Source organism: Phyllostomus discolor, chromosome 12 (assembly GCF_004126475.2).
Source record: "Phyllostomus discolor isolate MPI-MPIP mPhyDis1 chromosome 12, mPhyDis1.pri.v3, whole genome shotgun sequence".
In the NCBI taxonomy this organism is placed as follows: Eukaryota; Metazoa; Chordata; class Mammalia; order Chiroptera; family Phyllostomidae; genus Phyllostomus; species Phyllostomus discolor.
In genome coordinates, this window is record NC_040914.2 from 15,341,709 (window position 1) to 15,410,667 (window position 68,959).

Genomic DNA, 68,959 nt, shown 5'->3' on the forward strand with positions numbered 1-68,959 from the left:
TGTCCCCTTCTCTGACCACTCCATTCACATCTCTACCACTCCCTTGTCTGTCTGCTTTACAAAGAACTTCTGTGTTTTCCAGCCCAGCGGGCCAGCTAGTCCCCTAAGGCCATGCTCTCTGATCACTACTGTCCAGCCTGACTACTCCTTGCCTGCCTGACCCAGGCCTTGCCTCCGACTTCAGCTTTAAATTGGGCTTGGCCCCACTGGGGCTCTGTTAATTAGGAACTTTGGTACAAGAGGAAAAATCTCACCCCATCCTAGAGTGTAGAACTCAGAAAGGAAAATGGGGAACTACTGGGCCCTGGGAACAATAGGGAGATTAACTCAGACTCCTTAGAAGGCAGAACCAGCAGGGTGCCTCCCCCTCCAGGGCTAAGGTAAAAGGTGACGCTTTAAAACTCTTTAAAACTCAGGCTGTTTTTCAGTCCATCTGAGGCCTGAGCCTGATATCTCTGCCCCAACTCCCTGCTGAGACTGTTACCAGAAAAGACACTGGCATTCGGGCTGCCTGTCACTACCAAATCCAATTAAGCAATGACAGTGATTGAATCTTTTACGGGTGCTCTATTCAGATGGCCAGAGATCCGAGAAGATGGTGGGTTCATACCCTAACAAACCATCTTCCCTTCTCTTTCCTGGCCAGATCTTTTATAAGGGGGTGGGGGAGGACAAGCAAGGTAGGGTGAGGGCTTTGAAATTCAGAGAGGATTAGATGAGCCAAGCTGCAGCCTTCCTGGTCTCAGCAGTTAGCTGTTCCCAAGGTGTGGGGGTGGTCACACAAAAGGCCCCATGCCTCCAACATGTCCCCAGGTGGTAATCTCGAGCCAGTGCCCCAGGAGGTCAGCTGCTTTTCTCAGGAGCCAGGATGGGCCTTATCTGTAGTTTCTGAAACAAAAGCTTAACATACGCATTACTTGCTAGACTTATAACTTTTTACCTTAAGCTAAAATTTTCCAAGTCTTGAGTCCCCTATCGAGACTTGAGCTCCCAGAGGATGCAGGAACTACTAAACTCTTTCTCCAACCCCACCCCCCAGGGGCCAGGCAGTTCTTCCTTCCACTACCCTTTTTTCCCTTTTCTGGAAAGGGAATTGTAAGGTTTTCTTAGACCCCGCCGAGGAAATAAACAGCCAATTAGCCATGGAAACAGGCAGATGAGCTTTATTTTGGAAGTTTGTGCTCCCAGGCGATGTTTTCCCCACCTGGAGAAGGGGCTAAGAAAAGACCCCGAGGGAGAAGGGAAAGGCTGGGAGTTTTATATGGCTGGATTTTGAGCGGGAGCCAAGGATTGGGTCTTGGTGAACAAAGAAGCAACTTAGCATTGGTGGTTCCTCATCTGACGTCAGTCACCTCTTCTGGGTCAGAGTTCAGTTGCCATATTACTTGTAGTCCAAATGGTGGCCATATTTATAGTCCAAAATGCTAATTATAACTAAATTCCCACTTGTCCTACCCTGCCCATCCTGACAGGAATCAAGAGTCCATTCCTGCTGTACCCCCTTAAGATATATCCATTCTAACTGGTCACAGTTTGATCCTCAGAACTTAAAAAAAGACCGACTGATCTTTTGTTGTTGTTTTTGTTTTTTTGTAACAAAGCTCGGCCCCAATATCCATATGGGGATGGAGATGGGGAGGTTTGACCATTCCGTGGGACCCTAAACTATAAAACAATTCTACAACTTAGCCTCTTTTGTAAACGTCTAAACGCCTCGAAAGTGGTCAGAGATCCCTTACACCCAAGCATTTTTCCATTTGAGGGGCCATAGGGGTTTATGCAAAAAGTACAGACTTAGCTGCACTCACTGATTCATCCTTCCACTCCCAGATGCTGGTGGAACCAGTCCCAGCCCCAGAGGCCCCAGGGCAGGCCCTTTCTCAGCCTTCGTACTGCCCCCACACCCGGGGTCCCCAGCACAGCCGCCGGCCCCTACTTTTCCTGCCCCTAAAACTGCACCGACTGCTAAGCCCTTGCCCGTAATAGAAACAGCAGGAGAATCCGGCTGCCGTCTGACACATAGACCTCCCTCCCTCACCGACCTCAGGCAGGTCAGAGCTGGCCTTGGGAACTACTCGGACAATCTGGACAAATATATGGACGCTTTCCAGCACCTTCCGTTAGCGTATGAACTGGCCTGGAAAGACGGAATGGTAGCTCTGGGACAAGCTTTATCAGACAGCGAACGGGAAAAACTGATGAAGGGGGCCAAAAACCTTGCTAACAACTTACATCTGTCTGAATGTTACAGAACAAACAAGGGGGCCTGGGACGATATACTATTACTGAAAGATGCCCCCAGGTCCGTTATGTCCGCCGCCAGAGGAAAGACGTCTCTCAATGCCAGAGATTTGTGAAAAGGAAAGGAAATGTTTATTTAATGCTATACAGACTTAAAGTAGTGACCTAATGTCTTCACCAAAATCCCAAAGTCCCTTAAAACACCCACAAACAGACACAGTCCTCCCTTCCTTCCCCCTTTGCCCAGTCCAGAGTACCGTATCTCCTAAAGCTGCGGGGGTCCCCACTCTGGCAAAGGCACGTGGTCCTCTCTCCCCGGGCCACGGGAGTCTCCACTCTGTCAAGGCCATGTGGTTCTCTCCCTCAGGGCCGCGGCAGTCTTCACTCTGCTAAAGCTGTGTGGTTCTCTCTCTCCAATGGCTGCTGCATCTCCATTTAAATCCCCGCGCCCGTCTTCCTCTGCAGCCCCATTTCTGACTCCTCCCACACTCCGGCTTCACATGCCAGAACTCATAGCCTTCCAGCTTGACTGGACTGCCATCACGAGTCTGGGCAGGCATGGCCCTGTGTCATGGAGCCAATATTCTCCCAGCTCCCATGCAGGTGCTGTAACTCGGGGGACCTGCCCCCAGTCACATCTTGGTGGGGAAGTTACCTCCATTCCCCTGGCTCAGGGCATCACCACAGCTATTTAACATATCTAAGCGACCAGCCAAAGGCTATAGATATGTTAAATGACCATACCAGAGGTTAGCTGTGAGGCTGTTGCTATGCAAAACAGCTCTCAATGGCCCTGCTCCATTTGTCCCTTCCCCCAACCCACACCTGGGGAGTGGGAGTGAGGACATCCAAAAATCCCCTGGATGCCTTGAGTTCTGGACCCCATTTCAAATGCCTATTTGGGGTCCCCCCTCTTGACTATACCCTGTAACATGAACACAAATATCCTACCGGAGAAACAGCAGTTTCCCCTCTGGGCCCCCAATGGGATTATTATAGTAATCCCCACAAGTGAGAACAAAACCATTTCTTACTTTGTATTAAGGCTGGACTCAAGGCAGGCCACCAAACGGCCATTAACTACTCCGAGGAGTTTGCTGTTACCCAGGGCCCCGATGAAAACTCTATCACTTTCCTAGAAATGCTGAGAGAAGCTCTCATCAAGCACACTGACCCAGACTCACAGTCTTAAGAGGGACCCGTGATACTAAAGGTTAAATTTTTAACTCAGCCGGCTTCTGAGACTAGGAGAACATTCATTACAAAAACCTATCCAGGGACCCAAGGTTTCCTTGGAGGAGATGCTGACCACAGCCAACACGGTATCTTTATTGTCGTGACCCGGAGGAGGAGGCCAGGGCTCGGGAGAAAGCAGGACCAGAAGGAGACTAGGCCCACCCAAGTTCTAGCCATGCTCACAGGCCCTCCACAGCCACATCCTATGGGCCCTGCACAGCCCACTCCAATGACTGAGTGTCACGTGTGCCGAGAGAAGGGGCATGGCACAGAGGAGTGTCCTAATCAAAATAAGCTGCATCAGATGCCCTGCTGCAAATGCAAAACTACAGGCCATTGGGCAGCCCCCTCAGCCTGGGGCAGCAGCTGCCCTGCAAAAGGTAACTCAGGGCTAAAGCTGTCAGCCCCGGTCAGCCCCACCTCAAGAGGTCACCATCACTGGACTGGAGCCCAGGGTATGCATGGATGTGGCAGGTAGAGCAATAACCTTCTTATTAGATGCAGGGGCCACCTAGTCTGCCATTATCGCCTTCTCTGAACCCCTTCTCCCGATCCTGCCCCGTCCTAGGTGCAGAGGAGGGCCCACCACTAAGAATTCCCTCCTCCTCTGGGCTTCCTTGGGGACGGATATGACTTTATTCACTCCTTTCTTGTAGACCCTGGATGCCTATCTCCCGTCCTCTGACAGCCTCTTCTCCAATTGTTAGGAGCCAAAGGAGTCACAGGAGGGAATCCTGCCTTAAGACCGCCTCCCCGCAGGTTAGTTACACAAACTGAAGGCCATCTAAGTACTCTCGCCCCTGAAAGCGAGGAACAGATGGACCCAGCAGTCTAAGACACCGGAGTCCCTGGTCGGGCTGGAAGTGTTCTGCCAGTCTTCAGCGGCCTCATAGATCCCTCACAGGTTCCCCACCTGAAGCAGCACCCCCTAAGACCCAAGGCAAGGGTGGGGCCTCAGCCTATAACTTCTAAATTTCTTTCTCATGGGCTACTTAAACCCACAAGCTCCCTTGTAACACTCCTATATTAGCGGTCAGGAAAAAGGAAGACTCCTATAGATCAGTCCAAGATTTGAGAATCACCAATGAGGCACTGGTTCCACTGAACCCTGTGGTCCCCACCCATACCCTCGCCTGGGAACCATTCCTGTGGATACTGCACAGTTTACTGTGTTAGACCTAAAGCATGTGTTCTTTTGCATCCCCCTGGACATAAAGTGCCAATTTATTGCTTTTGAATGGACAGTCCCTGAGGGGTGGTCCAGTTAGGGCTCAGTTTCAGGCAAAAACCTAGTCAGGATGTGTCGGCCCCACTGTAGCTCCCAGGAGCCCAGGTTTTAATAAAAATTGGGAAGGACAGTTCCCTATTCTTATGTCTTCTCCAACAGCCATCAGGGTTCCTGGCGTCTCCAGTTGGGTGCATCACTCCTGAGTCCAACCCTGCAAAGAGTCAACTAAACCCCCAGGACTTCCGGAACAGCAGGACGATGCTGCATCCTGCTGTGAGCCGGCAGAGGACCTCAAACTCCTCTTCCACAAGACTACTCTTGAGTCTGATAAGTAGCTTCCTGTTTTACCCCTCACCCCCTTTCGCTCATGCTAAATCTCTACCTAACACTGCCTATGTGTTAGCCAATCACACGGCCCAATCTTTACAATTAAATTCTTCCAGTTGGCTTTATCTTTCCACCCGGAGCTGGGGCTATGTTCAGCCACTGGCACTGGAACAGTGGGGAAACGTCTCTGCAACCCTGGATGAAAAGACTGTACATTCCAGCCCCTGGGGCATCATAGCCACTCAAAACCTTGCTAAGCAATTGCCCAGGACTTTCTCCACTAGCAGTCAACGTTCCCCTAGAGGGCCTCTGTTTGCTCACTTAATAAACCACCTGCAGGTCAGCTACCCCTTCTGCATTGTCAGTAATGCTCCAGGAGGCACACCTGTGGGAAGGCTTGCTGACAGCCAGTGCCAACAAAATTTTCTAATCCCAAATCCCCCACTCACAAACACTACTCGTGGAATTCTCCTCACCACAATACCCTATATCTCTGGGGGAATTCCTAACCCGGGGGGCGAAACAAATTTCATACACACCCGCTTTCCAAAGCCGGTGGTCCCTAGCCCGCCTTTAGACAAGAACTCACCCAAAACAGCTTACTGCCAAGGCAGGCCATCCTATTCAGTGAATAATTTTCTCCCACAAGAAAGAAAGGACTGCATCACTCTGTACCGCAGCTCTCAGGTTGCCGTACATTTTGGACTGAAGAGGGGCTCTATCTTCGCTGAATTTATAAATAGCACAAGTTTCCGCAATCCCATAATAGACCCCCTGGTCGCGGCCTCACTGGCGGCACAAGGACTGCAATGGTGGGGCACCAAGTACCCAAGGGCCAAGCAACTAGTCAAGGGCAGATACGTCTCTGTGGAAACCCAGCCAGTTAAGCTGGCAGAAATTGCTCTGATGGCAGAAATACCTGCTTTGACAGGCGTCTATTGGGTCTGTGGGTCCCAGGCATACCGCACCCTCCCTCCACAGTGGAGGGGAATCTGCTCCCTGGGGTATGTTCTTCCCAACATTTTCTTCGCGTGGGGAAACGCCTCCCTCCCGTTCCCGTCATGAGGACAAGGACAACTTTTCAAAAGGGCCTGTCCCCTTATTCCTCTAATGTCACTTATTGGGATTCTCTCTGCCTCAGGAACTGTGGTAGGGAGATCTTCATTCGGAACCCACCACCACTACCATCACAGGAAACAGCTGAGTCATTAACTAAAACAGGGGAAATGCTGGCAGCACCCCAAGGGCAACTGGACTCATTGGCTGGAGTTGCCCTCCGCAATCAACGGGCATTTGAGACTCCTCAGCCTCAGTGGGAGGAATGTGTTTGTACCTCAAGGGAGAGTGTTGCTTCCACATTAATGAGTCAGGGCAGGTCCAGCAAAACATCCAAAGCATCCTTGAGTCTGCATCTAGGATCCAAACTTCGACCACTTTTGGGGATTCAAATGCATGGCTTCTTCCCCTCTTTGCAGCACCATTATTAATTATACTAGTAATATTACTATTTAGACCCATAATAATCAACTTATTAACTGAATTTATCTCTCATAGAATAGAGACTATAAAGCTATAAATGACTGTCATGGACAACTGTCAGCCTCTGGGATGGGAGGCTCCAGGCATCATCACGGCCGATGGCAGGCACCTCCCTCCACCTCCTCTGACTGATGGGTAGCAAGCAGATGGACCCAAAGAAGGCTCAACGCCCTTTCACAGCAGGAAGCAGCCAGAGTGGTCGTCGCCCCCAAGGCCCCAAAGATCTGGGTTCTGAATGCTCGAGGGGGGGCGGTTAGGTAGGATAGACATCAAACCAAGGCAGGGAGGAGGAGGGACACATGTCTCACCCACTGGCTCAGCAGGCCTTGCAGTTCTGTGTATATGTTTCACTTTCTGGGAGAGAAAGCCTTTGAAACTGCTTTCATACCAAGGCCTGAAAGGGCCCAAAGTGCCTAAAGGAAGAAGGCCATTAACACCTTAGGTATTCATGCCCCTGTCCCGGAAAGTAGCACCACCTTTACTTGCCAATTACTGTAACCTCTTCACCCTCCCCCATCCCACCAACTGTGTAAGTCCTCGGAACAAAGGATCTCTCTCTTACTCTCGCTTTTCTCCCCCGCCTGGGCAAGGACTGTTCTCTTCCACCAGAGCACGTCACCAATAAACCCCGTTTGCACAATAATAGACTCACTGATCTAATTCTCCACTGCATTGGCAAGAAGAACCAAAGTTTGCCTTGGCTCATGTGGCTCAGTGGGCTGAGTGCCGAGCTTCAAACCATAGGGTCTCTGGTTGATTCCCAGTCAGGGCACATGCCTGTAACAGGGTGCAGCCAGGTTCCCCCCAGAGGGATTTGTAATGAGTTCCAGAACTCAGGGTGTCCAAAAAATATAGGATGTACTCGCCCCTACAAGTCTGGACTGGGGGGATGGGGCACATGGAACAGGGCCACTGAGTTGTATTTCATGTCAGCAGTTGGCCAGCTTCATACCTTATATGCAAATGGTTAATTTACATATCTATAACTTGGCTAGCTTCCTAGATATGTTAAGTAGCTGTGGCCACACTTTGAGCCAGGGGGATGGAAGTGACTTCAACCCATGAGTAACTGGGCAGCAGCTCCCCCTGATTACAGTGCCTGTGTGAGAGCTTAGAGATGGTTCACTCCACACCGTGGGTCCACACCGGCCCAGATTTACTATGGCAGCCCAGAAAGTCAGGAAAAATACGGGAGTACCGGCAGGTGCAGCCAGTTGTGGGAGGAGTTGGAAGTAGGGTCGCAGAGGAAGATTTACAGCAGGATTTAAACCCAGGTGTGGCAGCCATGCGGGGTCTGACCATGAAGTTTGGGGGGTTAACCACTTGGTTTTGGGGCTCCCTTTGCCATGTGACTTAGGAAGCAGGAAAGCAAGATATAGCAGCCATGCAGAGCTCTCTCAGCAGTTTGGAAGAATGCAGAGGAGACAGTGCAGGACTAGGGACGGGGACAATGGGAGACCCCACAGGAAAGGAGAAGGATGAAAGGACTCTCGCTGGTGGGCCATGAGAAGGTGCCGTGTGACTTTGGATTAAGAACTGGAGATTGAGGTGACACAGCTGCAGGTACTGGGAACCACGGGAAGCCTGCCAGGCAAGCATGAATGGCTGGGAAGAACCGGGAGCTAACAGCGCCACGGACTTCTATTTCCCCTGAGATACGGTACCCCTGCCTGGCCTGGCTGGGCAAAGTGGGAAGGAGGGACTGCATGCATTTGTGGGTGTTTCAAGGAACTTTGGGATTTTAACGCAGACAATAAGTCATTACTCTAAGTCTGTGTAACTTTTGAATAAATAGTTCCTTTCCTTTTCACCAAACTCTGGTATTAAGAGCCAAAATTCTGATTCCTTGGTGGCAGGCAAAGAATCCACAGTGACAGAGGGACCCCATATCTGGACCCCCCCCCCCAATGGTCCCTTCTGTAACATGCCTGGGTCCCCAGTGGGGCGCACAAGAGGCAACCACACATTGATGTTTTTCTTCTCCCTCCCTTCTCCTCTCTCTAAAAATAAACAAATAAAACCTTTTTAAAAAAGAAAGAAAAAGAAGAGGAACCGAGTTTCTCTTATAACGTACCCTCAATCAGATTCCCCAAAGACAACATTTTGCCACGGTTATTCTTTTCTCTGTCTCTATCTGCACATTTTTTCCTGAGCAGTTTGGGAGTAAGTAGCAGACAGTTCCCCCTTCTCTATACATCAGTGTGTACTTCCTAAACCAAGGGTATCTCTTACATGACCATAGCACATTCATCTAAATCGGGAAATCGACATCAAACATAAAAGATCTAATTTGGGGCCTTTCTCGAGATTCTGTCAATGGCTTAAGCCGCGTCTCTGGTGGCGAAAGCAGCCCCGGATCACACACTGTGTTGGGTTGTGTTCTCTTGATCCCCCTCCGTCTGGAGTGGGGCCGCTGTCGTTCTCGGGGTTTCCTCGCCTGGACGTGTTTGACGAGCAGAGATCAGTCACTTTGTGGGACGCCCCTCGGGCTGGGCTCAGCGGCTGTTTCCTCCGGCCTCCCTCTGACTTCCCTTGGAGGGCCTTGGAGGGCCGGGTGGTTCTCGATCACCCAGCACCACGGGAGCACTGCCGCCCACTTCTCAGCGCGTCATCCCGGGAGGCCACAGCGTCTCAGCCCCATTACCAGTGTCGCCTCAGTCGATCACTTGGCTCCAGGGGTGGCCGCCAGGTTTTTCCTCTTTGTGTCCCTATTTCCCATGTGTAAATGGTAAGTGTCTCTTGGGGAGATCATTTGTGGGCATGTACATATGCTATCACTCTGAAAACTTGAACCCAGTAGTTCTAGCGTCTGTGGGTCGCGTGCTTTTCCCCACGCCGCCAAGTAATGCACGCCCTTCTGACACTACCTGATGCCGTCTACCCAAGACACGTCTGCTGGAAGCCGACCAACAGCTCACCTTTGACACAATCAGGTCGGGTGAGACGCATCTGCACAGCAGAGGCAACTATGGTTGGATCTCCTGTCTATCTCCTCCTGTGTGCCTGTCCCTGCTAGCAACAGGTGGTGGGATTTTTAAATACCTGTGTGTTATAATAAAAAATCTGCACGATGCCTCTGATTCTGTGTGAAATGACTTGTTGACCACAGAATAGAGACTCCTAGCAACCCTAATGTTACCTGTTTCCCTCACCTGGGAAGTTAAGGACAAAATTAAACTATGGGCAGACCAACTGCCAGAACGCTGGAGGAGGCCGTTGCTAGGAATGTTTCTTAGGGAGTCACCACCTGAAAGCTTAAGATTTATTAGAGCCACTACCCCTCCCATACCCTGGACAGGAGTGTATAGAAATAAGGAGTTCTAGTTGAGAATAATAATCTCAATACATGGAAACGAGCACAAAACATGGCCCCTCCCCACGATGTATAAATCAAAAAATATAGGCCAAAAATTAGTTATTTGAGATAAATTTAATTTTAATGGATAATAGTTGATTTCTATATACCTATAAGTCATCCCTTGCATGCTTTTAATTTAGACCAATTCCTAGAATTCTAATAGATACCTAGTTACTAATTGGCACCTGAAAGTTTGTGCCTGTATAGCTTCGTTGGCTAAGTGATTAATGACCCTTTTGGTCAAAATAACCTTTGTTTAATATGGTTGATCTGTGGAACTTTCTGTACTTTTCAGTTATTTCTTTGTTTAACATGATTGATCTGTAAAATCTTCTGTGTTTTTAGAAATTATTTCTGTGGTAACCGTTTCTGTTTTAATAATCATACTATGCACTGAATGTTGTATAACCTCCCCTATAAAAATAAAGATTGATTTTTCTTGGTGAGTCATTTGGGCCCAGAAAGCCTGGCTGTCCTCCGGCACCCCACCCGATGTCTCGATTCATTCGTTTCACCTTAGCTGTGCATCCCTTGGGGACCCTGAGACCCCGCCAAGCCTGGACCCTGGCACACGTCAAATTCCACAGGTAGGTGCTCAGTCTCACAAGCCCCCCCCCCCCCCGGCCCCTTCAGATGTCAGGTAGCAGCTCAGCCAGTCAAGGCTGTCACCTGGCTTCTGACCCCCTCCGTGGTTCTCACAGCCCCCTCCGTGGGGTCGATCAATTTGCTACCAAGGCTCACAGAGCTTTTTACTTTTTATTTTTTTAGTTATATTTTATTTTATTGATTAGGTTGTTACAGTTGTCCTGACTTTTCCCCCTTTGCCCCCTCCACCCAGAAACCCCTGCTCCTCAGGCAATCCCCCCACCTTTATTCACATCCATGGGTCATGGTATAAATTCTTCGGCTGCTCTCTTTCCTATACTGTACCTTATTATATCCCCACGGCTAGTCTGTAACTGCCTACTTGTATGTCTTAATCCCCTCACCTCTCACCCATTCTCCCACACCCCTCCCCATCTCTTTGTCTTTAACCTTTGGTGTTTTAACTACGATGTGTCTTGGGGTGGGCCTCTGTGCATCCATCTTGTTTGGGACTCTCTGTGCTTCCTGGACTTGCATCAGAGAAATATTTTACTTACTGGATTACTGGTTTATTATTTTTTTGTTTAAAAAGAGACATAACTCAGGAACAGCCAGATGGAAGACATGCAAAGGGCAAATTCTGGTGAAAGTGTGCGAGCTTCCGTGCCCTGTCCAGGGGCGCCAGCTTCCCAGCACCTACGCAAGTTCACTAACCCGGAATTCTCTGTACCCCGCCTTTCTGGGTTTCGTTTCTGTGGAGCCTTCATTCCATAGACGTCAATGCTGAAATCATTGGCCATTGGTGGCAGATTCAACCTCCAGCCTCTCTCCCCTCCCCAGAGGCCAGGGAAGTGGGACTGAAAGTTCCGACCCTCAAATTGTAACCTTGGGGAATTGTAACCCACCCCACCATTCTTTTACATTGTTTCTGTAAGTGCTGGCTCGGACTAAAATGCAGCTTATAGATAAACAGCATGTTTGTATAGGAATCCTAGGAACTAACTTCAGAAGATACAGATCTGACCGTCAGGCATCCCACCCAGCTCCAGGAGAAATTGCTGACCTTCAATCATGGGGCCAGGATGAGTCAAACCGGACTATTGCTTGACCAGTCTCAAGGTCCTTATTGCAATGGACTATGCTGACCTGTACATATATTGTAGAACTTTGCAAATGATGTCTCAAAATAAGAAGATAGATAAGTTGCAAATGATTTTTGTCTAAGAAAGATGCAAATTACTTCTGATAGAAATGATTTCTGTCCAGCAGACAACATAGCCCCAGAGATTAAGGGTTCATTGCCCTGTTGGACACAAACTGGTTTTGAATCTCATTTTGCAATCTTACTTCAGCAGTCTGTCTTTCATCGATGAAATATCCTTGCATCAGCTCAAATCAACTTCACCATCTGGCTGGTTCCCTATGTTCTGAGTACTTACTATATGCCAGGTTATGCCCTTGAGTAACATTATGAACTCTAAATCTCACCAGAAGAGTCCTAAAGATAGGAACTATTATCACACCCAGTTCATAGATGTAGACACTGAGGCTTCGAGAATTTACTAGCCCTGGTTTCACTAGCAGTGAAGTTGTAGTAGTAGCACAGGGTACAGCTGACCCCATACACGATGGTGGTGTGCCAACCGTATAGCCCAGGTGTGTAGCTAAGTTTGTGTAAGTGCAGTCTATGATGTTTGCATGACAAAAGGACATGTTTTGTCACACCTAATGACATGTTTCTCAAAACGTGTCCCTACCTTTAAGCAGCAGACAACTGTATTTAGGAACGATTTAATAAATTAAAAATGCGGTCATTAGCTTTTCACGAAGACAGAGCCCAAAACATAGGAGGAAGCCCCATGCCTCTCAAAGCCAAAGCCAAGAGAAAGGGTTTGAAGGTAAAGAAAGCAGTGCTAAAATGCATCCATAGCCACACAATCAAAAACAAAAAAGATCCACACATCACCCACCTTCTGGAGGCTGAGGCACTGCGGCCCCAAAGGTGGCCTAAATATTCTCAGAAGAGCACCCCCAGGAGGAACAAGCTTGACGACGATGCCATCATCACATTCCCCTGACTCCCCAGTCAGCCAGGAAGAAATGAGACGACAACAATACGCTTGTGCTCCTGTGATGCCAAGGCCAACAAGCACCAGATCAAACAGGCTGCAAAGAAGTTCTGTGACACTGACGTGGCCAAGGTCAACGCCCTGATCAGGCCTGACGGGGAGAAGAAGGTGTCTGTTCGACTGGCTCCGGACGAGGATGCTGTGGGTCCTGCCAACAGAACTGGGATCATCTAAACCGAGTCCAGCTGGCTAATCCTAAATATAAAAACTTTAGCCCTGGCTGGTGTGGCTCAGTGGATTGAGCACTGGTCTGTGAACCAAAGGGTCACTGGTTTGATTCCCAGTCAGGGCATATGCCTGGGTTGCACACTAGGTTCCCAGTAGGGGGCGCACAAGAGGCAACCACACATTGATGTTTCTCTCCCTCTCTTTCTCCCTCCTTTCCCCTCTGTCTAAAAATAAATAAAAATAATAAGTAAATAAATATAAAACCTTTATACTATAAAAAATAAAATAAAATGAGGTCATTAGGGTGGGCCTTTATTTAGTATGACTGGTGTCCATGTGAAGGAGAGAGAGTGGAATGATGTGTCTATAAGCCAAGGAACCTCTGGGGACACCAGAAGCTGGAAGAAACCAGGAAGGATCCTCCCCTAGAAGCTTCGAAGGGAGCATGGCCCCACCCACACCTTGATTTCGTACTTCCGGCCTCCAGAACTGTGAGACGATACATTTCTGTTGTTTAAAGCCACCCAGTTTGGGACTTTGTTATGGCAACCCTGAAGTGCACAACACTGGGTGGCTGCACAACCATGGAGGTGAGGGAGGCGTCACCGTCTGGAGGGAACCACACCCGGAGGGCATCTTCCTTCTGTCCTCGCCTGTGCTTGCCGCGTGCCCTACCCTAACTCCGTGGCCCCACGTCAGAACGGCTGTGTCAGGGCCTCCCCATGGCACGGTACCTCCAGAGGTGCACACCTCTGTGACAGGCAGCAAGGATCACCTGCTGTCTCCTCTGGCACTCCCTTCTGGGCCACCGCCACCTCGCCTTGCCTTAAACCGTCATAGTGACGCTAAACCCAGAGCAAACTAACAGCGTCTCAAAGGGGTCCTGCCTGGCCGAACACGGTTGATTTTCTCCCTCTGGATGTTGACCGGTTTGAGGTCCACTTACAAATTTATTTCAGCATCTCTGATCACCTATATGCATGTGTTCTTTGAAGTCTCCTTTGAACTGGTGGTGCCATTTTTTTAGAAGAGAAAAGACACAACTTTGCTGGCGGGGAGAGGCACTGAGCACCACCCTGGAGCCCGGCAGAGACTCCCGCAGCACCGTGTCCGGACCCACGTGCCGCTCTGAGGCCTCCCTGAGGGAGGGTCTCCCAACCCAGAGAAACGCCAGAGGCCCAAGAGGGGACGGGTGACCTGAGTGGTGCTGGGAGGCTGGCCAGGCCTCCGTGGGGCCATCGGGGCTCCAGGGGAGGAAGGAAGCACAGTCCAAGAGCACCCACCCGAGACAGAGGCGGCATGTCTCATTTCAAATGAAGCCCCGGTCAGGTTAGGGAAGAAGCCCACACATGCTCCCCTTGGCTGCTCAACAGGCTCTGGGCCAACATGGGCGTCGGCTTGACTTTCCAGCTGAGCTGGGGACCAGCAGCACCGCCCCACCCCTGGGTCCACCGTTACCACTGACACTCTTCTTTCGGGTCCCGAATAAGCGCGGTGGTAACGAGCGTCAGCGGCTCCCCTCGCACGGGTGTGACTGGCAACACACATGCTCTGGAGGTTGGCGGGCAATGAGCATCGTGGGACTTGGGAGGGAAGAAGTCAGGGACTCCTGCCCTGTGAGAGCCTCAGTCAGATGCACCGGGTCCCCCTGCAGCAATTACGTTCCCTGGGACACCTTTCCTCCAGGGGACAGGGACGTGGGTGAGGCAGGGCCTGGCTGGTGGCTCAGCAAGTCAGCTGCCATTCAGGCCTCTGCCACCAACCAAGGCTTGTAATATTTTACCCATTTCCTCATTGATGAGTGAGTGCAATAAAACCTTTGACACAGGGTCGTTTTTCATCTGCGTGAGAACTGTGATTTAGCATTTTTAGAAAATAGCATCCTTCGACGCCTGCATCAGCTCTGAGACAGTGCCATCAGTACCCGCCACAGGCCACAGCGGGACACGGGGTCAGGACACACTGTGGGGGGTGGGGGGGAGGCGAGAGGGGCCCTCAGGAGCCCAGGGCTGAGCTACACAATAGGGGGAATCCTAGAGTCTTTCCCCCAAAGAGTGGGAAAAGTCTCCACAGAGTACAGGTGATAGAGGAGTTCTAGCCTACACCACGGAGGTGCCAAAAAGAGACTCACAGTTAGTTACCAAGCTGCTGGCCTGAAACTGTGTGGTATGCCAGTGTAGGGGAGGAAAATAATTTTCCTTCTACCCTTCTCAGTTCTTCTGGCTGGTCTAACAGTCAAATGGGCATGAGAGAAACTAACAGGAGAAATGATTCCAGTTGATTACATAGGTACTAACAGGGACTCCCTCAGAATAGGGGACCTTGAGTACAAACTGGGCAGTTGGGGTTTATATGGCATCTTCCATTTAGGAAAAAGAGGGGTAGTGGTTTGGACTTTAAGGGAAGGTAGGCAGGGAGTAAACATTTGATTTTTTTTAAAAAAAAATGGGCCCTGGCTGGTGTGGCTCAGTGGATTGAGTGCCAGCCTACAAACCAAAGGGTCGCAGGTTCAATTCCCAGTCAGGGCACCTGCCTGGGTTGTGGGCCAGGTACCCAGTAGGGGATGCACAAGAGGCAACCATACATTGATGTTTCTCTCCCTTTCTCCCTCCCTTCCCCTCTGTCTAAAAGGAAATAAATAAAATCTTTTTTTCTAATCCTTGCCATCCACCAGAAACAATGGAACCCAGAGAAAAGTCGAACAGATTTTGCTAGGTTCCTCCCAGCCATCCACACATGGTTCATGTTATGCTCAGGTGATAGCTTCCTTAATTTAAGCAGGTTTTTCCATCTGAGTCCCTTGATGCAGATAAGGTGGAGGTAAAAGGTTCTTCCTGAGTCTTTTGTCTCTTAAAAATAACCAGCTTAGAACAGTCAATAACCCGAAAAGGCATATTTGGAGGAGAGAAAATGCTGCCAACTCTCCCTGGTAAGCAGCTTGTGCTTACCAAAGTGAAAACTGCCCCAGACAACATCGAGCAGGCAAGAAGGACTTTGTAAAAATTTGTTTTCACTTCTCACCTACAGTTGGCATTCAATACTCTATTAATTGCAGGTGAAGGGAGATTTTGCTCAAGCACATTACAATAGAGAGAGAGGCCAGAACTCAGTGTGAACTCAACTCAGCTAAAACTGAAGGGCGGTCGGGTTTTTAAGAGCTGGGGGGATGGAGCGCTCCATAGGTCATCTGTGTTTGCTAATCAGTTTCCCCCAAAGGAAAAGGAAACTACCTTGTATCTTCATGATAGCAGGTAGTTTTGTTTTGTGTTTAAGATTTTATTTACTTATTTTTAGGGAGAAAGGAAGGGAAGGAGAAAGAGAGGGAGAGAAACATCAATGTGTGGTTGCCTCTCACGCGCCTGTTACTGGGGACCTGGCCTGCAACCCAGGCATGTGCCCTGACTGGGATTCGAACCGGCGACCCTTTGTTTCACAGCCCAGGAGGTAGTTTTTTTACTGCTGGGAAAAAAAGCAACCACTGAAGATAAGCTCTGGCTCTGCTGGGGAAACTGGAAGATAGAGGTGCTCCCTGTTTTGGTGTTTACTTTTCAAAGAAATGGTTCCCAGGACCTTGAGAGAGGCATTTCCTGGGCAGTAAAACTGCCAAGAGGCTCTTCAGAGAAATTTACACACATCTTGGAGGAGCAGTCAAAGAATTGAGGGTGACAAGTTTTCTAAAGCAAGAAACTGGTGGGACTGGAAGGGACATCTGGAGCCTCCATGGTTAGGTCTTCTGAATTGTGGAAGGGCCGGGTGACAGGGAGGGGTGAGAAGGAGGTCAGGGAGAGGCAGGAAGAAGCTTGTCTCAAGTTCAGACAAGCTGAGGGAAAAGTTACAGTCGTTCTGGTCATGCTCCGTAAGCCCAGTCTGCCCGGGTTCAAATCCGGTCTGCATTGCTTACTGGGGCAAGTTTCTCAACCTCTCTGGGCCTGGTTTCCTCCCCTTGTAAAATGCAGATGATTAACGCTTACCTCATAGGACAGTTGTGTAGCTTAAATGTGTTCATGCAAGCACAGCACTTAAAACAGTACCTGGGAGCCCTGGCTGGTGTAGCTCAGTGGATTGAGCATAGGCTGCAAACCAAAGGGTCACCAGTTCAATTCCCAGTCAGGGCACCTCCCTGGGTTGCAGGTCAGGTCCCCAGTGGGGACCACGTGAGAGGCAACCACACACTGATGTTTCTCTTCCTCTCTTTCTCCCTCACTTCCTCTGTCTATAAAAATAAATAAATAAAAAGATTTAAAAAAACAACAGTACCTGGTACTGCTTGTTGTGAGTTGAGTCATGTTACTCTTCTGCACCTCCTATCATCCCATCTGAGAATTTATATGGAAAATAAAATGAAAAAATGTTTTAACTTCTAAAGAAATAGAAAATTAAATGAGCTGATGCAAACCCCCTGAGCAGAGGCCTGGTGTCTGGTAAGACTTTTTAAAAATGACCAACATTCACCCTGACCAGTGTGGTTCAGCTGGTTGGGCATCTGCAAACCAAAAGGTCACTGATTTGATTCCCAGTCAGGACACAGGCCTGGTTTGCATGTCTGGTCCCCAGTTAGGGGGCAGCAGAGATGCAACCAAATGATGTTTCTCTCATACATTCTTGTTCCTCTCCTCTCTTTTTTCCTCCCTTCCCCTCTCTGAAAAAAAAAAATCCTTTTAAAAAAAGTAAATAAGTAAAAATGACCACCATTCCTGTAACTATAGTTTCTATTTTACCACTGCAATTTGCTCACGCTCTTATTGATTTTCTGTTTTGTCACTCTAATCGTTATTTACTATGGCTTTGTTATCACCTCATACTACTCCCTGTTAATAGTGACATCAGTTCAATCCCCAGTCAGGGCACATACAAGAAGCAACCAATGGATGCATAAGTAAGTGGGACAATACACTGATGTTTCTCTCTCTCTCCCCAAAATATCAATAAATAAAATTTAATTAAAAAATAGTACTCCAATAGGCGTGGCTTGGTGGGTTGGTCATCATTCCACAAAGCAAAAAGTCACTGGCTTGATTCCCTGTCAGAGCACATGCCTGAGTTGCAGGCCAGCTCCCTGACTGGAGGCATGAGAGAGGCACCTGATCAATATTTCTCTCCCTCTCTTTCTCCCTCCCTTCCCCTCTCTCTAAAAATAAGTAAGTAAAATGTAAAAAAAAAATTGACCTAACCAGTGTGGCTCAGCTGCTTGGATGTCATCCAAGTGAATGGTCACCGGTTGGACTCCCAGGCAGGGTACGACCTCCCAGAAAGGTTACAGGTTGGACTGCCAGACAGGACCTCCCAGTTGCAGGTTCGGTCCCTCATTGGGGCACATACAAGTAAGAACCGGTAGATGTTTCTAAGAATGAATAGATGTTTCTCTCCTTCTCTTTGTCCCTCCTTTCCCCTCTCTAAAAATAAATAAAGTTTAGAAATATTGACATCAGCAATATTACTATTATTACCTCACTATTGCCTTGCAGCAAGCAGCTGCAAAGCCTGCCAGCCCCTCTCATTCCCAAGATAGGCTTTTCCTCCTTGGGGCCTGTATGCCTTCATCTGTCTTGAGGAGATGGAATGGAGCTCAGGCCCCCAAGCCTCCAACAGGAAGCAAAGACTGATGCCCTTTAGACAAGTGGGACACAGTGGCTGAACCCACTGAATAATTAAGACACCAGACAGATGGCAAGGAGGGTGGGGCCTGGAGGCAGTGTACAACCCCATTAAACAAAGTTGCCCTCTGTTCCCCAGCATTGCTGAAGACCCCATTCACCCCACGACACTGGCTAATGGATTCACACAGTGTTCCCCTCCCCACTGGGATCACCCACAAGCTGGCTAAACCCCAGGAGATGAAAATAAGTCAAACCCAGACTTCCCCCAGGGCTGTCTCAGCTCTTCTAAAAGGTCTTGGCATTTGCCCTGGCTGGTGTGGCTCAGTGGATCAAGTGCAGACCTATGAACCAAAGGGTCCCTGTTTCAATTTCTGGTCAGGGCACATGCCTGGGTTGCAGTCCCGGTCCCCAGTTAGAGGTGCCTGAGAGAAAACTACGCACTGATGTTTCTCTCCCTCTCTTTCTCCACCCCTTCTTCCCCTCTCTCTAAAAATAAATAAATAAAATCTTTAAAAAAAGTGAGATAGACATGATGCCTTCAAAACACTGTACAAAGTAATTCAAATTTTATTGAGTCCGTTTCCAGAAACTGACCACACAGAGGCATAAGGCACATTCCTTGACCTTGAGGAGCTCACAGTCTAGTAAGGCAGACAGACACTGAAAGGATTCCCGCAAAGATGGACTGGCAGGGCCAGCTGCCAACGGAGGAGGGAACCACTATCCTACTCGGCCCCCCAGAGTCCAGGTTGGCTAGGAGAAAGGGAATAGGAAGCTTGGTCTCTCCCATCCTTCCCGTGACTATTCTGACTAGGCACCATGATGAGGGGGACGCGTTTGCTACCTCAAAAAGCTAGAACACCCGGCAGGATATATACAATGGTAACTTTATTTCCCGAAGCCGCAAACCAGTGCAGCAGCAGCCAGCAGTACTGGGGTAAATGGAAAAACTGGGACTGGGCCAGCCCAGTCCAGTGGTGGGAAAGGGAAGAGAGGGTGGGTACCCGGGGCCAGGGAAGGAGGGCAAGAGGGAGTTTTCCAGGTGGAGAAGCTCATAGCAGGGTGCCAGCAGCCACGGCCAACAGAAGACCCATGAACCCTGCCAAGGGAGCTTCAGAGCCTTTGTTATGGGCCCAATTTTTTGTGGGGTACTGCTCCTTATTACTGCGGTCCTGGTGACTAACAGCACCTCCAGCCAAGCTAGATCCCTCTTCCCGGAAGGTCTCAGGTTCTGCCTCCTTTGGAGGAGTCTGGCTGGTGGAGGCTAGAGTGGGCTTGGTGGCAGAGAGGGTCGTGGTTGGGGTCGGGGTGGAAGGTGTGACAGCGGTGGTCGGAGCCCGCGTGGTGGGCGGAGCAGCCGGCAGCAGGACAAGCGGCGGGATCCGCGAGGAGAAGTAGGTCTTGTTGCGAAGGTCTGCGTTACAGCGGGGCCCCTTGCAGCAGGAGCCGCTGAGCGTGAACCCCGGGCCTGTCACCGCATCCCGGGTGCAGAACTCGTCCTGGACGCAGCCCCGGACAGGCAGGGATACAGTCACGTTGGCTGAAGGAGGGAGACACAGGTAGGTCGGTGATTGAAATGCAGGGAGGGGAGGCCCAGCCAGAATGAAACTTAGCAGGGCTTGTTAATCTGAAAGTCTTAACTCGGGCCCCACTTTGAGAAACACTGGCCAAAGTCCCAGTCTTTGGCTTATGATGGATCACATTTCCCACAGTACATTCAGGGGGAAAGTGAACAGGTCGGTCTACAAGCCCAACAGTGCCGTGGAAGAAAGGTTTGGACAGGGGTACAACACCTCTCACATGACCAAAGAGAAAAAAACAAATGCCCCGTACCTCCCTCCCATCATTTTTCACATACCTCTACCCCTAACACCGCCAGTATTTAGTCTCAGAGTCAGAACTCTATCTCCCCAATACCCTGGCAGGGGACGGAGTTCGAACGTCTCCCATGATTCCCTGAGGCAGAGGCCAGGAGGCTGAATGGCACCTCTCCAAAGTAGTTAGGTGGGCACCCTAACCCCTTGAGTTTTAAGGAGTGGGAACTAGATTCCCGCAATGCCCAGGCAGAAACTGGAAGATTTAAATACGTTTCCCATTGCACATCCCTGCATTCTGTACTTAGCAGGCTTCTATAGAAATGTACTTTTCCCAAAAACTAGGACAAAAAGCATCCCTATCCCCGCGCTACACTGGGGATAGGACTGCATTTCTCATGACATTTTAGAAAACAAGACAAGCCCTTGGGCCTACAGCTCCCAGAATGCGTTGGGGGTCGGGGGGACTTTGAATAAAGGACAACCAGCGCCCAGGAGGCCTCAGAAAGGCTACAACTCCCCGGGCCTCGCTCACCTGCAGTCAGGGTGACGTTGCCGTCAAAACAGCCCTTGTAGGCGCGGTCGCTGGCGTTGTAGCAGCTCACGACCGGCGGTTTGGTGCCCTGGCACGCCTTGCGGCTCAGCCCCACGCAGCTGTAGCACTCGGCGCCGTTGGGCTCGTTCGCACTCTCATTGCCTGCGAGGGTTGCAGGATGGAAGGAAGGGGTTGAGCTCTACCGGAGGTCTCCACAGTCCACCCCCCCCCCGCCCCGCCCCTCGACGGTGCTGGCTGAGCCTGTAGCCCCGCCCCACCCTGTGAGCCCACCTCTAGAGTCCAATCTCACAGGTGCCCTGTGGCAATGAAGTCCCGCCCGTTGACTCTCGGCCCCGCCCCCGATCGTGGCTCCGCCCCCAACCCCTTTGACGTCCTCCAGCTCGCATCCATTGGTCACCCTCGGCGGCTCCGGCCCGTTGTGGCTCCGCCCCTGGGCCTGGGGCTCGGCTCCAACCCACCTGCTGGGGTGAGCGCTCGCGAGCTGAGGTTGAGCTTGGCGTTGCAGCGGTCCTCCGAGCACTGCTGCAGCTGGATGAAGGCCAGAAGCCCGGCAAGGTCCAGCCCGCGGTCATTCTTGCCCGGGAGTCCCGAACCGCAGCCGCGGACTGCCAACGAGAATTGTCCGTGGACTGTGGAGAGGAAAAGAGGGGTCAGAGGAGGCGAGACCCTCAGAAAGAGCTGATTGGAAAGAATGACAAACGGAGGGGCGGAACTTCAAGAAGCTGAGTCCGAGTCTAGACAGGTGTGGCTCAGTGGGTTGGGCGTCCTTCCGCAAACGGAAAGGTCGTTGGTGGATTCCTGGTCAGCGCACCTGCCTGGGTTGCGGGCCAGGTCACCTGTTGGGGCCGCGGGAGAGGCAACTAATCGATGTTTCTCTCTCACACGGATGTTTCTCTGACTCTCTTTTTCCCTCCCCCCACCCCTATAAAAATAAATAAAATCTTTTAAAAAAGCAGAGTCCATGGATCTGCCAGGCTGACAGACACTGAATAGAGGGCTGGCTGTAATAAAAGGGCGGAACCGCAGAAAGCAACCTCAGAAGGAACTGAGAGACTGAAAAGGGCACAGGATGGGAGAAGGGTGGGGCCTCCTGGGAGCAGTGGCCTCAGATAGGGGTGGGATGTGGGTCAGAGCGTCGGTGCCTCATTCTCCATCACCACTGGATAGAGGAGGAGAACATTCTGGTAGGGACAGAAATGGCTAGAGGGGGGCTCAGTGGTGGAGCAGAAATGAACAGCGTGTGGCCCTCCATCGAAGGGGGCGAGGTCCGAGATCCCGGATCTCCTAGTTCACCCTACCCACTTCTCAACTCTCAGCCCCTTACCCCTCTGAGCCCGAAGGGCGTGGTGGTGTTGAAGGGCCTGGGCCAGGCTGAAGGGCCAGGCTGACATGGAGGGATGGGGCTGCTGGGAAGGGTGTGGCCAAGTTCAGAGAGGGGCGGGACTACAAGGAGGCGGAACCCGGCTGGAGGAACTTGAAGGAGTGGGTACATGGACTAGGGGGCCCCACTCACTGGTCTCCACCGCCCCCACGGCTTCTGTGCAGACTTCCACTCCTGGCGCGCACTTCACGGTCTTGATCTTCTGCGGCGAGCACCCGTCATCTGCTTTCTGCACGCAGCTGTAGCACTCCAGAGCCTGAGCTCCTGGGGACGAGGGGCGGAGCAGAATGAGCGACCCCTAGTTAAGCTTCTTCCACCCCCGGCCGGGCAAGGAGAAATAGTCCTCCCCACGCCCTGTGTCCGCAGGATGAGACAATCCGATGGCACAACCTTTTCTAGGGCAGGAGTAAGGAAAATCTTCCCACAGATCTGGGGTCGTGGGATACATTGTGTCCCTCTCCTTCAAGCCCCCTAATGCCTACAGCTGGGACTACCTTTCCCACAGCGCCTGATGCCCAACGTGGGGGGTCCCTAACCTGGGGCACTGGGAGAACCCTGCTACGGACCAGGAGCGCCTTCCCACACTTCTCCACCCAGGATGGGATCCCTTTCCACAAGCCTCCTCTGACCAGGGCAGTGGACCTTCCCACAGCCCCTTCTCAGGATGAAAGAGCTTTCCCCACAGGCGCCACCCCCACCCCCCAGGGCAGGAATCCTCCGCACAAGCCCCCTCTGACCAGGGCAGATGGTCTTTCCCACAGCCCTTCGGCTCAGGATGCGGAGATCCTTCCTTCAGCCTCTATGTAGGGGCAACGAGGGAACCCTCCTCCCCAGAGCCTCCGCTCTACCCCCTCCGACGCTCCCTGCAGCAGACCCACCTTCTCGAAGCAGTATCGGCAGCAGCAGCCAACCTGTAGTCCAGATCACTGCCCGGGCACCTGCGTTCCTGGCGGGGGCCATGCTTCGATCCTGCTCCCTTGGCGTCCCCCCTCGGTGTGCCACTTCCCAACCCAACTCCTCTTACCTGGACCCAGGATGAGTAACCTCCCCCCAGGCAACCCTGGCCTTGCTCAACCGGGCCAAATCAGCGTCCGCTGTGGGCGCGGAACACCCGCCCCTGGGTGGGTCCCCCGCAGCTGCCAAGGAGTGAAATGGCAGGGCTCCAGGTCCCTGGCAGTTCTCAGGAGAAAGTCTGTGTGTTTGGGGGGTAGAGAGGGGAGTGCTGAGGTTCGCAGAGGGGTCTACTCAACACTGGGCACTCACCAAATATTTCATGACTACCTGCAGTGTGTGGCTTTGGTCTGGGGGGCCTGCAGATTAAGACAGGACCAGGGCCTGTCCTCACAGAGATCACAGTCTGATGGGGGAGAGACAGATGTTCGTCAACTAATCACACAAATTGTTATCTACAACGAGCACAATGAAGGAAAAAGTGCAGGGAGCTACAAGGAGTGTGGAGCCTAGAAGTGGGGACTGGTCTGTGAAGCTTCCCTGAGGAAGTAATGCCAGTGGTGGTCTCAAAGACAGGGAGGGTTTAGCCTATGAAGTAGGTCGGGGTGGGAGCTGAGAGCATTACAGAGCAGAGGGAGCAGCAGATGCAAAGACCTACAGATGGGAAGTAGCATGAACCATTCAAACTCGAAGAAGAGCCATGTGTCTGGAGCTCAGAGAGTGAGAAAAAAGGGTGGAAAGTGAGGCAGACGACCAGGCAGGGGCTAGGGCACCAGAGGCCCTGAGAAGGGATTTGAATTAATTCTGAGAAAGGTGGACAACTTTTGAGAGAGTCTCAGTCAGCTGGGGACACAATCACATCTTTCATTATTATGTGCTCAAAAGCAGGAGGCCCTGCAGGCCCCAGCCAGGTGGGAAAGTTTCATGATCAATCTGGGAAATAATGCAAATATCCATCAAGAAGGGAATGGAGCCCTGGCTGGTGTGGCTCAGTGGATTGAAAGCCGGCCTGAGAATCAAAGGGTCACTGGTTCAATTCCAAGTCAGGGCACATGCCTAGGTTGTGGGCCAGGTCCCCAGTAGGGGGAGCGCGACAGGCAACCACACACTGATGTTTCTCTCCCTCTCTGTCTCCCTCCCTTCCCCTCTCTTTTTTTTTAAAGAAGTGAATAGAAAAACAGTGGGTCACCTGTGGAATACTACACAGCAATGAAAAGGCCAACTAACAGCTTCAGCCACATGGATGAAGCTCAAAAGCTTCATGTTGAGCTCAAGAATCCTTAAACAAAGAAAGCATACTTTATAGCTCCATTTATATGAAGTTCTAGACCAGGCAAAACTAGCCAGTGGTGCAGGAAATCACAGTAGGGGTTATCTTTGGCTGGGCATTGCCCCAAAGGAGCAATGGTGAGAAGCCCTTACAATCTCTTTCTGGGTGGTAGTTACACATGTATGCAAATATGTAAAGAATCACCAAGCTGTATACTTATGCAAGTCACTGAACATACATTATCATTAAAGGAAGAAAGGAGAGCCCTGGCCAGTGTGGCTCAGTCGGTTGGAACGTCATCCGGTAAACTGAAAGGCTGTAGGTTTGATTCCTGGCAAGGGCACATGCGTAGGTTGTGGGTTCAGCCCCCAGTCAGGGCACATATGAGAAGCAACCAATCCATGTTTCTCTCCTTCCCTCTCTCCTTCCTTTCTCCCCTCTCTAACATCAATAAGCATGTCCTCAGGTGAGGATTTAAAAAAAAAAAAAGAATGAATGAAAGAGGACAACTGTTTCTGTGACCTTTGTGTAAATAAGTACAAGACTCCAGAAGGGGAGAGAAAGAAGACCAGGAGTCCAGTGAGGGAACTGGCCAGTTTTCCAGGTAAGAGAAAGTAAGACAGCCCCTGAGGGTTGGCCAGGGGTTGGCCTGGCACTCTCTGTGAGGTCATAGTGTTCTGTGAGCCACCAACACAGACCACGACCATCACTCAGGGCCACACTGTGACCGGGATGGAACGAGATGCACTCAGGACCACCGCATCACCACGTCTGAATACAGAAACAAACAAGAGCAAATCACAGAATGACTAATCAACCCCATATCCTGGCTTTAATGTAAGGGACTGCTTATATTTATTATATTGTGTTACGTTAAAGTTACAGCTTTACTCTTGCATTGCTTCTCCTGGCTCATAGATAAGATTTACCCATGGCAGTAAAAATAGTGGCTGTGTTCATAAAGATGTTATCTGTTCCCTAGGCCCCATTGGGCACCCCCACTCCCGACAATGAGTAGCACCTCAGTCATAGGTGAGGTCACTTGGCATCACGTCAAGAAAGTGAATGGGTGCTTGTGAGGTCACTTGGCACCGGCCCCCTGCTCTGCCTCCCAGCCTTGGAATCTGAGCCCCACTTATGGTTTGCTGTGTGACCCTGTGGTAAGTGTCTTCACCTCTCTGAGCCTTCGAGGTGTCTCTTATAATAAAGGAAGGAATGTCTTTCGTGGAGGAGTGAGGCAGGGGGCAAAGTATCAAGTCTGGAATTTTAATCCTGCCTCTGCCATCCTCCTGCTGTGTGACCTGCAACAACTGTGTCTCCTCCGAACGTCGGCTGCCTCCTTTGCCAAATGGGTCTGAAAACCCCTATCTCTTGTGGGGTGCAGGGAGGCCAGCTGATAATACTATTATTATTATGTGCTCAAAAGCAGGAGGCCCTGCAGGCTCCAGCCGCGTGGGAGAGTTTCAGGGAGGAACCCCAACTGGCTGGACCAGAACAACTAGCGTCTTGGGAGGGAATGGGACCCAGGGTGGGGAGCCTCCTCTTGCTCAGGCCTGCCCGGGTTCCGGGCATTGACCCCCGCCTGGCCCTGAACCAGGGAGCAAAGGGAGGTTTGAATGCAGGGCCTCTGCTTAGCCTGCTCAGTGACTCTTCCCAGCTCCTCTCCTCAGAAGTCACTGCGAAAAGATTTAGAATCCGGTTCTCAAGGTGGATGCACAGAGTCGGTGCAGAGGCAGTCCCCAGTCCTGGAGGTCACGCCAGGGCCTCAGACAAGCCTGGGGCCAAATCCTCTAAGGGGGTTTCCTGTCCCCCAGGACAGCACAGGCACTAAGCCCAGTGACATTCCCAGCCTGTCTCAGACTCACTCCCTTTGGGTTGTACCATCTGGGATATGTCAGAGAAGGGGTGGGGTCAGGGGCAGTGCTGGCTCCATAAACTGTGGGGCTCAGTGCACAATGAAAATATGGGAATCTGGTTCAAAAGGCAGAAAAAAATGCCTTTAAAAATAATAAAAATAGAAACTCTTTCTCCCACCATCTCTCTCCACCCCTCCTGGTGTTTAATGCCATGTTCCCTTGGGCACAGGGATGCTTGTGGGGTGAGCACAGACCCTCACAGGTGTCTAGAGACCCTGCCGCATAACTAGAATGGACCTGGTTGTGGGCCCCCTTTCCACCAGCTGCCCACAGCCACACCCCACCCTGACATGCCGTAAGGCACTCATGCCTGACCCTGAGCTTCCACGTACACCCCGGCCCTGCTGAAGCTGCAGGGTGGTGGTGGTCACAGGGAGGGGGAGGCAGAGTGAATTGGTCCCAGGGAGGTGAGAGGTGGAGTTCCGGCTCCAATCCCCACAACTCGTGCTTCACATCCCTTCAGACTTCACTTATAAAAACACAAGTTCAAATACAAAATTAAGACTTTCCAGACAGCAACCACAGAGCATTAATCCTGAGACGGTTCTTCTGAGCACACGACCTGTCAGCTGGTCATGTGCCATGGAGCTGGCCCCAGCAAGCGTCCAGTTTGCAGAGCGGATGAATTGATCCAAGAATGCAGATGTCTCCCACCTGGGGGGGGGGGTGGTCAAGGAAGGGACACCTGGGATCACTGAGAGCCTGGGGATTAGGGTGTCAGCCTCCCCAGGACTCAGAAACACCAATTCTGGGACAGGACTGGCAGGACACCCAGGTCCTGAGGACATGGGAACCAGAGGGACTTAATGTCTCATTTCAGAGGGGGTGAGGGAGACCTGTCTCCAGACAGGTGACAGCCTAGAGGAGTCACTTTGGGGGAGCCTGGGGAACTGCGGAAGCCCAGAACAGGCACCTGACACAGTCTAGGGAACAGGAAAAGCTTTTTGAAGGAGGGGACACCTTGGGTCGGGCCTAAAGGATAAAGAGTTAATTGTGCCTTGTTCACCATTATCCCCAGTCCTCAGCATCTTTCTTGTCAATTTATTAAAACATTAGACATTTTCTCAACACCTAGTTTGCACAAGGCCCTTTGCTGTGCATGAAGGACTCAGTAGTGACAAAGACAGCCCCAGTCCCTGCCTTCTGGAGCTCCCACCCAGCACAGACACACACTCATCAGCAGTGATGACGCAGTGCAGTCAAGGCTGTGATGAGTGATCAGAGCCGGGTTGTGAAGCCCAGGGGAAGCATCTGACTCAGCCTTGAGAATCAGGGAAGGCTTCCTGGAGAAGGAAACATCTGAGCTAAAACCTAAGTGATGAGTAAGAATTGGGTAGAGTCGGAAAAGCGGTCTAAGAGGTGAAAGGGAAGCATTTTTCTTTGTTCACTTTCATGGAATGAAATGTGCCCTATGGTGCTGGGGACACAGCAATGACAGGACAGCCCTGGCTCTGCCCTCATGGAGCTCCCCGTCTAGAACATAAATCACCAGCGATAACCTAGCTGTTCAGGGATGGAACAGTAGAACTTAAAGCAGTGCCTGACCCAGTCAGGAAGGGCTTCCCAATTCAGACCTGAAGAATGAGGAGCTAGCTGGTTAAGGGCAGGGCAGAGGGAATAACATGTGCCAAGGCCTGGAGGGCAGGAGCCTAGGAGCTCTTAGTAATTGTCACGAGCCCAGTCAAATCAGAAAGGGGAAAGCAGACTTGGCTGGTGTGGCTTAGTGGCTTGAGTGCCGGCTTGCAAATCAACAGGTCTCTGGTTCCATTCCCAGTGAGAGCACACACACCTGCGTTGCAGGCTAGGTCCCTGGTTGGCGGTGTGAGAGGCAACAGACTGATGTTTCTCTCCCTTCCCCTCTAAAATCATTTGAAAGGGGGGTGGGAGTGGGAGCAGATAGACCCACAAACTAAAAGACGAAAATTGCCAAAGGCTAAGGTCACATGCCTTTCCACACCCCTCTCCCAGCCGTGACCTTAGATCGAAGGCCTCCGTTTTTAAAAAGGAGAGAACCGGCTGGGGGACGCCTGGTGCTCTGACGTACCCTAACTCGGACGCCCTGCCCAAGATACCGGACCAAGGGGCCCAGACGCCTGGACTGGAAAACACAACAAGCAGTTTTTCCTCCACGTTTAATTCGGTATCACAGGAGCACCAATAAATAGTTTCTGCCCGCCCCCGCACTTTTCCTCCAACCCGGCACAGGGCTCCAGGGGCTGGCTTCCCATCGGGGGAAAGACACCTGCAGCCCCGAAAACACACCGCGGCTCAGGCCAGCAGAGCCGCAGCACCTGCAGAATTCCCGGAGTTCCAAAGGGGCGGGCCCAGGCTTTCCGGAAGTGGGCGGGGCCTCACGGGCACCTTGCGCGCCGACGGAGCCCCACTGGGTGGTCTGCCAGGAGGGTGGGGCCGCTCAGGGGGCGTGGTTCTCGTCCGCCGCCGTCACGATGACGTCCATCCAGATGCGCATGGCCTCGGGGCTGGGCGCTACCATGTAGAAGAGGCGCTCGTAGGTTTTGACGCAGAATGTCAGGCGAGGGTTGGGGCTCTGCGATAAAGCGGGGAGTGGAGGTGGTTAAGAGCACCTATGGGGTGGAATGTGGCGTCGGACGAGCTCCTTAGACTCGCCGAGTCTGTTTCCTCATCTGCCGTCCCAAACAGTGGCTCCTACCGCATTGGGTGGCGAGGGTGAAATGAATTAACACAAGAAGGAGCTTAGAATTTTTAGGAGAAAGGAACTTAAAAGGACCCGTGTTCCTTTCCCCCAGCCTACCTTTCCCTATATTAGAAATCTGCCCTGGCTGGCGTAGCTCAGTGGATTGAGCACAGGCTGCAAACCAAAGTGTCGCAGGTTCGATTCCCAGTCAGGGTACATGCCTGGGTTGCAGGCCATGACCCCCAGCAACTGCACATTCATGTTTCTCTCTCTCTTTCTCCCTCCCTTCCCTCTCTAAAAATAAATAAATAAATAAAATCTAAAAAAAAAGAAATCTAAGCATTCAGATTTCCTTTCTCCAAAATGGAGCTCTCCCTGGCTTGTAACTGGGGGAAGCTAGCGTGTTCTACAACCTTTATTTATTATTTACTTGCCAAGCCCAAATTCAGGAAACCCCTTACATCCATTATCTGTCTTTGACCTTCTCACCTCCGAGGAAATGGGGTGGAGTGTGCCCATTTTGCAGGTGAGAAAACTAAGGCTGGCAAACAGAAGGCACTTCCCTGATGTCCCATCGGCTGCTTCCCACAGCTCTTTCTAACCACTGTACCAGTTGCCAACATTTAAATTTCTGGCACTGCACTGTTTTAAAAGTTCACGTTTCTGAGTCCTCTGGAGAAAAAATAAAAAATATGGTGTGACATGGGGCCCATTCTGTTTGGCAACTACGGGCAGAAGCTGAAACCACTGTCTCCTCTGAATGCTCCCAGGCTGCCCCACCGTCACCCTGCTGTCTTCATTCATTCATTCATCAGGTTACCAAACCTTTGCTCTAAATCGTTCATTCCAAGAAAAGTAACAGTGGCTGAGAACCAGAGGCTGCACTCCTAACTTTTGGTCCCTGTAGTGAAATGCCCTGTTGCCCCCCTGTGCTGGATGGAGTACCCTGATGGTGGGGGCCATAGATGGCCTTTCCCGGGAACTAGCTAAGGCTAGACTGCAGGGGCTCACACCAGGGGGACAGGGCAGCGCCCAGCAGGGACTTCACCTTGAAGGCACAGCGCAGGTGGTCATAATACACTTCCTCGATGGCCTGGAAGTAGATGACGCCTTTGAGTTTGGACTCTTCCTTGTCTGACAGGGAGGTGAGGGAGAAACAGCCAGTAAGTTGTGTGTGTGGCATGAGTATGTGTCGGGCAGGGTGGGGTCACCGGGCCCATGTCCCGAGACTGGGGTTGGGGAGAGGAGAGGGTTGACAGTCTGAAGGCCCCTAGAGTATTGTGGTTGTAAGGTGAGTGAAAGTGGATCCTAAATGGGAACCTGGTGTGGAGTCTGGACAGGACTAAGGGATGGGGTTGGAATCCTGGGTCCCTCAATGCCTTGGTCCCCGACAAGCAAAGGGACTCAAGAAGAGGCCAGATGCACTGACTCCCCTGGAGAAAAATCGAGAGGGCCTGGCCTCCTGGGTGACAGAGGCAGGGGAGGGCAATGATGAGGTGGATCGACTCCTCCTGGGTGTCTTAGGAAAATGGGGGCTGGGGAGCCAAAATTATGCAAAGCTGTTACCCAGGTTACCAAGGCAGACCTTCTATAGGAGGAAGGGGATGGAGATCCATCCGGACTCCTGGGTCCTGGGGGAAGAGGGAGCTGGGAGCCCAGAGTCCTGGGTTGTGGTCAGTTAGGAAGGAGTAAGGGACCAAACTTCTGGACCCTGGGAGAAGCAGGGTGTGGTGGCTTAGACTCCTGAGTTTGCGGGGTGGGAGGGGCTGGGGATCCAGACCCATGCGCCTAAGAGAAGGGGGCGGGGCCAGGACTCCTAGGTGTCTGGTGGGAAAGCCCTGGGAGTGGACTCTCCCAGGGTGTGGGGGCCCACAGCGGCCAGGATAGGTTTACCCGCATAGTAGGCCAGGCGCCGGGCCTGGCGGTCAAAGCAGAACCACCGCTTCCTCCAGGTCTTGATGCGCCCGCCCATCTTCACCAGGGGCCCGCGGCAGCAGCCCCCAGACACCTGGACATTTGGGCAGTTTTCGGGGTTGTGGCCCCAGCGTTCCAGGTGCTGCTGGAGATCCAAGACCCGGGGTACAGGAGGGCGGGGTGGGAGCATGGGCGGGGCCTGGGAGAAAAGAAAAGGGGGCAGCTGAGGGCACAGGGTCAGGAGATCCTGAAGCCTGGAGCCCACAGGAGGGGCCATCAGAGCAGCTCACTGCAAGGCCTCCTACAGCCTCTAAACAGTAACACTAGCAGTGACGACCCTCATGGGGAACCTGACGGCTACACTTACTGACTATGAAACTGACTGCCCTAGCCTCACCAGTATCAACCCCCTGACTCCCCCCACACCCTGCCCACCCCTGGGACAGGGCTACTATGAGCCCCATATTACAGATGAGCAAAGTGAGGTACAAAGAGATGAAGTAATCCACCCAAGGTCACCCAGAGCTCAGGTGGCAGAGCTGGGGCCAGAACCCAGGGCTTCCTGACTTAAGAGCTCACCGTGAAACACCAGAGGGGAGGGATGCCTAGGTCAGGGTCCCCGAAGTAGGACCCCCACATACTGTCTCTGTAAAGCAGGGATTGAATAGTAAGTGGTCAATAAATGAGCACACTATTTCCATTATTATTGCTGTTGTGATGAAATTAGTGACTATTACCTGTGCTAAGCACTTTATAGTGTGTGGTTACCTCTTACACGCACCCTACTGGGGACCTGGCCTGCAACCCAGGCATGTGCCCTGACTGGGAATCAAATCAATGACCCTTCCGTTTGCAGGCCAGCGCTCAATCCACTGAGCCACACCAGCCGGGACTATTATCCCCGTTTTAAAGATATGGAAACTAAGACTCAGAGAGGTTATCACTAGGCCCAAGCCACAGAGCCAGAGATAACCAAGACAGGACTCACCAGGTGGCAGTCCCCTCAGGTGTCAGAAAGGGGGAACAGTAGAGTCACCAGGTTGGAGAGCCTGGTGACTAATTACATTAAGGCCCTGAAAGTGCCTACTGTCACCCAGCCCAGCCTGACCATCTCCAGTCTTCCCGAACTAGCCCTGCAAAGACTGGCATGACCCCGGAGTCAGGGGGCTCCGGCCAGGCCTCAGGCCTGCCTGCAAGCAGAGCCCCTGGCGGGGTCTGGGGTGGGGTGAGGATCTGCACATGTGACAGGCCCCAGGGACGCCGATGCTGTTGGTCCACGGGCCACACTGTGAGTGTGGAGGGCTGAAAAGACTGAAGTGAGGCCAGAGCAAGAAGGGGTGAGACACAGAAGAGACTCACTGGATGGAGACAAGGAGAGGAGAAGGGGGATGAGGGGGAGCAGGGGAGCGCACCTGAGGGGCAGAGGTTGTTGCAAGGATGCTAGCCAGGGCGCCTGGAAGCACAGGGGTCATCCCCTCAAATCCGTACAGTTAATACTACAGATCGCCGCTGTGTATGGGCGGCCCCCCACTGCATCCAGCAATCACTGTGACCGCCTCACTTCCTCTCCCATTCCTGTCCCCATTCGACAGCTGAGGAAACTGAGGCTTCAGAGAGGAGGTGACTCAGCCAGGTCACCCATGTAGGACGTGGTGGATGGAGTCCGCCCTGATCCAAGAGAGCAGGGCTGGGCTCTGGGCTGTGCACTCCGCCCCTGGCAGGTCACCCGCACAGGACCCCCACCCTCTCGGAGCCTCAGGTTCCCCTGCACTGGACCTCAGGGGCTGTTTCCACAGCACAGGCTGCTCCAGGGATGCGCTGGCTGCCGGTAGGCTCTCCAACCTGGTGACTCCACTGTCAGGCGCAGACCCAAAGACACGCTATTTAATAAATGATGCCGCTACCAGCAGGGCGATTCATTTTTAATGATCTAGAGCTCGTGCTCTATTTCACTCCTGACTCTTCTCAGTACCTGACGCGCACCTTATTTTACTTACTGATTGGGCTTTTCCTTTTTGGAAAGCTTTATTATTGTCTTTCTAATCCTCATTGAACATGTTTCATTAATTTTAGAGTGAGAGGAACATCAATGTGAGAGAGAGACATCAATTGGTTCCCTCCCGTTACAGGCCCCACCAGGGGATTGAACCTGCAACCTACGTACATGCCCTCACTGGAAGTCGAACCACAACCTTTTGGCGTTTGGGGCCGTGCTCCAAGCAGCTGAGCCAGTGGCCAGGGCTAATGCGGCTTTTTGTCTGCCACCCCCACCCCTGCCATCAAATAAATGCCTGCTTCCCCAAGGGCAGGAGTTGTCATTTTGGTCTTTGCTGCCACCCAGGTACCCACCGCACAGTGAGCACCCCCAAATAGAGGCTGAAACAAATGAAGGGAAGGACCAGTGGTTGGGAAAACAAAAAGCAGGTTGGGAACAACATGCTCATTTTGGGGAAAAATAAATTCACAAAATATGGTTTGATCAGTGTATGCGGAAAAGTGTAAGAAGATTTGAAGGCTTTTTGACCACAGAAAACACCTGGGCCTCCAGAGCGGGGGCAAGGAGAAGGGCTCAAGGGTGACCTTCACTTTCCCATGCTGTCACATTCTTTATAACAAAAATGTATCCATGGTATTAGCACAGGTAAAATAATATTTGAATAAGGAGCCTCTCAGCTAAATCCGTAATGTGAGAAAGTACAGGATAAATGAGGAGTTTCTTTGCATGAAAAAAATGGCATTAAAAAATTGGGGAAGGCCCTGGCTGGTGTGGCTCAGTGGATTGAGTGCCAGCCTGTGAACCGAAGGGTCACTGGTTCCATTCCCAGTCAGGACACATGCCTGGGTTGTGGGCCAGGTGCCCAGCAGGGTTCATGTGAGAGGCAACCACACATTGATGTTTCTCTCCCTTTCTTTCTCCTTTCCTTCCCTTCTCTCTAAAAATAAATAAAAATCTTTTCTAAAAAAGTAGGTAAGGAAAACTCAATCTCAGAGATTGAGACCTTTTAAAAATGCATTGTGTGTACTTTGTTTGGGTCCAGATTTAAATAACCAACTACAAATAGACATTTTGGATACAATTAGGAGAATATGAATATGGAACATGTATTAGGATGTCACAGAGTTAATAGTCTTGATGATGTATGACAGTGGAATTTTTATGTTAAAAAATACTTATAGAGACACATAGTGAGGTATGGATGAAATCATATGATATGATATCTGGAATTTGCTTTAAAATATTTCACTGCAGCCCTGGCTGGTGTGGCTCAGTGGATTGAGTGCCAGCCTGAGAACCAAAGGGTCACCAGTTTGATTCCCAGTCAGGACACATGCCTGAGTTGCAGGCTAGGTCCCCAGTAGGGGGTATGCAAGAAGCAACCACACATTGATATGTCTCTCCCTCTCTTTCTCCTTCCCTTCCCCTCTCTCTAAAAATAAATAAATAAAATCTTTAAAAAAATAAAGTAAAATATTCCACTGTGGAGTGGGAAGTAGATGTGGGATTGGTAAAACAAAGTTGGCACCAAATCAAGATTCAATACTGATAATCACTGAAGCTGCATGGGGGGTACACAGGGGTTTAATCTCTCTAGGTTTGCATATGCTTGAATATTTCTATAATAAAAAGTGTTTTAAAAAAATCAAAAATTGCTCTAGCTGGTATGGCTCAGTGGACTCAGTCCAGGCCTTCGAACCATAGGATCACCAGTTTGATTCCCAGTCAGGGCACAGGCCTGGGATGTGAGCCAGGTCCCCAGTAGGGGGCGTGTGAGAGGCAACCGCACATTGATGTTTCTCTCCCTCTCTTTCTCCCTTCCTTACCCTCTCTCTAAAAATAAATAAAATCTTTTTAAAAATTCATATTTTAAAAAATTGGTAAATCTTTACAAAAAAAAATAAACAAAGAACACAGAATTTTAAATGATCTTTAAAAGCCCCCAGATGTAGTTGCCTTCCTTCTGCAGGAACTGTGACACTGTCACCCACTTCCAGAAGAGGAGACTGAGGCACAGAGAAGCAGGGCACGTTCGTTACCCGAGGACGTACGGTGGGTACAGACAACCACAATGGGAAGGGAAGCTAGGTCTTTTGGGTTCCCCTTCCCTTGCCAAGCCCAGGACACTTTTCTGTGCCACCGGAGAGGAAAGGAAGAGATAAGAAAAGGAAGAGATAAGAAAAGGCAGAGGCCAGGGGGCAACACAAGCGGGGGAGAAGTGGGGTGAGGGTAGGAGACTGACCATGATGGCAGGAACGGCGGGGCCTGAGGAACCTTCTGTGCTCCTTCTTGTTCCTTCCTGTGGATTCAGGATGGGGTCAATGAGGAGACTAACCAGTCAGATCTGCGAAACAAAGGACTGGAATCCCGGGTCCAAGGGAGGAGGGCTGGGGGCATGGACTCCTGGTCCAAGGGAGGAGGGGCTGGGGGCCTGGAGTCCTGGGTTGAGGAAGGAGGGTCTAGGGTCTCACCCTGGCCTTGAGCAGCCGCTCGCGCTCCGCCACAGCCTGCTGCAGGAGCCGTTCCATGCGGGCGATGTCTGGGTAGAGTGCCCCATAGCTAGGAGGAGGGAACAGAGACCAGGGCAGGTTACAGTGGCCCTGCCTCTTCCCCCATCTCCACACCTTCTCCCTGACGTCTCACCTATTCCCAGAGCCACAGTTCAGCAGCTGATAGAGCGGGTGTCTCCCAGAGTCTCCTGCTGCTGGGAGGGCTGAGGCCTCCAGGGGTCCTGGGGGAGAAGAGGTGGTGTCAGGGTAGGGGGCTGGGACTCTCCCTTGTCCAAGCCCCTCCACTTCTCCCCCGACAGGCAGCCATGCCAAGTTCTTCCATCCTGTGCTGCAGGTAAGGCTGGTGGTCGGAAAGGAACGGATGTCGGCGTAGGGCGGGCGTTCTCACCAGCACAATGGAGGGACAGAGGTCGGGGGGATCCCCTCTGGCTCAATCTCTCGCCCCTCTTCCGGGACATGCTCCCAGTCCTCTGGAGGCCAATGGAGCCCTGAAAACACACGAGATGTTCACTCTCGACCACAAGTCCGAGGGCTGACTGCCGAGTGAAACCACCATCTAACTGGCTCAAATCAAAAAGCCATTATAAACGTGATGCCGAGTGAGAGCTCCAGTTGCAGAGGGCCACACTGTGTCGTGTCCAGAATGGGCAAAGCCAAGGAGACAGGAAGTAGATTCGTCTTTTGGGGGAAGAGGGGCACTTGACAGGTGATGGCCAAAGGGTCTCAGGTTTCTTCTGGGGTAATGACTGTGCCCTAAGTGGTGGTGATGGTTGCACAACTCTGTGAATCCACTAAAAGCCACCAGTTGTACACTTTAACTGGGTGAACTGTATTTTAATAAAAGTATGAAGAAAAGCCCACTGTGTGGAGGGCATGTGGAAAAGCCAGACACTCTCCCACATGTTGGGGAGGGGCAGTTCTACTGAACAAGCTTTATGTAGACCAATTTGGCTCTTTTTATTTTTTTTTAAATACCAAATGCATAAATCTTTGAGCCCCAGTTCCACTTGCAGGACTATATCCAATGCATATATTAATACATATGCAAAATGACTTGAGTTCAAGGTCATTCCCCTCAGAAGCCTGCAGACCACCTATGTGCCCACAGAACGGGGCAGGGTAAATAAACCAGGGATGATCCACACCATGGAAAACTCTGCAGCACATACAATAGAAGGAGGGGATGCTCTTTAAATCTGGAGAGAAGATAACCTCCAAGATAAAAAACGAGTACTCAGCAGTGTGAGGATGATATATTTGTTTGAGCATAAAAGAGGGAGAGCATATGTGCATGACAGAATGTACGAACACAAAACATCTCCAAGTAGACACCAGAAACCGGTCACCCCGGCCACCATTCACAGAGGATCTGAGTGGTTGGAAATAATAGTGGAAGGGCCTTTTCCACACCTTTTGAACTTTAAACAAGGGGAATGTTTAGCTTGTTTAAATAAACAAATAAATAAATAAAGGACAACTAAATGCAACCTGTGTTCCCGGACAGATTTCCTTTGTGTTTTCCCAGAAAAAACATTAGTGAGACAACTGACTAGATATGAATAAGATCTGTGAGTTTTAATAGTATTATCTCGATTAGTTTCCTGAGTTTGATCACTATACTGTGGTTATGTGTAAGAATGGTCTTGAGTCCTGGCTGGTGTGGCTCAGTGGATTGAGTGCTGGCCTGCAAACCAAAGGGTCACCAGTTCAATTGCCAGTCAGGGCACATGCCTGGGTTGTGGGCCAGGTCCCCAGTACGGGGTGTGTGAAAAGCAACCACACATTGATGTTTATCTCCCTCTCTTTCTCCCTCCCTCCCCCACTGCCTAAAAACAAACCAAACAAAATCTTTTTTTAAAAAAATGCCGGTCTTTAAAAAAAAATGTCCTTGAGCCCTGACAAATGTGACTCAGTTGGCTGGGCATCATGCCACAAAACAAAAAATTGCTGGTTCAATTCCTGGACAGGGCACACGCCTGGGTCGAGGGTTTAATCCCCAGTCAGGGCACGAGCAAGAGGCAACCAACCATCTCTCACATCGATGTTTCTCTCCCTCTCCTTTTCTCTCCCTTCCCCTCTCTCTAAAAATAAATAAATAAAATCTTTTAAAGATTAATAAAAATTTGAAAATGAATGGCCTTGACCTACAGAATAATACAGAAGTATTTAGGGGTAAAAGAGAATCATGCTTCAGAAGAGAATAATAATGTGTGTGTGTGTGTGTGTGCTAGCGTGTACAGAGACAGAGAAAGAATAATGAAGCAAATGTCAAACACGGTAAAATGTTAATTACCACGTTTCTGAATGATGACTACACAGGAATTCTTTCTACTATTTCTGTAATTTTTCTGTAAGTCTTAAGTTATTTCAAAAGGAAAAGTTATGAAAGATGAAAATACACATGAGAACAATCAATAAGGAAATAAAGTTAAGGTCATTTTTAAAGAAGAAAACAGCAACACCTCTGCATAGATAATAAAGAATGATTTAAAAGTTGCATGATTTGAGCACCAGCGAGTACACTCACTGCTACAGGCCGTAACTCCTCAAACACATTCCATCCATGAGTTAATGGAAACGGTAAAGGGACCTGGTTACCTGGGGAGGGTGCAAGAGAACCAACCCGATTCTGAAGACAGTTAAGTAAAGTCAAACCAACGAGCATTTCCCTACATTTCCTGCAAAAATCATACCCCTGGGTAACAAAACAGCAAATGAATGTGAGTCCTTTTCAATAGAAATATTTCAATCATGTGAATAAATGGATCATCAGGAACTGCTGGGGGTGAAGAGAATAGGGTGCTATAAAAGTGGGTCACCTTCTGCCCTGACCAGGTGGCTCAATTAGTTGGAATGTTGTCCTGTACACCAAAAGGTTGTGGGTTCAATCCCTGGTGGAGCCTGTGTGGTAGGCAACTGATCAATGTTTCTCTGTTCTCTCTCTCTCTCTCTCTCTCCCCTCGCACCCCTTCTTCTGTCTCTCTAGGGTCAATGAACATACCCTCAGGTGAGGATTAAAAAAAAAAAGAGGGTCACCTTCCAACTGGAAGACCAGGGAGAGCCTTCTGGACAGTGACCCAAGGCCCAAGGGTAAGAGTTGGCCAGGGAAAAATCTGGACAGTTCTGGCCAAGATGGAAATGTAGGTAGAAACACTTCACTTCCTCACACAACCAAAAGAAGGATAACAACCAATTTAAAAACAATAAACAACGAGGACTGCCAGAAAATCAGACTTCATGGAACTCCCGGCAGAGAGGATATGCAGCAAGGTGGACCGTGGGAGCGAGGCAGGGGCTGGCTGACTGGGAAACTAAAGACTCAAAAGTTCTAACGGTAAACTCCTATGGGGGTTGCGAAGGCATGAGAAACTCCCATCCTCACAGGAGAGCCTCACAGGAGAGTGTGTTGGAAAGTGGAGCTCGGTCAAAGCTGGGGCATTGTTCCCTCTCTGACCCCTCCCACACAGACAGTGCCAAAACGCAGCAAAAAGGGGTGCCCCGTCCTGCTGAATACCTAAGGCTCCTCCCCCTACAACATAATGGGTGCACCAAGACAAAGAAATATGGCCCAAATGAAAGAACAGATCAAAACTCCAGAGAAAGAGCTAAGCAATGAGGAGATAGCCAACCTATCTGACGCAGAGTTCAAAACACTGGTAATCAGGATGCTCACAGAACTGATAGAGATTGGTCACAAAATGAAGGAAGAAATGAAGGCTATACAAAGTGAAATAAAGGAAAATATAAAGGGAACCAACAGTGAAGGGAAGGAAACCAGGACTAAAGTCAACAATTTGGAACAAAAGGAAGAAATAAATATCCAGTTGGAACAGAATGAAAAATAAGAATGCAAAAAAAAAAAAAAAAATGAGGAGAGGCTTAGAAACCTCCAGGACAACTTTAAATGTTCCAACACCTGAATCACAGGGGTGCCAGAAGGAGAAGAGGAAGAGCAAGAAATTGAAAACTTATTTGAACAAACAATAAAGGAAAACTTCCCCAATCTGGTGAATGAAATAGACTTCCAGGAAGTCCAGGATGCCCAGGGAGTCCCAAAACATTGGACCCAAGGAGGAACACACCCAGGCAAATCATAATTACATTACCCAAGATTAAAGATAAGGAGAGAATCTTAAAAGCAGCAAGAGAAAAAGACTCAGTTACCTACAAAGGAGTTCCGTTAAGACTATTAGCTGATTTCTCAAAAGAAACCTTACAGGCAAGAAGGTGCTGAAAATAAGTATTTGAAGTCATGAAAGGCAAGCACTTGCATCCAAGATGACTCTGTCCAGCAAAGCTTTCATTTAGAATAGAAGGGCAGATAAAGTGCTTCCCTGATAAGGTCAGGTTGAAGGAGTTCATCATCACCAAGCCCTTATTATATGAAATGTTAAAGGGACTTATCTAAGAAATAGAAGATCAAAAAGTATGAATAATAAAATGACAACAAACTCACAACTATCAACAACTGAACCTAAAAAGCAAAAGCAAAAACTAAGCAAACAACTAGAACAGCAACAGAATCACAGAAATAAAGGTCACATGGAGGGTTATCAATGCGGAGAGGGAGAATGGGGGAAAAGGTACAGGAAATAAGAAGCATAAATGGTAGGTACAGCCCTGGCTGGTGTAGCTCAGTGGATGGAGCGCGCGCTGAGAACCAAAGCATCGCAGGTTCGATTCCCAGTCAGGGCACATGCCTGGGTTGCAGGCCATGGCCCCCAGCAACCGCACATTGATGTTTCTCTCTCTCTCTTTCTCCCTCCCTTCCCTCTCTAAAAATAAATAAATAAAATCTTTTTAAAAAATGGTAGGTACAAAATAGACAGGGAGAGGTTAAGAACAGTATGGGAAATGGAGAAGCCAAAGAACTTATATATACGAACCCACGGACATGAACTAAGGCAGGGGCAAGGGGAATGCTAGAGGGTAGGGAGGGTACAGGGTGAAGGAAAGGTAAAGAGGAGAAAAACATTGGGACAACTGTAATAACATAATCAATAAAATATACTTTAAAAAAAAGAGCTGGCCAGGGAAGACTGAGGGGAAGTGTCCCAGGTGGAAGAATGGGCAAGTGTAAAAGTCCTGAGACAGGAGTGAGTACGGCTGCTCAGTGCTCCTGCAGCTGAGCAGAGTAGAGGACAGTGGTGAAAGGGGCAGAGGGCTGATCTGCAGGGGCTGGTTGGCGGAGATGAGGAGGTCTGGGGGTGGCTGAAGGCATTTGATGGGGAGGGCTGCAGTAGGAGGGCTATTGTGTGCAGAACAGATTGTTGGGAGATAAAAAAGAAGATGGATACTCCAGTGAGGAAGCCAGTATGTTGGATGACAAAAACCAGAGATGGGGAGGAAGTGGACAGAAGAAGGATGCTAATAATGATAACACTAATAATAATTGTGACTGTAATCAGTGCACCAGCAGCCCACATCCACTGAGCACCTACTATGTGCCAGGCAACACGCTAAGACTTTAACTGTCAACCGGTGGGTGCTGTTATTATTCCCATTTTGCAGCTAAGTAAACAGAGGCACAGAGATGTGCCTAAGTTCAGCCAGCTGGGAAGTACTGCCAGCTGAACCCAAGCAGGGGCAGTACTCTCAGACATCACGGGATCCTGGAAAGAAGGGGTGGAATTTCAGGATTTACCAGGACTTGGCGTGAGAGAAGGGGCAAGAAGGCGAGGAGTTATCTATTTGTTTATCTGACTGAGTAAAGAAATAGTCTGCTGTGCCCTGCGGCTCCGTTGCTCCCTCTGGACCAGTGCTGACCACCATGCCCACCTGGACTCTGAGGGAGCCCTAGAAACCCCAGTCTCCTAGAAGGCACAGGCCATGGAAACAGACAGACTTGGTTCAGACCTGCTCTGCCACCCCCCGGGTGCACGACTTTGGCAGGACCCGTCTCCTCCCAGGCTGGACTCACCTGCTATAAAGCGGGTGAAGGCCCATTGCCCTGCCGTGGTCAAGGCCAGGATTACATGAGTGACCTCGTGCAAAGCACACAGAGGACTGCCTGGCCCGGCCCCCCAGGTGACAGACACCTGGGCACAGGGCAGGTCCGAGAGCCACACCAGCAGGTACAGGGTTCCCCTGGCCCTAGAAGCTCCAAGTCCACAGGGGCCAGTAACTCAGGATATGACTCCATAGGAATGGACATGGCTTCCCATTGAGCATCTATAGACATGCAGCTTACTTAACAAGGGTCATATTTACTGTAAGTTGGTTGCCTGGCAACCCAGCTGATACTCCACCTTTATCAGGCTCCCAGGGAAATTGGTTAGAAAGCGAATTTCCTAGACATTATCTCCTCACCCTTTGCCCTTAATAGGACCTACTCTAGGGGATTCTTCTGAGCAAAAAATGAAATGATATATTTTCATTTTATACATACATAGATTTCCATATATTCATATGTCATGAATATAACATATTCATGGATTATATATTCATAAATTATACAAAACACAATTTCATGAATATACATGAATACATATAATTTTATATCAAGTTGCCAATATTTGACTGTTTTTCATAACTAAGTAATAGCAATTCCATATGGTTCAAAATGATAAAAATATTTCAAGCAGACCCCAGCCTACATTAATCTCTCAGAAGTGATTGTTATTATTAACATTAATTAATAAGTAGTCCTGGCCAGATAGCTCAGTTGGTTAGAGCATCATCCCAATAAGCCAAGGTTGCGGGTTTGATCCCTGGTCAGGGCACATACGGGAATTGGCCGCTGAGTGCATAAATAAGTGGAACAAGGCAATATTTCTCTCCCCCTGAAGAACGGTAAGTAAAAAAAAAGTTTAAGGCAAGATTTAAAAAGTACTAATGAGTAAGAAAGAATATAATACATTGCATATTATATTACATGATATGTATATTAGATAATCTAATAATACTCATTCATGTTATTACTCTGTGTACAAAGACACATGACACAGATCTCTTTCACAGCATTGCTTACACTGCAAAAAACTCAAATCAGCACCCACAGAGGGAGGGTGTCTCGATGCCCCAGAGTAGAACCGTGTCCACAGGGAAGCCCAGAGGGGTGGTGCGCAAGCTCTGAAGACAGAGCGCCCGGGTTCACCTCCCGGCTCTGCCACACACCAGCTAGCTAAGTACCTTCACCTCTTGCCTCAGTTCCTTCACCTGTAAAATGGAGACAAGAACCTGCTTCACTTTGTTTTTGCAAGACCAAATGAGTGAATCACGTGTGAAGCATTTCCAACAGTCCCTGGCCCACGATACAGACTCGGTAAGTATGAGTTGTCCTTAGTATCGCTGTTATTGTTTATATGGTTATTATCACAGAGTCGTTAACCAGGATGAGTCAGCTCTAAATGTATCAATGGCAAACAATCTCCATGACAGAGCGTTCAGTTATAAAAGCCAACTCATAGCTAATATACGGTTTTGCAAAAAAAAAAAAAAAAAACCACACACTTTACATGCTATAACATGAGCTACCAGTTTCTAAGTGCTTACCCACATCCACACAACTGAAACAAGACTTTTGTCATCTAACTTTCACCCCACCTCAGGCACCACACCCTGCCATCGTCTCCTTCATTGAAAAAAATCAGTAACAACCCATTCAAAACATCCTTGTCCTGTTAACACGGTTTCCAAAGATCTGGAAGGAAAGCTATGCAAGCGACAAGCAGTTGTACTGTGTCTGGAGAGTGGGCTGTGGGCCAGCAGGGGGCGGGGGGCAGGGAGGCCTGCTTATCAATATGCCCTGTTCATCTGCTCCTGGGCACACATGTTTCATTTTTCCAGGGGAGCAGTTGAGTGTTAGGCAACAGGGAAAGAAAAAATGAAGCCAGAGCCCGATAAAACTAAAAATACCCCTCGATAAACTCTCCCCCCATGGCAGAGAAAGCCGCAGTGGGAATTCTGGAGACAGGGGACTGGGGGACAGCGGGGAAGCACCTGCAGGGAGCTGTGCACGGAGAAGAGGCAGGAAGAGGCGGAGGCGGAGGCGGTGTGTGCCTTGGGGTCCTGGAGCACCAGCAGCTGGCGGTCTGTCTTCTGAGTGAACAGGAGCTGTGGGAAAGGGAGAAGGTCAACAGGAGCTGGTGGGATCATAGACCCCACGAGTTCCAGGATGCTCTGGCTACTGTCTCCAGTGCCAGCTCATTTCTCAGATGGAAAAACAAAGGCCCAAAGTCACAAGAGGGCTGGAATGGGGTCTCACTGTCCAATCTCCCAGACCATGGACAGAGACACCTATTTCCCTGAGGAGGAGGAGCTGGGGGCCCAAACTCCTGGATCCCAAGGCGTAAAAGGATAAGAGGCTGAATAGCCTGGATCCCAAGGAAAGAGAGGTGTAAGGGCCTGGACTCTTGTGTCTGAGGGAGGGAGACCTGACAGCTGCATTAAAATCCCCATACCTTAGTGAGGGCCTGGTTGGACTCAGCAAGGTCTCCGCCAGAGCTGCCCTGAAGGCAATTAAGCTCCAGCAGTCGGCTCCGCTCCTAAGGGAAGGCAAAGGCAAGGCATCAGGGACTGCCACCCTTCAGAGTCAGAACGGGCCATCCCAGCGATAGAATTGATGGCCACCTACTTGTGTCAGGGCCTGAAGGGCCTCCTCCTTCTTCCGGCTCAGCCCCCGGCTCTCAGCGGCCATCTGCTCCCCCAGCGACTTCAGCTGCTCCTCCAAGACCTGGATCCGGCGCTGCAGGGCACCCCCAGTACCCTCATTACTTAGCTGCCCCGGGTCCCGAGCTGGCTCCTCCAGAACCAGCTTGGGGTTTGCACTACCTCATAACAGAGACCCCAGGACCTGAGTGCCTGGGAGAAGCTGGAGGGGACTCAGAGTTAAGTTCCCTGGTGCCTTCTTTCCTTTGGGGGGTCCAGAAGAGGGGATGGAGGGTTCTACCTACAGACAGAGACCAAAGGACACAAAGACCCAGAGAGAGTAGCCAGAGATAGAGAAAGAAAGGGGCGGACAGAGAAAACTTTCTGATCCAAAATTCCAGAAAACGGTGCTCACTACAACCAAACATGTCACTTTTTTCCAGTGGGCTTTGTCAGACCCTGGACTCTGATGCCCCCAGAAAGGACAGGTGGCAGCATCTCTTTGGATAGGGTTTGACAGGCATAGAGTGTAGTGGTGAAGAGCAAACAGGTTCAAATCCCAGCTCTGTCCTTTACAAACTGAGTGACTTGGACAAGGCTATGTGAGTACGCTGACCCTCAGTTTCTTCCTTTATAAAATGGGAAAAAATAAGATTTGTCTCCTAGGATTGTTGTAAGGATTCAATGATTAACTAGACGTCAGCTATTATTGTTCCTATTGTGAAGAGCACCGCACAGGTAGACAATAGAAAAAGGGCCAGGCATGGAGGGGAGAAGGCAGAGGTTGCCATGAGGGAGGCAGGCCAGGGCAGCCCAGCTCACCTTGTGCTGAACCAGGCTAGCCTGCAGCTCCTGGACCTTGGGGTCCCGCACACAAGCTCCAGGGCTGCCCCGAGGATCCTCCTCCTCCCGCCGGCTCTCCCGCTCCAGTTGCTGGAATTCCAGGTCCTCGTAGGCACGCTGGGCCACATCCAGCTGTTCCCTTATCTGTGGGCAGAAATGCAAAAGGTCTGGAAGCCTGGACCCCGAGGGCTCAGGGGAATAAAGGGTGGGCCAGGACTCCAGGTCAATGAGGGAGGAGGCATTGAGGGCCTAGACTCAAGTCCTGGGGTTAGGGGACTCTGGGAGGAGGAGGCTGAAGGCTTGGACTTCTGGGTCCTGAGGGGGGAGGGGCCTGGACACCCGGTCCCTGAGAGGGTCCAAAGAGCCCTCACCTCCTGCATGGTCTGCAGGAGCCGCTCACGCTGGTCCTCTGGCTGGTCCTCAAGCTGTCCCTGGGCCTCCCGGAGTCTCTGGCGAAGACCCTCCACTCGATCCCGCTCCTGGCTCAGCCGCCTCTGCTCCTGAAAGAACAGCCAGGCTTTTAGCCTCCCCCTGAGCACAAGGGACGGACACGGAGATGAGCAAGGGCCAGGCCCACCGGACTGCTGACGCTCCCCTGCCCGGGGTTGGCTTCATGAGGGCTGGGGCCCTATGAGTCTGGTTCACTCTGGTGCTGGTTTGTCTGAAATGTGCATCATATAAACAGTTGTTCAAGAAATGAATGATGCCCTGGCTGGTATAGCTCAGTGGATTGAGTGTGGGCTGTGAACCAAAGAGTCGCTGGTTTGATTCCCAGTCAGAGCACATGCCTGGGTTGCGGGCCAGGTCCCCAGTAGGGGTCACATGAGAAGCAACCACACATTGATGTTTCTCTCCCTCCCTTCCCCTCTCTCTAAAAATAAATAAATAAAATGTTAAAAAAAAAGAAAAAAAGAAAAAGAAATGGCCCTGGCTGGTGTGGCTCAGTGGATTGAGCACCAGCCTGTGAACCAAAGGGTGGCAGGTTCGATTCCTAGTCAGGGGTACATGCCTGGGTTGCAGACCAGGTCCCCAGTAGGGGGTGCATGAGAGTCAACCACACACTGATGTTTCTCTCCCTTTCTTTCTCCATCCCTCCCCCTCTGTCTAAAAATAAATAAATTAATTAATTAAAGAAAAAGAAAGGAATGAATGCAAAGCAAAGCATATCCATGCTGGGTGATTGATACTGGGACCCAGAGCAGGGTGTCAGACCCGGTCCCTGGGCCCCAGGTGGGGACACAGCCACGTTACATCCTGGGACAATCAGGGCAATGAAATGCAGAGAGTGTCAGAACCCAGAGTGGGGAGCAATTTCTACTGGGATTATCCCAGGTCTTCCTGGATGTGAGGATCTTAACATAAGCCTCAAACATCAGAAAGCATTTAGACCTAAGGAGATAGGGGGGTTTGAAGGGCATTTTGGGGAGAGGGAACAGCATGTTGCAAATGAACCATGGAGTTGAAAAGTATGGGAAGTTTAGGGGCAAGCTCTGGTCAGGGAGGAAGAAGATGCGGTGGAGGAAAGAGACAGCACAGGGGAGACGACAGCGGAAAGGTGGGCTCAGCTCACGTTGGGTTTGGTCAACCAGGCTAAGGAGCCCTAATCCTGGGGCAACAGGGAGCCATGGAAGGATTGACAGGATGGGGTAGGACTTAGGTGTGAAATCATCCCTTTTGAGGATGGACTCCAGGGGTTGAGACCAGCTCCTCCATGAGTCCTCCAAGCAAGGCGGATGAGACCTGCACTAGGCCTGGCAGTGAGGATACAGAGGGTCAGGGAACAGAAAGACAGGACGTGTTGATTGACAGGGTTGGGTGTGAAAGATAGGGAGGTGTGCCGAGCAAGGTCCAGGACGCTGGCCTGGTGACCAAAGGGAGGGTGAGCCAGGAATAACATAGAAAAGGAAGTTGCTGAGGTCAGCTTTGTCTGTGGTGCCCGAGAAGGGCCGACTCCTGGGTCTGCGGGAGGAGGGGCCTGGGCGCCTGCACTCCTGGGTACTGGGGAAGGAAGGACTATCTAGGAGCCAGTACCTCAAGCAGGACACAGAGGCCTGATTATGGGAGAGAAGTCAGAGCTGAGGGAAATATAGGCTCTTTGAGGACCCAGCCCGAGGACATTACAACATACAAGATAAGGGCAAAGAGATCATTTGATAGAATGACAAAGGTACCATCTCCTAAGTTGTAATGTTAGCCGATCCATGCAGTGACCGGCATTGGAGGGGTGTTAAAGCCTTAGGTAAACGATTATTAAGAAGGGATCAGAGTGACCTGCTGAGGTTGGACAACCAGAGATGACGTCCCCCGGCACGGCACACAGGAAGCACCAAGCACACCTGAATCTGGTGCAGCTTGTACTTCTAACCCACCACCTGCTGCAAGGCAGAGGAACACACAAAGGCAAAGGACACGGGCCACACCCTGACTATGGGACAGGAGACTTGGTTTCTCCAACAAGTGGAATGGAAAACAATAGTAGGTAGGGACTACTAGAAGTGAAACAGGTAATGAAAAAAATACAAATAAAATAAAATCGGGGGAATAAAAAACCCAACACATATGGCATTGCAACCCTTTTGGGGACCCGATTCAAACAGCCAGCTGTTAAAGGGCATTGTTGAGACAATCTGGAAATGTGAAAACTGGAAATAAGACAATATTAAGAACTTATTAACTTAAAAAGGAGTTCTTATTTAAAAGTAATGTGATATCTGGGATAGGCTTCCAAAACCAGGAATAGGGAAGCAGGCTGAGGGCTACGAAACAGGCAGGGGAGTTGATCGCTGCTGAAGCTAGCAAGCGGGAGCGAGCGCACCACATGGCGGCCATCTGACTCTCCTGTTGCTACTGGCTTGACGTTTTTCACAGAGTGACACTAAAAGAGCAGAGAGGGGGCAAAAGAAGGCCCCAGTGCGTCAGGCCCCAAAATCATGGTCAGGGAGGCAGGAGGAAGATAAGGAAAGGCATCTGTCCATCACTGCCTCCCATCCCCAGTGTCCCCACTTGGGGAACAGGGGTAGACCCAGTCCTGGGAGCCCGGGTCCCGAGAACCCCACCAGGAATACCCCTCCGACAAAGAAGAAAACTGATGATGAAGACTCAGCCGGACCAACAGACCTGTTCCCTCTGTTCCCGTTGCTCCCGGCTGCCCTGCTCCGTGTCCACCTGCTGCTCAAGCAGCTCCCGGAGTTGCTCCTCCTCCCGCCGAGCAGCCACTCGCTCCCCAGCCAGCTCACCCCGCAGCAGGGCCACCTCGACCTCCATCTGCGGAGAGAACGCAAAGGCTAGGGCTCGGAGATCTAGGGAAGGAGGGTGCTGGAGGCCTAGGCATGCCATGGAGGAAAGGACTGGGAGACTTCGCACAAGGTCTGCAGCAGCCTCACCTCGATCCTCAGCTCCTTCTTCTGGCGCTGTAGCTCCTTCACTCGCTGCTCCATCAGGGCCACTCGAGTCAGAACCTCCAGCTGCTGCTCTCGAAGCCGCAGCGCCACCCCTCGAGCCTCTTCCTTAGACTGGGTGGGCGTGGGGGGTGTGGCCCGGGCCTGGACGGAAGGCAGGGCCTCCCCCTGAGATAAAAGAGGGTGCGGTCAGAGGGTGTGGAGAGACCTCGCTCCCCGGCAGTCACTAAATCCATCTGTTCCCTGCCTCAAGATTCTTCAGGGGGTCTTAACTGGCCTAAACTCAACCACCACACTTTTATACAAGAGAGGGTGCAAGCCCAGTGACCACCGGGCCCTGGAGGCTCGCGTTTCGGGAGCCAGCTCAAGGGAGGTGTTTCTTTTTCTCTAACTGGGTCCTATTTTCCCGGGCGTCAAGTCGTCGTAGGCCCCGGATCTCTCTCTCCCCCCAGGTCTCTCAAGTCTCTCACCCTGTTTCTCTGGGCTTCGTCTCCCCACTCAGTGTTTGTCTTCTGTCTCTAAGTTGTCACTCCGTCCCTTCCTCTTCCTCCGAGTATCTCCCTCTCTTACGGTTTCTCTGTCTCTGTTTCTGTCTCTCTGAGCATCTCTGCCCTGTTTGGGGTTTCTGTCTCTATACCATCTCGAGTATCTCTTCCTGCATCTCTGTCTCTTTGGGGTCTTTTCTTTTAGTTTTATTGATTTATTTCATCCGCATCTGAGGACACGCTTAGAGAGAGGGAAGGGAGAGAGAGAAATATCAGTGTGAGAAAGAACCATCAATAGGCTGCCTTTTGCTCGTGCCCCACAGGGAACCGAACCTGCAACCCGGGCATGTGCCCTAACAGGGAATTGAACCTGCGACCTCTGGGTTTACCAGACAAAGGCCCAACCAGCTGAGCCGCACAGGCCAGGGCTCTTTGAGGTCTCTGTCTCTCAGTCTCCCTGTGTCTGGGTCTCTGTCCATCTGGTCTCTCTACGCCGGTCTCTAGGTGCCTCTGTCTTGCACTCGGTCTGGGTCTCTCTGGCCCCGGGTCGGTGTCTTTGTCTCTCCGGAGTTTCCATATCTCTGGGGCTCTCTCCCTGTCTCCGAATTTCTGTCTATCTGGTCTCTCTCCATACCTGCCTATCGCAGTCCCTGTCACCTGCCCTGGGCCACCCCCGCCCCCGGGGATCCTGCCCTCCTCGTCCCTCACCGTGTCTCGGCTGCTCTCGGTGCTGCTGCCTTCGGCCACTTCTTCCTCTTCTTCCGCCTGCTGCTCAGCTCCTCCGCTGCTAGGAAGCTCCTCCGGGACCTCGGGAGCCTCCTGCTCGCGGGAGCCCTCGGGGTGCTCCCGGGGCTGGGCGGCTCCTTTGGGCTGAACCGCCTCATCGCACTCCGGGACCTGTGGTGGCGGAGTCCCCTCGTCTGGGCTGCTGGGAGTCCCCATGGCGGTGGCTCGCTACGGCGGGGTGGGCGGGGCCCGGAGTCTGGGGGCGTGGACTGACAGCGTGGGGGCGTGGCCCAGGGGGCCTGAGCGCTTGGCAATGCTCTTCCAAGGGGGCGAGGCCTAGGAGTTCAAAGGAAGGGACTGAGCACTCCAGGAACGTGGCCGGGAGTTTTCAGGGGCGGGATTCGATAGCTCTAGCCCCGCCCCCGGAGGTGGGACCGGATTTTGAGTCTTGGGTCCTAGCGCGCCCCCTATTGGCTTCTCCCTTCTATCCAGATGTGGCACCTTGTTACCCTCCCGGCAGCCCCCCACAATCCCTGGACCACCTTAAAGCGACCCCGGGTCTCCTTCTCCCTCGGGGGCTCAACAGTCTGGGCTCCTGTCCCCTGCACTCCGGAGCCTGGTAGACTTGGCTCTGACCCCAAAGGAGCGACACCCATTCCACCTCGCCCAGGAACCCAGGAGTCGGGGCTTCTAGTCTCCCTCTCTCCAGACAAACCAGGAGTCTTGAGTCCTCAGCTCCTCCAGGGAGCTAAATTCCCAAACTCTAGCCTCCCCCGCCCCCGGGACCTTGGAGGCCAAGTCTCAGCCCCCTGCTGCCCCGCAGCCCCGGCCCTCTCACCCGCTCAGGATTCGGCGCTCTCGCTCTGCACTCTGGGCGCTGTCGTTTCAGTCTCTGAAACAGGTGCCTGGGGAAGAGGGAGGAGAGACGCTGCTCGGCACCCTCTCCACAGCAGCCCGGAAGTGGAGGGGGGGGCACAACAGGTCCAACAGCTCCCGAGGGAGGAGGCAGCGACCTGCCTGCCCCACCCGCGACCTGGCATCCGGGCATCCCGGCCCCACCGGTCCCACCCTCAGAAAACCCAACATCGCAACCCCCCACTCTGCCTCTAGTACCCCCATTACTATCCCTTGGAGGGCCAGGTGTCTTGGTCTCATATGTGCAAATGCCTCCCTAATGCCAGACCCTGGGAATGCTGAAAGAAAGAAGGAATGCTGAAAGAAAGAAGGGAATGCAGACAGGGGCCTCTCCCCTCTAATGAGTCCTTACAAGAGCCCAGACCGGTTTGGGGAGCTGGACAAGGGGACAAGGTGCCCTGAGCTGAGTCAGAAACCCGCCCAGAGACAGAGAGAAGTGTGCCCCCCCACTTAACCTCTCTGGGGTGGACCAGAGAGGTTAAAGGTGTCAGCCAGACCCTTTCCTCTCTAGGTAAAAACAGGAAAATAACTGGTGTGAGAAAGTATTATTGGATGTCAGGAGCTGTGCTAAAAGTTGATACACGTTAATGTAATTCTATGCTCCTAGCAGCCTAACAAGAGATGTTTATCTCCACTTCATAGCTGGGGACACTGGGGCAGAGAGGGAGGGGACAAGTGTGCCCAGAATCTATACATGTTGTTAACGTCAGCACCAGATATGTTCTCTGGAAAGTGTGCTCTTAACCATTACGCTGACTGTCACTCCAAGCCAGGAAATGCCTGGAAGATTGTTCCAATTGATAGTGACAATAATAGTTAACGCTCATCCTCACCTCCCGAGGCTATGCTGCAGCTATTATGGAAACTGCTGTGGAGGCCACGGTGGTAGATGCTGTGGCTATGGAGGCTTAGGGTGTGGCTACCCTTGGGACCCTGGAGGTCTGGGACACATCAGTGAGAACAGCTGGGGAAGGCCCTGATATGGCTGCTGTCATCCATTGTGTGTGAAAAAGTTCTATCGCTTCTGTTGAAAACCTGACTCAGCAGCTCAATTTCAAATGGTAAGAAATCCTCTTCTTTTCATCCATAGTTTATCAGGGACTATCGCCTCTCCATTGCCGAGGAACCCTCTACTGCTTGTCACTCCGAACACAGGGGTCGGTCTGTGTCCATCTCCTAGATCAGATTTCCTGGGCATCTTAAATGAGTGCTCGAATTACAGATGTTAGCTTCTCATTATGACTCCTGTATCCATCCGTACCTGACAATGCTAACATTTCACTTTTTCAATTAAAAAAAATTTAATCTGCCCTTATTTTTTTCAAGATTTTGCTTATTCATTTTTAGAGAGGGGAAGGGAGGGAGAAAGAGAGGGAGAGAAAGATCAATGTGTGGTTGCCTTTCAAGTGCCCCCACTGGGGTCCTGGACAGCAACCTAGGCATGTGTCCTGACTGGGAATCAAACCCGCAACCCTTTGGTTCACAGGCTGGCACTCAATCCACTGAGCCACACCAGCTAGGGCCTTAATCTTCCTTTTTAAAAAAGAAATAGTGGTTAACATGATAGGAATCCTGCCGGGCAGGTAGTGTGCCAAGCACCTCACACATATGAACTCACTGGATCATCAGAATACATTACTATTTTCACTTTACAGAAGAGGCCTGGAGAACAGAAGTACCTTATCCTGGGTCTCTCAGGAGGAAATGACTCAAACTCAACATGAAGTTTTCATCCACGGGGCCAAGAAGCCCTGCCCCAGACACCTGTTTGCTTCTGCTCATGTGAGTTAGAACATCTCCTTTGGGCTCTCTGGACCTTCTCTCCATCCTGCTGTCTGGCATCTCCAGACACCAGAACGAACCCCAGGCACCTCAGCCCAAAAGCCCAATGGTTTCCCCCAGAAAACAGACAGAAGTCAGATTCAGAACAAAAAAAAATTTATTTGAGAGGCTTGAGGACTGCTAGGGGAGGGGAAGAGGAGAAAGGCTCCAGTGATGGCACCTCTTCCCTCCCCACCCCTACTGCATTTTTAATGGACACGAGCATCTGACGGAGATGACGTCAGGAAGGGGGGGGTCTGGATGCCACAGCGCAGGTTAGCTGGAACAGCGAAGTCTGAAAGAAGAAACCACGGCTGAAGCTGAGGGGCCCCAGCAGGCTTAAACGGCACCCAGCAATCCTAAGGGCCCTCTTCTTTAGGAAAGGAGTTCTGTCCCTGAGCCCCCTCTTCCCTCAGATCCAGGAGTCCAGGGTCACACCCCCACCCCACACACCAGAAGTCTGGGCCCCCAACCCCTGCATCCTCAGACCAGGAGTCCAGGCCCCCAAATACTCACCTATCTGCTTAGGCTTGGGCAAGTTCAGGTTGTCCATGACCTTGATGAACTCCTCACAGCTGAGGGTGAGCCGAGGGTTCAAAGTCCGCTCCTCCTCCACAGTGGACACGGTCAGCCCTAATGGCCAAGGGAGGGGGAGGATTGTCCACTTGTTCAGTGTCTTCGGCCTCTCAGGACTACACTTCCCAGAAGGCTTTGGGGTGCCTCTCTGGCCTGGGACTAATAGGCTTTTCTCAGAAAGTTCCTGAAATTGCTTTCCCTCCTCAATAGGCAGTATGGGAAATGTAGTTTCTCAGTTCCCTAAGCTCTATTAAGAGGTCCTAGGAAAACCCAGGCCCTCTGGAATTCCAGAGTCATGGTTTCCACATTCACACTCAGTACACATAAGCACTCGATCATTTGGGCCAGAGGAATTTCTAGGAATTGTAGTCCCATGCCCCATAAGGATTACAGTACTTTGGTGCTCCCTGTCAAATAGTAGTAAATTACGTAGGTCCCACACCTCCTCCAGGAAGCCCTCACCATGGTAATCATGAGCAGGGTAGATCAGACAGTCTCCTGGAAGTGTGAAGATCTTTTCGTGGACCGAGTGGTACAAGGTCTTAGCACAGCCTGGGGAGGGAAAGCTTAGAGGTCAGTGGATCAAGAGGACAAGAAAGGCCCCTTAACCCCTTCCCTCAAGAAAAGGGTGGAGGTAGCTGAACCCTCTCCCTCATTTCCCGCCAGTACCCCTTTATCTACATAGAGAAGGAGAGGAAAGGGTATTCTAGGCAGGTGGAACAGCACGTACAGAGAAGCGGGGAGTGGTGAAACACTTGGCACAGCTGTACATGAGGTTGAGACGAGACACGGGAGCACTGAGGAACTGGCCCTCACTCTGCAGATGCCGAGAAAGGGTCTGGGCAGGGGCTGTGGACTAGAGGGTAAGAAGCTGAAGGCATGAGGCCAAGGAGGAGAACGGCACCACGGTTCCAACGGGAAGCCCAGGGTCCTGAACCCTCCCATTTCGTGACTGCTTTGGGAGTGCATACGGGGAAGTATAGGAGCCTGGGAGAGAAAAGCACAGAGACTGAGATGGAGAGATAAGGAGAGAGGAAAGAGGAAGAAAGAGGCGCCCGGGGGATCTGGCTACCCCCTGCCAGGTCAGCAGTGGCTGTCTGCCCCTCTCATCCAGCCTAGCCCTCCTCTCGCAAGGCAGCTAAATCCCCGAAAACCCGCTGCCAACCCCGCATTCTCTCTCCCTCCCTCTCTCTCTCACACTCAAAGGACAGTCAAACCCCGAGATTCTGAAACTCCCCTCTCACAGAGAAATCCCTCAATCTGAGAGCCTCCACTGGCTAAACCTGGAACATAACACCGACCTCTAGCAATCAATCCACCGACTCTGACAACTTGCTAGCAGTGAACTCCAGAGTCCCACCCCCACCACAACTCCAGCAGCTAAACCTCTCATGCAGTTTTAAAACAAACTCTTTGACACTCTTCAAAATTTAACACTAATTCCCTTCACCTTTGATTTAGTGGCCTGGATTGAGGGACATGTATCTAATAAATAAGATATTGCAGAAACAACAGAGTTTAATTTAGGAAATCAGGTCATTAAGAAAAATTAGGGCCCTGGCTGGTGTGGTTCAGTGGATTGAGAATCCAGCCTGCAAACTAGAGGGTTGCTGGTTGGATTCCCAGTCAGAGCACATACCCGGGATGTGGGCCAGGTTCCCAGGAGGGGGTGCTCAAGAGCCAGCCACACACTGATGTTTCCCTCTCTTTCTCCCTCCCTTCCCCTCTCTCTAAAAATAAATAAAATCTTTAAAAAAGAGAGAGAGAGAGAAAGAAAAATTAGGGCCCCTGCCCTGGCTAGTATGGCTCAGTGGATTGAGCACCAGTCTGTGAAACTAAGGGTTGCTGGTTTGATTCCCAGTCAGGGCACATGCCTGGGTTGTGGACCAGGTCCCCAGTCGGGGGCATGTGAGAGGCAACCAGATGGATGTATCTCTCACATACAGATGTTTCTCTCTCTCTCTTTCTCCCTCCCCTCCCCTCTCTCTAAAAGTAAATAAATAAAATCTTTTTTAAAAACTTAGGGCTCCTGTCTCTTGCTCTCTCTCTCTCTTTGCTCATTCCCTTTGGGAGAATACAGATGCTGGGTTGTGACGGCCCTTAAATAGCTCCACAGAGAGGAGCTGAGACCTCCTGCCTACGGCCGGGGCCAGCTTGCCAGCCATGCAGGGGAGCCTTGGTGGGAGCGGAGCCTCCAGCCCCAGGCAAGCCTTCAGGTGAGTGCAGCCCACCCGCACAGCTGGACTGCAACCTCCTGAGAGACCTTGAGCCAAAACCACCACCTAGCTAAGCTGCTCCCAGAGTCTGAGCTCTCAGAAACCATGTAAGATAATAAATGCTAATCACTGTTTTAAGCCACTCAGTTCTGGGGTAATTTTTTTTCACAGCAATAGATAATGAACTACCCCCTGAACCTAACTGTCCCCTAACAACTAAACTCCTCGATCTAACTGCTCTCTGATCAGCTACCCTCTGAATCAAACTCCACCCCCACTCCACAGCTAAACACCTTGAGTTTAATCCTGACCCCCTAAAAGCTTAACACTCATTCATTCATTCTTGTAGCTGAGACTTAAAACCCTGGCACACTCATAACTATACTAAGGTCTCGGGCTGCGGGACAGGGCCTGTGACCTTGCTGGAAGTCCGTTCTTCCACACCCTCGGATGAGCAGGGCGTCTCCAGTGAAGGCCATGCTGTGATCACTCAGGACGAAGGTGACACAGCCCGGAGTGTGGCCGGGGCTGGCCCGGGTCTCCAAGGCCTGGCAGGGAGGGAAAGTACAGACGGTCAGCAGGAAGCCGATGGCTCTGCCCTCCTAGTGAAACTATCCCCAGGTCACATCTATCAACAGATAACCTATTTTGTAAAAACTAAGTTAGATTTTCAGGCTCAGACCTCAGCGTAAACTCCAAGTGAAATAAAGGCAAGAACATAAAAGCATAAAACTGTGACAGCAACAAAAGTGCAAATGAATATACAACCTCTGGTTAGAGAACAACATTCCAATGTGATCCCTAATGTCGTTAAGGAAAAGATCAAAGGTTTGACTTTAAGTCAACTTAAAGTTTTGCAATGACAAAAACATCACAAACAAAACTCAAAGGAAGCAAGCAAGCTGGGGATCCCGTATATTTATAACATACTGTATTTTTTGAACCACAAGATGCACCTAGGTTTTGGAGGAAGAAAATAAGAAAAAAAAATTTGAAGCAAAAAATGTGGTAAAATATTTAATAACATAAAAACATAATATTCCACCAATGTAAATGTAAACAGAACTCAACAGCAGCATTAACAACCATTATTCCTCCCAAATTTGGGGAGTGGGGGCTTGTGTCTTATAGTCCAAAAAATGTGGTATGTACCACATGGTGGTTAGCATACTTCCTAAGCAAACAGATCCTGCAAATCAATAAGAAAAACATGAGCATACTAATATAACTATAAAATACTAAGTAGTCCTTAAAAATTATCATTAAAATAAAATTTAATGATGATATACAAATACCTAATGACACGAAAATATGTTTAATATCCAGTAAGTGCAAAAAAGCACGTTACAAAGCCACCTGCACAATGTCACCTTTTATAAAATGTATTCATTAACTCTAAATACATATTCTGTTCTTTTTTATTTATTTTTATTTTTCTAAAGATTTTATTTATTTTTAGAGAGAAGGGAAGGGAGGGAGAGAAAAACATCAATGTGTGGTTGCCTCTCACGCACCTGCTACTGGGGACCTGGGCCGAAACCCAGGCATGTGCCCTGACTAGGAGTTGAACTGGTAACCCTCCGGTTCACAGGCTATTGCTCAATCCACTAAGCCAGACCAGCCAGGGCAAAATATATATTTTGTTTAAAATTTTCCTGTATCATCCCTTTTTAAAAGATACAATGAACATGTAACTTTATAATTAGAAATAAAACACAAAATTCAGGATACACTACAGATCTAAACATAAAAAGCATTAAAATTCTAGATATAAATACAGAGGAAACTATATCTTGAGATAGAAAAGGGCCCTGGCCAGGTGGCTCAGTTGGTCAGAGCAGCATCCTGACACACCAAGGTTGTGGGTTTGATCCCTATCAAGGCATATACAAGAATCATAAATAAGTGGAACAACAAATCAGTGTTTCTGTCTCTCTCTCTCTGTCAAATCAATAATAAATAAATAAAATTATTTAAAACCTTGAGGTAGAAAAGCTTTTTCTAAGAATAATAGAAAAGTTCAAAGGTGATAAGGGAAAACAGTGACAACTGTGGGCACATAGTTTAACTTCATTATAGAAAAGTACAAAATCAGAGTTAAAAGACAGAAAAAACCTCAGAGACAGTATTAATTAGCAGCATGTATAAGTAACTATTATAAAGTGTGAACAGCCATAATACATAAACAACTCCTCCCTGGCTGGTGTGGCTCAGTGGATTGAGCATCAGCCTGTGAACCAAAGGGTCACTGGTTCGATTCCCAGTCAGGGCACATGCCTGGGTTGTGGGCCAGGTCCCCAGTAGGGGGTGTACAAGAGGCAACCACACACTGATGTTTCTCTCCCTCTCTTGCTCCCTCCCTTCCCCTCTGTCTAAAAATAAATAAATAAAATCTTTTTTTAAAAAAAGCTCCGAAGAACTCACAAAAGAAAATGGGCAAAAGAAAAACAAAACAAAACAGGTATTTCATGGGAGAGAAAACAAATGGCCAAAAAAAATCTGAAAAGATAGATGTTCAACCTCCCTTAAAAGGAAGGAGGAAACGGTGAGAGTTAAATTTAAAAATCTTTATTATCTACCCACCAGATTGGCAACTGTCAGTCACTCAGGGTGTTTGAGGAAAGGCCTTACATTTCCTGGGATGTGGATACAACTCATACAGCTATGTTAGAGGGCAATCCATCAGGGTCTGTCATCTCAAACGACCACTTTCTGATCTCCAAAGCCACTTCTAAGACTGCCATTAAGAATCCTGGACATGCCCTGGCCAGTGTGGCTCAGGTGGTTGGGCAACGTCCAGCAAAGGGTAGGGTTGCCTTCCGGGGTGTATGCCTGGGTTGCGATTGAGTCCCGGGTCGGGGTCGTGTGAGAGAGGCTGACTAATGTTTCGCTCTCTCTCCCCTCCCTCCTCCCCCTCCCCTAACAAAAAACCCAAAATACCACACAAAACCTGGACACAAAAATTCCAGCCCAGGGAGCTCATCATTATTTAAATCCCCACACTCAATTAAAAGAAGCAAATATCGGAAAAGAAATTATTACCCTAATGATCTTACTTCTGCCAGACTAAAGGGATCAGTGCAAACCTGCAGCTCTCTCACCTTGCAGTTCCCACAGCCCACACTGCCCCCTGGTGGCAAATAAGCTCCTAGTTTCTTTACCTTTCTGTCCCCAAGTGTTTGTTTGGTTTTTGGTTTTTTTTTGTTTTTTTTTTTGCTCCATTATTCCAAAGTATTTAATCTTGGTATTACCATGCATTTTTTCTATTCCCTCTCAACCCAAAACCCAAAATATAATTTTCCATTGTAGCAAAATACTTTGAACTTTCATCAGCCAAACCTTCTTTCTTTTGTGGAAACAAAATAAGATGAAGTGATGGATGGATATACAAGGTGTATGCTGCAGTTTTTTTCAACTTGTTTGTATGCTTGAAAATTTAAAAAAATATTGGGGTGCCCTAGCTGGTGTAGCTCTGTGGATTGAACATGAGCCTTCAAACCAAAGGGTCACTGGTTCGATTACCAGTTAGGGTACATGCCTGGGTTGCAGACCAGATCCCCAGTAGGGGCAACTGAGAGGCAAACACACTTTAATGTTGCTCTCCCTCTTTCCCTTCCCCTCTCTCTAAAAGTAATAAAATCTTTAAAAATTAAAATAAAATAAATAAAAATATTGAGGGATAAAAGATTTGTTCCACAATTGAAATACTGAATTTGAAATAGGAGGAAGTACAGAAATCCTTTTGTAGAGCATATGATGATCAATTAAACCAGAATCTCGAAAATGGGACCTGGGAAATTGGAGTCTTGAGAAGTACCCTTCTCAAAATAAAGAGCAAACTGACAGTAACCAGAGGGGAGGGGTGAAAAAGGAGAAGGATGATGGGGAAAAAAGAGGAAGGGTCTTCAAGGAACATGTATAACAACCAACACATTTAACAGGAAAGACTAACTTCCTAAATCTCCTCATGGGTGATAAAATGTTCAAGTCTCTATGGCTGCTTATTAAAACAGAAAATTCATGCCACAATGAAACCATCCAAATTTGACCCACTCTGAGTATAAAATATATGAGTATAAAATTCAAAAAACTGTCGGGTAGTTTCTACTATAGTTAAACATACATCAGTTCTGTGACCCAGCAAGTCCACTCCCTGGAATTGAGGGTAATCTCGACCAAGAGATTTTCACAGGAATTTTCATAGTAGTGTTATTCGTAATAGCCCAAAACTGGAATCAGCCAGCAAAAGACAAATGGATGGATTGTGATAAATTCACAGAACAAGATGCTCTACATCGAGGTTGGTAAGCTATGACTGGTGTACTAAATTGGGCCTGCTGCCTGCCCTTGTAAGGCCTGAGAGCTAAGAATGCTTCTTACACTTTTTCATGGGTGAAAGAGAAATCAAAGTAAGAATGATTATTTCATGACACGTGAAAATTACTGAAATTAACATTCTGGTGGCCATAAATAAAGTTGTATTGGAACACAGCCATGCTTATCCATTTATGCATCCTCTCTGGCTGCTTTCACACCATCCTCTCTGGCTGCTTTCACACTCAATTACTACTGTAATTGAGTAGTTACAACAGAGACCCTATGACCTGCAAACCAAAAAACATTTACTAACACCCTGACCCATGTGTTGGATTGGGTGTCATCCTGCAACGTGAAAGGTCCCAAGTTCAATTCCTGGTCAGGGCACATGCCTGGATTGCTGACCGATCCCTGTCAGAGGTTTGGGGCATGTGTGAAAGGCAGCCAGTTGATGTTTCTCTCCCTCTCTTTCTCCCTCCCTTCCCCTCTCTTTAAGAATAAATAAATGAAATCTTTATTTTTTTTAAAGATTTTACTTATTTTGCCCTGGCTGACGTAACTCAGTGGATTGAGCACAGGCTGCGAACCAAAGTGTCACAGGTTCAATTCCCAGTCAGGGCACATGCCTGGGTTGCAGGCCACGTCCCAGTGGGGGCTATGTGAGAGGCAACCACACATTGATTCTCTCTCTCTCTCTTTCTCCCTCCCTTCCCCTCTCTAAAAATAAATAAATAAAATCTTTAAAAAAAAGATTTTACTTATTTTTATAGACAGAGGAGAAGAGAAGGGCTGCCTCTCACACAACCCCTACTGGGTACCTGGCCCACAATCCAGGCATGTGCTCTTACAGGTAATCAAACCAGAGACCCTTTGGTTCACTGGCCCATGCTCAATCCACTGAGCTACACCAGCCAGGGCTAAAGATTTTATTTATTTTTAGAGAGAGGAGAAGGGAGAAAGAGACGGAGAGTAACATCAATGTGTAGTTGCCTCTCACGTGCCCCCTACTGGGGACCTGGTGGCAATCCAGGCATGTGTCCTGGATGAGAATCAAACCCGTGACCCTTTGATTTGCAGGCCAGCGCTTAATCCACTGAGCCACACCAGCCACGGCAATAAATGAAATATTTTTAAAAGTTGTTTCCTATCTGGTCCTTCACAGAAAAAGTTTGTCAATCCCTGCTATATAGCAACAAAAGGAAAGAATTACAACCATATCTAACATCATGTACAGTGAAAAAGGCCAGACATGAAAGAGTACACACTGTATGATTTCTGGATATAAGGTGCAGAACTTATCTAAGATTAAGTCAGAAGAGCCCTGGCTGGTGTGGCTCAGTGGATTGCACATTGGCCTGTGAACCAGAGGGTTGCTGGTTCGATTCCCAGTCAGGGCGCATGCCTGGGTCGCAGTCCAGGTTGCCAGTTAGGTGCCTGCAAGAGGCAACCGATCAATATATCTCTCACACATTGATGCTTCTCCCCTCTCTTTCTCCTTCCCTTCCCCTCTCTAAAAAATAAAAATTTAAAAAATATTTTAGAAAAGATATAGCCCTGGCTGGCGTAGCTCAGTGGATTGAGCACGGGCTGCGAACCAAAGTGTCACAGGTTCCATTCCCAGTCAGGGTACATGCCTGGGTTGCAGGCCATGGCCCCCAGCAACCACACATTGATGTTTCTCTCTCTCTCTCTCTCTCTCTTCCTCTCTCCCTTCCCTCTCTAAAAATAAATAAATAAAATCTTTAAAATAAAGACCATGTCTCTTACTATTAATGTCTTCTCATGCCCTCTTGTAATCTCCTTTAAAAAAAAGAAAAGACAGAAGAATGATTGTTTGGCAGGGTGTCAATGGTCAGAAAGAGGGACAAGGAAGCCTTCTGGGTGCTGGGCATGTTGTTTATCTGAATCTGGGTGTAGCTACTCAAGTGTAAACGTGTAAAAGTTTATCAAGCTGCATATGTACAATATGTGCACTTTGTACCATATTACATGTACATTACAATTCAATTGTAAAAAGTGTGGGGAAGAAAACAAGGGAGAGAAAAACAATGTTTCCAATGGTTTATAAAGAACTCGGGTGAAAAACAAACAAAACGCTCCCAGCCAGGGTACATTCCTGGGTTGCAGGCCATAACCCCCAGCAACCGCACATTGATGTCTCTCTCTCTCTCTCTCCCTCTCTCTCCCTCTCTCTCTCTCTCCCTCTCCCTCCCTCTCCCTCTCTCTCTCTCTCTCTCTCTCTCTCTCTCTCTCTCTCCCCCCTTCCCTCCCTAAAAATTAATAAATAAAATCTAAAAAAAAGGTAGTTTTTAAAAACAAACAAACAAACAAACAAAACGCTGAATATTCATAAGGATAGATAGTAACCAGGGTTGGCAAGGATGTGGATGAACTGAAGCCCTCATCCCCTGCTGGCGGGAACAAAAGATGGTGCAGCCACTTTGGATAGCAGCCTGGCCTTTCCTCAAACTGTTAAATACAGAGTCACCACACGATCCAGCCATTCCATCCGAGGTATGCACCCCAGGAAAATGAAAACACGTGTCCACACAAAAACTTGAACATGAACATTCACGGCAGCATTATCCCAAATAGCCACAAAATGGAGACAACTCAAATGTCTATCGAATAATGAACAGATAAATCAAATGTAGTATACTCAAATAATGGAGTATTATTTAGCAATAAAAAGCAATCACACATTGATAACATGCTACAAAGGCGATCCTCAAAAACATTATGATCAGGGACAGGAGCCAGACACAAAAGGCCACATACTGTATGAGTCCATTTTTATGAAACGTCCAGAAGAGGCAAATCTCTGGCCAGAAGGTAGATCAGTGGCTGCCTAAGGCTGTAGGGATGGAAGGAAGAGGAGCTGGGGAGACAGCTAAGGGGTGTGGGGTTTCCCCTTAGAGTGACGAAAATATTCAAAAATTAATTGTGATTGCATAACTCTGCAAATATACTAAAGTCACTGAATCGTACCCTTTAAATGGGTGCATTGGATGGTTTATGAATTCAGTCAATAAAATTGTTTCAAAAAGCAAACACTGAAACTAAATACACCACAGCTAAACCCTTCAACACTCATTCACCGGAACCATCACTCATTCAGTTTCACAATGAGCTCAGCTGGACCCAGGATCTGACCATTTCTAACTCTCCTAAGGCTTCTGACCCCCAAGAAATGCATGTTAGCACCTGAATGCTGTGTACTGTTTCCATAAATGCACAATGCATGTTGTTTTTCTGCTTTTGGAAGAAAAGGCTTGAAATAAAGAGGCCGTAACCATTGGAGCAAAACCCTCTGATCCCTCCCACACAGCCCTCATTTCAGCTAAATGCTCGGGCTCAGACTATCTCCATTTAGCAAAACCCTGTCACCTGACATCATGGCCCTGATGTCAGCCGAACTCTCTACCTCTTTAGCAACTCTGGTCAGAAAAAGCCCTGCCACCTCTCTCTCTGAGGGCACCTCCTCCCAGCGTCCTGTCCTGCCCACCCCTCTGCATTGCCCTGGGTTGAAATTCTGGCCAGAAACCAGCTGATTATGCTTGTGGCAAAAGAACGGAAAGGCAGGTAGGAACCTACAGACCGTTCCAGTGTGAGGCAATAGCGGGGCTGGGGCCAGGGTGAGGCAAGACAGTGCCTAGGTAGCAACATTTAAGGAGGCAAGGTCACGGGAAGGTGCTGGCCTGGAGAGTGAGCACCTCCTTAAATGCTGCACCCTAGGTGCCTCAGGGCCTAGCCCAGTCCTGGCCCTGGGCAACAGGATGTTACTTCCTCCAACAGTGGCTCTCAGAAGACAGGGCTGGGTCTCTCCCTCAGCCCTGGTCTTGGCATTCCAGCCCCCAATCAACTTTTATGGAGATGCCAGGCCAAAGGAGCCACCCCAAAACTGTAGGAAACTGCGTAAGTGCTGTTTACTTAAAGGGCTTGGCCAGCAACACACCTCCCGAGAGCCTCTTGCCCTAGTAAGCAGCCTGGGTTACTAGCATCCTTCTCCTAGGCACCAAAAGTTCAGGGGTCAGGAACCCAGGCCTGAGGCCTCTCCTACCCCAGGACTGAGGAACCCAGGCCCCCAGCCTCCTCGTCCCTTGAGCCCAAGTCCAGTCCAGGCCACCACCCTCTGGAAGACCCAACACCCAACTCACGAAGCGCCCGAAGTGGATGGACTGTCCATCCTCTATGTGTATGTCCGCCTGGGCCCCACTGAGGCGGGAGATGACAGACTGGCAGCCAGGGAGTAGGGACCGGAGCAGCCCCGAGCCTGTAATGTGGTCGGCGTGGCAGTGGGTGTTCACTGGGAGAGAGAGGAGGCCAGGTCCAGGAGGGCACGGGGTGCGGGGAAGGCATGGGGGTGGGGGGAGGGCACGCAGGATTCCCAGCCCCACGTCCGCCTCCCTCCACCAGGAGTCCTGCCCGGACTGACCAGCGTACAGCAGCCGCAGCCCCAGCTCCTTGACCAACTGGGCGTCCCGAGGCGCGGTCTCCAGAACCGGGTCGATCAGAATGGCCTCTCGGGACTCTCTGTCCCCCAGGAGGTACGTGTAGGTGCAGCTCTTGGGCTCAAACATCTGGGGAGGGGCGCGGGGAGGGGGGAGGCAGGTGAGGGCGCAGAACCAGACCCACTCACGGGGGACCTGGGAGTCCCGGCCTCGGCTGGACTCTCGCGCTAAGAGCCAGAGGCAGAACCGCCAGGCACTTCCTTCCCCGGAGTCAGGAGTCTGGGGCCCCAGCACCTTCATCGGGACCGAGGAGTCCCCGCGGTCTAGTAAGTCCCCAGCGCCCTCTTCTGTGAAGAACCCAAGAATCCGGCCTCCAGCCCGGGGGCTCCCCGATCTCTCCGGACTTAAAGGACGCAGGTCTTCGGCCCCTGCAGCCGCGCAGGGCCCGGGATCCCGCTCCCGGCCCCGCCAGCTCTCACCTGCCGCAGGAGGACGCGGGCTCCAGCCCCGCTGTGCTGGCTAAGCTGCCGCCCCGCGACCCTCAGCGCGGTGCCCGCCATAGCGCACGCGGCCTGGAGGGGACGCAGCCCGGGCCCGCGTCCCTGGACGGAAGCTGCTCCCCGCAGAGGAGAGACTGGGCGCGGGCCGGGCCGGCCTTAAGGGGACCTTGGGCGCAGAGGCGGGGCCCGCCTTAAAGGGGCCGCGGGCACGCTGGCCGGGCATCCAGAGCGCGACCCGCACAGCTGGGCTGGGGGCGGTGAGGAGATATCAGAGACCCAGACGACCGTGAGAATGGAACAGGGAGACATTCAAAGGCAATGGAGAGACGCCGGGAGCACAGGTAGGGAGACAGGTAAAAACCCAACAAGAGGCCCCAATACACTCGCAGCCCCAGGGCCATTCTCACTGTTGGACAAAAAAAAAAAGTCTGGTTCCAGGTCACTTCAGAAATGGTGGGTGCATGGCTCCCAGAACAACACTTGATGCCATTAACATTTATTTTAAAATTGCATAAGTGTTTTTTCAAGAATGTTTATTCCTTTCCAGGAAGAGCATTTTCAAAACATAATTTTGCGCCGCAGACGGTGTGGCTCCGTTGGTTGGCGCGTCCCCCAGTAGATGGAAAGGTCGCGGGTTCAATTCCCTGCCTGGGCACATATGCACATATCCCGCTTACGGTTCCATCCCCAACCCCTGTGGGCCTCCTATGCAAAGGCAACCAATTCAAGTTTCTCTCCTCTCTCTCTCTCTCTCTCTTTCTCTCACCCTCCCTACCCCCCTCTCTGTCTCCAAAAAACCAATAAACATCCTCAAGTGGGGCTTACAGAAAAGCTCAGAGTCAAGGAGAGAACTTTGTTCATTTTTATTCCCCTGCCTTGAGGTCTCCCACATGCCTGGCCCAAGCTGGGTGAAGCTGGCGATTCAGAGGTGAGTCCTCAGTCTGGATGGGGAGGGAGGTACAGACATCAGGCTAAAACAAGGGGAGGTACAGCGACTTCCAGGAGCTCAGGGGCCCTGCAAATAAGACCTCCTCACCCCTGAGGTGCCCATTCCTGATGTTTTTACAAAATTGTTAGATGGTTAACCTGTTTCTTGAAGGTGTGCACCCTCTTTGGGGTTTTCATAGGGTTAGTGGTGAAGTGTTCTCAGTTAGAAAGGTTGGCAGCGTTCTTCCTACCTGTGTAATCTCGGGCTCAAACCTCACCTTCTGCTGGGCTTCAGTTTTCTCCTCTGTAAAATGGGGTTGGAAATCGTTCCTTCCTCATTGTGAAGAGTCAGTGGGTTTACCCATGAAAAGAGTTTGGGACAGCACCTGGCACAGGACAAGCGCTCAGTGGGAGCTGGCTATCATTATTTCATCTCCACCCTCTACTCCTTCCTCATCTTGCCACCACCTCCCAATTCATCACTGTAGGCCCTATAGAGTGAACCTCCCAATCAGGCTACTTTCCCAGCATCATGTCCTCTGGTCCAATCAACAAGCAGCAAAGGAACATGCAAATTACCTGAATTCCAGGGCCAGGGTGCAGGGGTTCAAAACCTGGCCTCGTGGGACCTTGGATAAGCAACCTCCCCACTCTGTGCCTCATTCTCCTCATCTGTACAATGAGGATAATAGTAGTGCCTCCACTTAAAAAGTCACTTTAGGATTAAATGAATGAATGCATATAAACCACTCAGAATGGTTTCTGGTATACAAAAAGCTAACTAAATGGTGATAGTTTACATTATAACTAATATGTAACAGCTGTCTCACTGGATTCTGGCTTCCACTCCGCCTCCCTGCAATCCATTTTCCATGCAGCAACCTTCAAAAAAAGGAAGTGTAACAAGATATTTATGGGTTATGATGTCTGGCAGATCACTTTAAAATTATTTGGGGGCAGGGTGAGAATAAAATGACACTGGTCATGACTGGATAATTGTTGACCTTGGCCAATTCTGTTACTAATGCAGAGAACAGTTCTTTATTCTCTCAAATTCTCTGAATCTTTGAAAGAAAGTATAACATTGGAAAAGGAAAAAATGAGATACACAACTGACCTGTGAGCAACAGGGATTTGAATTGTGGAGTCCATTTACATGTGGATTTTTAAAAAATTGACCCGCTCAGTTCAAACTCACATTGTTCAAGACCATGGGGGAAGTTTGAACACTGTGGGCTGTGATAACATAGAAACAACTCTGAATTTTGGAAGGCATGGTAACTATACTAAGGCAGAAGATAGCATAGGAAGAACTCTGAGACTGTGCTGCTGTTACTGGCAGGTGTCTAGCATCCTGGTTGCCAGGAAACGCCTCTTAGCACTTAGGTAGAATGAATAGCAAACCAAGGAAGGGAAGAGGAGGGAGACATGACTCACCCACTAACTCAGCAGTCCTGAGCCTGTTCCGATAATATTGCCAGGCGTTCCAACATCACAAGAAACACTATGTTAGTTTTTGAAACTAACTATCAAAGTCATTGAAATTCTATGTAGCATTTCCACTCTCTGGGAAAAAAAGCCTTGAAACTAAGCTTTCATCATAAGGCCTGAAAGGCCGGAGAGGGTCCCTAGTACCCAAAGAAGCCCATGAAACAACTTTGGCTAATTGCCTACCTCTGGACACTATTTGTTTTAGGATGGAGTCCCTAATGCTTACAGAAAGAGCCCATAAATAACTTTGGGTAACTGCACCAACTTTAATTAACTGCCTCCTGTCACGTATCTGTTTTACAACAAGATGAACAAATGGAGTCTGGAACAAGATAAGGATTCGGGTTACCAGACCCCCACACGCACCTAAGTTTGGGTAGTCACATCCCCACCTGCCCACCCCTCCAGGAACGCTGGCACCACCTTTACCTGTCAATAAATATGTAACTTCTTCACCCCATTCCACCAACTATGTAAGTCCTCAGAACAAAGGACTGGGGGTGCTTGCCACCCTGGCCCTTTGGCTGACATTACTTTCGCCTGCCCTTACCCTGCTTTGCCTTGGATCTATGCCTCCCCCGCCCCCAGCTGGACAAGGTCCGCTCTCTTCCATGAGAATATATCACCAATAAACCCTGCTTGCACACTAACAAATTTCCTGATCTGTAATTCTTTACAGCATCGGCAAGAAGAACCAGGTTTCTCCCATCAACAATATTGTGGTTATGTTTAAAAGAGAGAGTTCTTATTTAAATTGTTTTAATTCATTGATTTTAGAGAGAGAGAGAGAAATATGGATTTGTTTTCCACTTATGTATGCTTTCATTAGTTGTTTCTTGTATGTGCCGTAACCACAGGATTGAGCCTGCAACCTTGGCAGGTCCATACAATGCTCTTAACCAACTGAGCTACCTGTCCAGGGTGAAGGTTCTTATTTTTTTAGAGACACAGACTGAAGCATTTCTGGGTGACATACCTGGAATTTGCTTTAAAATACCGGTACTTCAGTGAGCTCAAGGAGGGTCACTGAGGGGACGATGAAATAAAATTGGCTCTGTGGAACCTGGGTAATGGGTATATGGGGGTTAGTTACACTCCTCCCTTCCTCCTTTTGTGTATGTTGGAGAATTTTCCATGACCTAGAAATATGGTTAAAGAATAAAGTGGATAAAAATCTAAACTAGTTCATGTCACTTCGTGTGTTTAAAACCCTCGCTTGGCTTCCTGTTCAGCTTAGGCCTGTTGCCAGCTCCTTGACTTCCTATTCTTCATTTTCCCCATCATCTACCTTCTCATTAGAGAGGGCTTCTGGCTGTTAATTCTTTCAAGCATTCGCTTGACATAATTTTTTTTTTGAACACCACATATGTAGCTAAGCCCTGTTCTGGATGCAGGGGACAGAGAAATGAACGAGATAAACAAGTTGTCCATATTGTCCATCTTAACAGAGCACACATTGTAGAAGACAGGTATACAATGCTAAGGGCATACAAAGGGAATGAGACAGCAGAGTGATGGAGGGAAGGGGCTCCCTGAGATAGGGTGGGCAGGGGAGAACTTCTGCAGTGGTAATATTTGAACTGAGATCTGACTGGGGAATCAGCAAGCAAAGTGATGGGGGAAGGGCCTTGGGGACCGAGGGCACAGTTGGTGCAAAGGCCCTGAGGTAGGACTGACCACAGCACGTACAAGAACTGGAAGGTCAGTGAGTCTGAAGCAAGGCAGGACAGGGTAAAAGAGATCCTCGGAACACAGACCGCTCCTTCCCACCTTGAGGTCTGTTCACTTGTTGTTCCTGAGACAACCTGGACCCTGTCATGGTCTATTTTAATGCACAATAAGAACAAGAATATTGGTAACACTTATTGGCACTGTGTGCACTGTTGTAAACACTTTCCATTTATTACCGAATTTAATACTAATAACGCTTGATTGCATATATGAGGAAACTGAGGCCTAGAAAAATTAGGTCTTGCCCAAGGTCACACAGCTTGAAAGTTAGAGCCAAGATTCCAAGCGAATTACCCAGGTAATCTGTCTCTAGAGCCCAAATAATCCCTGGGGTAACTCCCACAGCTCCCACAGCTCGCCAGACGTTGTGGGTTATCAGGCTGAAGAACCACTCATGCGGGGTATTTTTATGGGCACTTCATGGTCATTCCTGTGCTCGGCGGAAAGGTGCAGTATTACGGCTCGGGGAAGGATGCGAAGCATGCCATCCCAGGAGTGGCATCAGGAGTTTCAGCCCCTCTGGGAACACCTATCAGCCAGGGTACCTCGAGAACCCCTCCCTCATCCCCGCTCCCCTGGGTCATGCCATTGGGGTGAGAGG

The 68,959-nt window shown here is 50.0% G+C and overlaps 3 protein-coding genes and 1 long non-coding RNA gene across 6 annotated transcripts in view; all 4 read right to left on the minus strand.

Annotated features, from left to right (window-relative positions):
• Window positions 1-19,278: 19,278 nt before the first annotated feature.
• On the minus strand, window positions 19,279-23,208 carry LYPD3 (LY6/PLAUR domain containing 3). Of its 2 annotated transcripts, none has more exons than XM_036012438.1 (5): window positions 23,037-23,208; window positions 22,292-22,428; window positions 21,237-21,407; window positions 20,758-20,919; window positions 19,279-19,948 (listed from the first exon to the last, which is right to left on the minus strand). In XM_036012438.1, exons 1-5 carry the CDS (start codon window positions 23,117-23,119, stop codon window positions 19,461-19,463), a joined length of 1,041 nt encoding a protein of 346 aa, XP_035868331.1. In that variant the 5' UTR covers window positions 23,120-23,208; the 3' UTR covers window positions 19,279-19,460. The 2 variants fall into 2 exon arrangements, with proteins under 2 accessions (XP_035868331.1, XP_028385995.1); XM_028530194.2 differs by having other exon boundaries at window positions 22,292-22,423; window positions 23,038-23,206.
• A 5,206-nt stretch (window positions 23,209-28,414) lies between these two features.
• PHLDB3 (pleckstrin homology like domain family B member 3) lies at window positions 28,415-50,414 on the minus strand. Its single transcript, XM_036012439.1, has 16 exons — window positions 50,252-50,414; window positions 49,396-49,749; window positions 48,188-48,370; window positions 47,922-48,068; window positions 45,176-45,304; window positions 44,784-44,948; window positions 43,948-44,058; window positions 43,775-43,858; window positions 43,314-43,427; window positions 35,761-35,860; window positions 35,506-35,593; window positions 35,334-35,421; window positions 35,105-35,161; window positions 30,846-31,065; window positions 30,001-30,086; window positions 28,415-28,844 (listed from the first exon to the last, which is right to left on the minus strand). The coding sequence occupies exons 2-16, from the start codon at window positions 49,627-49,629 to the stop codon at window positions 28,710-28,712; spliced, it is 1,941 nt and encodes a 646-aa protein (XP_035868332.1). The 5' UTR covers window positions 49,630-49,749; window positions 50,252-50,414; the 3' UTR covers window positions 28,415-28,709.
• Window positions 50,415-52,249: 1,835 nt separating this feature from the next.
• On the minus strand, window positions 52,250-64,353 carry ETHE1 (ETHE1 persulfide dioxygenase). 2 transcript variants are annotated; one of them, XM_036013023.1, is made up of 7 exons: window positions 64,189-64,353; window positions 63,694-63,838; window positions 63,416-63,564; window positions 55,360-55,489; window positions 53,188-53,277; window positions 52,666-52,806; window positions 52,250-52,444 (listed from the first exon to the last, which is right to left on the minus strand). In XM_036013023.1, the coding sequence occupies exons 1-7, from the start codon at window positions 64,267-64,269 to the stop codon at window positions 52,359-52,361; spliced, it is 822 nt and encodes a 273-aa protein (XP_035868916.1). In that variant the 5' UTR covers window positions 64,270-64,353; the 3' UTR covers window positions 52,250-52,358. The 2 variants fall into 2 exon arrangements, with proteins under 2 accessions (XP_035868916.1, XP_028385361.1); XM_028529560.2 differs by having other exon boundaries at window positions 52,666-52,782; window positions 64,189-64,350.
• A 669-nt stretch (window positions 64,354-65,022) lies between these two features.
• Window positions 65,023-68,959, minus strand: part of LOC118497708 — a 4,621-nt gene continuing 684 nt past the window's right edge. The window contains exons 2-3 of the long non-coding RNA XR_004900226.1: window positions 65,415-65,440; window positions 65,023-65,150 (exon numbers count right to left, since the gene is read on the minus strand). This is a non-coding gene — a long non-coding RNA (uncharacterized LOC118497708). The remainder of the gene's footprint in view (window positions 65,151-65,414; window positions 65,441-68,959) is intronic.

Coding starts and splice junctions, on each gene's coding strand:
- LYPD3 (XM_036012438.1), bottom strand. CDS start 23,119: ATGGCCCCCGCCAGGAACGCAGGTGCCCGGGCAGTGATCTGGACTACA. Junction 22,429..23,036: donor CCGATACTGCTTCGAGAAGG/TGGGTCTGCTGC, acceptor CCGCCCCTCGTC/CCCAGGAGCTCAGGCTCTGG. Junction 21,408..22,291: donor CGTGGGGGCGGTGGAGACCA/GTGAGTGGGGCC, acceptor TCCTCTCCACAG/TCCACGGACAATTCTCGTTG.
- PHLDB3 (XM_036012439.1), bottom strand. CDS start 49,629: ATGGGGACTCCCAGCAGCCCAGACGAGGGGACTCCGCCACCACAGGTC. Junction 44,949..45,175: donor TCCTGCAGACCATGCAGGAG/GTGAGGGCTCTT, acceptor TTCTGCCCACAG/ATAAGGGAACAGCTGGATGT. Junction 43,859..43,947: donor CCCTTCAGGCCCTGACACAA/GTAGGTGGCCAT, acceptor GCCTTCCCTTAG/GAGCGGAGCCGACTGCTGGA.
- ETHE1 (XM_036013023.1), bottom strand. CDS start 64,269: ATGGCGGGCACCGCGCTGAGGGTCGCGGGGCGGCAGCTTAGCCAGCAC. Junction 55,490..63,415: donor CCATCCACTTCGGGCGCTTC/GTGAGTTGGGTG, acceptor CCTCCCTGCCAG/GCCTTGGAGACCCGGGCCAG. Junction 53,278..55,359: donor AAGAACGGACTTCCAGCAAG/GTCACAGGCCCT, acceptor TTCCCTCCCCAG/GCTGTGCTAAGACCTTGTAC.